Raw genomic sequence first — 72,089 nt, 5'->3', positions numbered from 1 at the left:
CGGCATTAACAGAAATGGACCTTGTGAGTGTTTTTCTCAAGGAATATCCATCCCCCTACCTGTGTCTCTTTCATTGTAGTAATTAATATTCTTTACTTAATGACATAAACTCATGTTTGCTAACCTGAGCACAAGAGAAGAAAAGTCCATCTCAAGCCTAGAAGGTGATGGTTGAGGAATGCCCTCAGTTCCTCTGTCATTCAACCAATGTGGTCTACATTGATTCCCTCCCTGTTCTGAAAGGAACAGAACACCACTCACAACTCTCTAGTCTCAGAGTTTGAGAGCTTTCCCCATGTCTGAATCCTGCGGTTCATTTCTGTTGTTAAGTATTGCTGTTTTTAACAAAATCTCAATCATTCGATTTTACCAATGAAGACTTGGGAGCCTGCTAGCTCAGAAAGGCAGAGAAATCACCCAGCTGATCTTCTTCAGTCAACATCCCCAAAGGAAAAAGGCTGCTCTCCCTCTCCATGCTGTTTCCAAAAACAAACAAACAAACAAACAAACAACAAAACAAACCTCAAACTCAATGTCGCTCCTTTCTACTTCCTGTGTATCTATCTGTCCTCCTGACTTCTTTGTAATCTTTGTATTTTTTACCTATGTTCACTCCCTGTCAGCTGGTTGCTTGCTCTGTCTCTTGACCTATGATTGACTTTCTTTAATCCTGTTTACAATACTCAAGCAGAAAGCTCTTGGATTAAAAGATGTGTGCTAGGGCTGAGCCACACCACATCTAGAAACAGGTTTTTCCAGTAAACAACACAATCTCAGGGTTCACAATGTGATCAGATATCCTGCAACAAAGAGCCACACTGTAGAAAGCCTATACTTTTGCCTATATTTAGAGAGCCTCAGTTCACACCTCCAGACTCAACTCTTTCATAAGTCCATCTGCTCCAACCTGTCTTAAGAAGATCCACCCTCTGCCTTAGAATTGGCATAGAGCTAAGACCCGCTTGCTGTTCTGGTTCTTCTTGTTCTGTTTTGTGGCCTGTTAACTAAAAATGATTTTAAATGAAAGCCATCCAAAGAGGAATAATTTTGCAACAAATGAAAATGAAACAAAATGCGCATTTCTGTGTCGGCTCGTTTTGACTCACAGCCACACTTCCTCACTTGCATATTGTAGCTGCTTTCACACAGTGGCTATCAAAGGAGTCTATGAATCTCCTGTGTCGGGTCTTATTTAAAGGTTGGGTGGATTGAGAACTTCTAGTTTCCAGAGCCTTCTATTTGGCCAGTAAAAGCATCCACCCATGCTGCCATACAGTGAACTGCAATCTCAGGGAAGGGTAAGCTCATTTCTAACAGCTGCCCATAGACCCCTGGCCAGCTCTCAAGCAGCCTCGGCTTGGCCTAGGGGGTGCTAGCAGGCAAGGACTCAGAGGGGCCAGCTTTGGAAAAACTCAACCATCACCAGGAGTTGGAGAGATGGTTCAGTGGTTAAGAGCACTCTCTGCTCTTCCAGAAGACCTGGATTTAATTCCCAACACCCACATGGTGGCTCAGAATTGTCTATAACTCTAATTCCAGGGGATCTGACTCTCCTGGCCTCTTTGGGTACCAGGCACATGCTTGCTGTGTAGACATAAGTACAGGCAAAACACTCACACACATAAAAATAGAACAACAACCAAACAAATGGAATTTGGCCAACACTGGTCTCTGGCCACTCAATCAATCTTTTCCTCCTTCTCTGTCCTGCTATCATAATTCTCCCAACCATTGCCACACTTTTGCTGTTTATATAGGATGGATCATTATTTTCTAGCAAAGTGTAAGGACAAGTAGCTGAAATATTAAGGAACGCATTCCTCTGAGTCTTTTATTTTTCGTCTGTCATGTCTCCTCAAATTCCTTTCCACCCTAAGGAAGTAGCTAGACTGTTCTAGGCTTTTGTTTCATGGAGCGTGGGAGTAAGAGTGGGGAGCAAAGACTCCTTTTGGCTTTAACTTCAGGCACAGGGAGAGATGCCTTGAGGACTCTGAACAGAAACACTTCCAGGGAACAGGAGTACACAGAATGAGGCTTCTCTGACCTGCATCTCTCTGTTAAGGAAGCAGATGTGGGGGTGGGGGTGCGGGGTGCTACAGGTGAGCGAATCACATGAGAGAGATTCGGTCCACAGATGGGAGATGGTTCTTAGGGAAGGGATTCTTTGACGGACGTAAGAGCAACAAGCTCAAAGCCACACTGAACAGTCATCCTACACTAAAGGTTAGTTCATCTCTGGTCACAGGCCTGCAGCCTGGGTGACTTCCTACAGGACAAGGTGCACCTGATCCTCCAGCCTTGGCTCTGAATACATCTGGCCTGCCCTTGCAGTCTCCCCAGATCTGAATCAGACCAGAAGCTAGAGAAAGGCATGGATGTTTAGTAAACATGGCGAGTGGCATGTCCTAGGTTGACATCACTGGATTGCCACAGGGCGGCCAGACTGGTGGCAACTCCCAGCGTGTGTGTTCCTGGGATGCTCACATGTGCTTGGAACTCTCTGATGGGATCTGGGATTTAATGGAGGATGAGAATGAGTGGCTGGAATGCTAAGTGGCAGGCAGAAGTCAGTAGTTGGGGTAGGACAGAAATGATCCCCATCACCAGAGTGGGTGCCCAGTGTCCCAGGTGCTCGGGGCCCACTCTCCTTGTGTGTATGGCAAAGGCCAGGCTGATCTGGCTTCCCCTTTGCTCTCCTGCTGATGTGCCAGCTCTGGGAGAGAGAGTTCCTGCCCTTTCTGCATTATTCCCAGCCTAGCTTTTTCCAAAAAAGACTTCACAAGGCATGGAGAGGTGGCACAGACGAGGTGGCCTTTCCTTTCTCTTTCCAGATCCCTGGTCCCAGAACCCTCAGGAGGTAAGGGGAGACTGCAGAAAGCTTCCCTCTTACTAGGGGATAAGGGCCAGCTCTTTTCCTTTCTGAGGTAAGCCTTAAAGGCCAGGCTTATGTGCCATTCATTCTTTCAGCTCAATTACAGTAGATTGCTTTATCTCATTTATTTTCTCCTATATGTTTGAAGTTAGGCAGCTTTAATTTGAAATGGAAATTCATGCAAATACTATGTAAATTAGGTCAGTCCCAGATTAACTAAGGTGGGGTGGGGAGGGGATCTGGTCGTCTTAGCAAGTACCATCTGTTCCCTCTTTATTTTTTCCGTATTTGAACCCCACCCTTTCCCTTTCCCAATCAAGTTTGAAACTTATTTCCTGGGGCTAAGAGATCTTTCGAAGGAAGGGAAGGAATCACCTGTGCTTCTCAGCTGAGCTGTTCCTGTCTGTTCTGTGAGAAAAGAGGCTTGAGTGAGAGCCTTGCAAAGAATGTCAAGAGTCAACTCTGTTAATGGTTCCAGGTGCGCTGCTAAGCCCCGCCTGCAGGCACCTGCTCCTCCTGCTTTTCTGTTCTAATCACTATTCTTTCTTTTGCCACCAGCTGGATGTCTTCTCAAGAGTCCAGAAGCCCTCCTACCGCACCTTGAGGCAGATGGATTAAGAAGGTTTGATGAAACTTTGGGTTCTGCATGCGTATGTTGGCGGAGGACTCAATGCTCACAACACCGACTGTCCCCTTCCCGATGGCTGAGCCTCACCTGTTGGGGACAGAGATTGTTGCAGTCTTGCCTGCTCTGGACATGACAGACATGCTAGGACACCTGCAGTCTGAGGAACCATCTCCTGAAGCCTTTAGCAACCTTTTGCCCATCGAGGCTTTCTGTGTGGTAGATGAGGTGCTTTCTGTCAGAGCCACTTTTTTCTTTAAGAGAAGGAAGAGAAAGAAAGGGAGAAGACTTCCTGGAAAGTCATTAGTCCTCCATCTTTCCATGAAGAGGAGCCACAACTGGCTACTCTAATAAGTAACTTGAGTGATAGCTCTGTTTGTCTCTGTGATACAGATTTTGATGCTGCTTGTTATTGAAATAAAATTTAATGAGAGCTGACTCATTCATGCTCTGAAATCATCAAACTCTCCCCAAAGTTACATCAAACTAAAAAGAAATCCTTAATGTATTTCTGTGATATTTTCTAAATATTATGCCGAATGAAATAAAGTCATCATTATTTTAAAAAAATTTTTATTGACCCGATGCCATAAGCTCCATTTTCCAGCCCAAAATTCCTCAGAGGTAACACCAGCTCCAGGAGACCTCAGGTAAGACCCCCACGTTATTCCTTATGCCTACCAACTGCCCATAAAGCATACCCCACAGCCATAAGCTGGACATCATTACCTGGGCTTCATATTCCAACCCACAACTTTGGCAGAAGATCAATGCTTTCCTAGAGCCATTGAGGATGTGGAGCAAGGGGAATAATCCTCCATTGCTGGTGGGTGCAGATTTTCACAGCCACTTTGGAAATCAATTTGGTGCTTTCTCAGAAAATTGGGATTAGATCTACCTCAATACCCAACATATACCCAAAGGATGCTCCACCGACCAACAAGGACACAAGCTCAACTATGTTCATAGCAGCTTTATCCATAATAGCCAGAAACTGGAAACAGCCTTAATGTCCCTCAACCAAATAATGGATAAAGAAAATGTGATACATTTACACAATGGAGTATTACTCAGCTATTTTTTAAAAATGACATCATGCCAGTTGAAGACAAATGGATGGAACTAGAAAAGATGATCCTTAATGAGGTAACCCAGACCCAGAAAGACAAACATGGTAAATAATCACTGATAAGTGGATATTAGCCATAAAGTAAAGGATAACCATGCTACAGACCCAAAGAAGCTAAGTAACAAGCAGGGCTCAAGGAGGGATGCACACGAATGTCACTGAGGAAAGGAACTAGAATAGATATCATGGTTGAACAGGGGTGGGGCTGGGGGGGGGAAGGGTGGGGATGTGAACAGCTGGGATCTGGTAGGTGAAGGGTAGAAGGAGAGAGTACTGGGAAAGACAACTCAAATGGTGGTGGGGGGCATCTCTGGGATGAGCTAGAAACATAGGGCAATGGAAACTTCCAGGAATCTATGAAGATGACTCCTAGCAATGGGGGATATGGAGCCCTCTCCTGTAACCAGGTAAGACTTCCAATGGAGATATTGGGACACCAACCCAGTCACAAAACCTTCCCCTTATAATTTGTCCTGCCTACAAGATATGCAGGGACAGGATCCTGGCGTTGCCATCATCAGAGAGGCTTTACTCAGCAACTGATGGAAACAGATGCAGAGAGCCACAGCCAAACATTAGTTGGGGGAATCCTGTAGAAGAGAGGGTAGGAAGGATTGTACAAGCCAAGGGGGTCAAGGACACTACAAGAAAACCCACAGAATCAACTAACCTGGGCACACAGGAGCTCACAGAGACTGAACCATCAACCAAAGAGCATGCATGGAACTAACCTAGGCTCTCTGCACATATGTAACAATTGTGTAGCTTGGTCCTCATGCGGGACTCCTAACAGCAGGAGCAGGGCCTGTCTGTCTCTGAGTCTGCTGCCTGCCTTTGGGGCCCTTCCCCCTACTGGACTGCTTCATGTAGCCACACTAGAAGATGCACCTAGTCTTACTTCAACTTGATATGCCAAGGCTGGTTGATATGAGAGGTCTCCCATTTTCTGAAGAGAAGGAGAAGAGGAGTAGATGGGGGGGGTGGAATTGGTGGTGGGGGAAAGACTAGGAGGAGAGGAGGGAGGGGGAAACTGTGGTTGGGAATTAAAGTTAATTAATTAATTAAAATTAAAAAAACAGTTTCTATTGACCCATAGTATGACGGCACAAAATGAGCTTGCATGGGCAGCTTTAAAACTAGACCTCCAAGAGAACAAACTATCCAAACATAGGCCCTGACTCTAAGGAGCTGGGGCTGGGATGTAAAAGGAGAGGGCACGAACCAGTGAAGGTGCAATTTCAGGATGGAAGCAGAAGGTGGCACTATGACACCCGTCATGGGCATAATGACTCACACATGCCAGTGATAACGCGCTTTCTTACTTCTGTAGTGTCTGTGTCAGGGAATCAGTTCTGCAGCCTTGAAGCAAACCCTCAGAGTCAGAACCGGGACACCTTTGGAAATGTCTTAATCTATGATATAGCCTTGTGGGGTCATGGTGCCTGTGTCTCATGCCCAGGACTCTGGAACTCCCTTGAACTGTAAAATGAACCTTTCAGGGGAGCCTCCTAGCTTTCCCTTCATGAGGTTTGTCTCCCCCAACCCCTGCCCCAACCCTGCACCAATGGTAAAGGACCTTCTAATTCCAACCAGTGCTCCTACTGGTCTTGACTTGTCTTGGTAGCAGGCAGCTTGGGCTGTATCCACATCTGGTCCCACAGGGTCCAAGGACCCAAAGCCCTGAGCTGGTTTAGTGGGAAAAACCAGAGAAAGCAGCACATTGCTGGGCCTCAGGAGAGTATGGTGTCCTTCAAGAAGAGAGCGCTTTGGGGCAGCAGGCACACACCCACACACTCTGGTCCACTGCCTGGGCAGTTAACATGCCTTTGCCATCTATGATCTGGTGGCCTCTAAAGACCTCTAGCTGCACCTACAAAAGGCACAGCCACATTGAACATGGCTCCCAAATTCACGGTCACCCTGTTCACTGGCAAGCTTCTACCTATTGCATTGTCTATAAAACTCTGCTCTGTAATTAGTTCACTATAAATCTGATATATCGCAGAATTTACAGTAAGCCTGACAAAATGGGTAGGATGGGACCTGTTAAATATTCTCAGCTAGCTGGGAAAGTTTATATTTAAAATGGCTAGGACCACTGTCTGTGGTGGGAGGGAAGCAGAGAACAGCATGAAAAGGCTGGTGGTCTAAACAAGAGGGTGATATATGGTGGGCAGGAAACTGAGGTGAGCCAAGACACAGCATGAAGGCAGAAGTGAGAGTGGGAGGCTGGTCAAGTGGAACCCAGAAAAAGACCAAGGCCGGCTCCTGTGGTGAGTGACAGTACAAATTTATTCTTCAGTATCTTCTAAGTGAAACAAAACAAAACAAAACAAAACAAAACAAACCTCTCCCCCACAACTCTTCTTGCTGTGTTTGAAAATACCCATTAAAAGCAACATTGTCAGTAAATCTCTTCAATCCCTCATACTCTGGCCTTTCCCCAGTCCCATCCCTACTCTTGCCCCCCCCCCCCACCTTTTTCCTGGGGACCTGGATTTAGAAGCCAAGCACCGCCCAGCTCAGGTGGTTCCACCTCAGATAACCAGTCCTCCACCCCTTCCTCCCTGGATCCTTAAATACCAGATTGGCAGAGGAAGGAGACAAAAATACAGGTTTCCTTTAAAGGCCTCCTGACTTCTTTCCAGTTCAGTGCTTAAGAATGGCCCCAAGACCTGCCTCAAAGGCCAGACTGCTGGCATATTTATCAAGTGTCTTCCAGCAGCCTTGACAGGCAGAACAGGAAAATCAAGCCAGGGCAGGTATCTGGAACCTGCCTGGGAGCAGGCCTGGCTTTGCAAGCTTCCTAAGCTGCCTAGTTTACACTGCTGCCCTGCTCTGACCCCTCCCTGGGAGGTGGGTGTGGACCTGTTGGCTGGAGGGAGTGGGCTTCCGTTTTCCAAGCTGCTTCCCTTTCGAGCCCAGCTCCAACTATGGCTCCTTTGTCCACAGTGTTCTGAGATGATCTCGGTCTGGAGATCTACCCTGGGAAGACACAGGCTAACACAGCGTTACAATGCCCTGCTTTGTGATCTTGACAGGAGGATTTGTCACGAGCTGGGAGATTGGTCCCTGGCAGATCCTGGCATGTGGTGAACAGCTGTGTGACAGCCACTATATTCAAGAATATGTCTCATCTGATGCGGCAGCTGGGCTCCGAGATTTCTCTAAGATAGGCTGCCTCCACCGCCCCCTGGACCCGTGGCCTTAGATTCAGTGACACCTTGTGTGCAGAGCCTAAACTGGGCTTGTTTGTGCTGGTGATGGCTGCTTGGAGCTGTGGCTTGAAGGCAGCCTATAGTGGAAACTTATTCCAGCTAACAAGAACAGGGTCCCCACAGTTGCATACAGCTCTTCTGTCATCCACCTCTCATCAGGGGCAACAACTGGCATGTTTAGGGTCTGCCCATTCTTGTCTGAGGTTGGGAGTTTCTTTTCTCTTATTTTAATTAATTGACAATTTCACACATGTGTATAACACGTTTCAGTCCTATTCACCATCCCCCTTACTTTCTTTTCCTGCTTCCCCTCACTTCTTCTTACTGTTGGGTCCCTCTCCTTTATGGCTTGGCATGTGTACATGCATGCGAATCTACGTGTGTGTGTGTGTGTGTGTGTGTGTGTGTGTGTGTGTGTGTAACAAAAGTAATGATATCTACAGCACGTTAAGAACAATACGCAGTCTTGAGAAGAACTCCTAAGTGTCTGCATATGGCCACAGCTGTGAACATAGCACCATTTACTGCCACTTAGTAATCATGGACACTCATGGAGCAACCATGTGGAAACTCGTTCAAACTGCACTATGCTGTTCTTATGAGCTTCCAGAAGACACGGTGACTTCCCACTATCACCCGTCTCCTAAGAAATGGAATTAGATTGAATGCAAAACCAGGGGACTCTGGAAGCTTCATGCTTAGTCTCCATGTACTATACTTTGAGTGTCCTCACCAAAACTCATCCCAAAGTTTAATCACTATTTTAGAGTATTAGAAGTGTGGTGGTTTGAACACGAACGGCCTCCAGAGGTTCATATAGTCTAATGCTTAGTCACCAGGGAGTGGCACTATTTGAACTCCTGGTATAGAACTCGCGGCTACTTCTCCAGCACCATGTTACCCCCATGCTACCATGCTCCCTCTCATGCTAACAATGGACTAAGCCTCTGAAACTGTGAGTCCCAATCAAATGCTTTCTTCTGTAAGAGTTGCATGGTCACGGTGTCTCTTCATGGTGGTAGAGGTGTCTCACCAGGACAAGAGGTACCAACTGATGGAATGAGTCTTCTAGTGGGCCTGAAGTGACTACGCTACTGGCCCCTTCTCTGCAGAGGCTTTGTCTGTCCTGGATACATCCATGTGACCTGACCTCATAGTAGCTTTTTAGACTTGTTACACCCCTGCTAGGAGTGAGGGTCATAGAGACCCAAGGATACCCTGGGCAGAATGCTTGGCCTGACATAGAGCACAGGGTCAGAGGAATGTCTGGAGCCTTCTGGTCCAGGACTCTCAGCATCAGGGCTCAAGGCAAACTCTTGACGTTGCTGATGCAGTGTATATGTACTAGGAGAGACCAAATATCTTGGGGGTACAGAAATGTCCCCTACCCCAGCAGCCCTTGCATACTGCTTCCCCAAAGTAGAGTCTACAGCATGGTCCAAGAGTGGTATTTTCATGTCCCTTCTTTGTCAATTAGTGACAGGAAAGAAACAGACTGCTTACATGTATGCAGAATGCATTGTACTGCTAAAGCATGCAAACATGGTGCTTGCTTCTTCCTGGCTTGCAGTAGAAATATACCAAGACCCCGGTAAGCTGTGTTGTGACCTTGGGTGAGTTGCCCAACCTCTCTGAGGCTCAATGTCTTTGCCTATAAAATCAAGCTAAGAATGCCTTTCCTGCCTCTGATATTTTAGAGGGCATCCTAAGAAGTTAAGGCCCCCGGGTGTGTCCTGTAAACCCTACTGTGACTCCCATGTGGGCAGTGACCTTGCAGTGACCAAATACTCACATTCCGCCAGAGTAGGACACCACAGAGCTCGCCCAGGTGAGTGCAAGGTGAGGCTGAAACTCTAGCTCATCAGAACAAGTCGAACACAGTAAAAAGTGTTTCTGCTTTGAGTGAGAAACACTCTTAAGATCAATGTAATGGCTTGATGGCTGAAGGTGTCTGCTGTACAAACCCAGGGTTCTGAGTTAAATCTCTAAAATCCTGTAGAAGTGACAGGAGAGAACTGATTCTACAACGTTGACCTGTGACACACACACACACTCACACACAAATGGCTTGCACACCCACTCCCCACTACACACAATTATCACATGCAAATAACTATTTAAAGATTAATATGTTTCCTTGAAACGTTCCTGTAGTGACTAGCCCACTTAGTCCTTCCCTTCCTCCTCTGCTGAGAGGCAGAGGGTCCAGGAGGAGCTGGAGAGCCAGTGTGGAGAAGACAAGTGTCATCAGGACTGGGCTCATGCCATGCTGTGCTCAGACAGAGCAAACATCACTTCATGGGCCGCTGGGGCAACAGTCGTAGCATAAGGCCTCTCCCTAGGATAAGTGTGGAACACAGCAGCTATGTCATTCACCCTCCACAGTGACAGACGTGGCCTTAAAACCAACAGGGTCCCTCTCTGACAGGCTCTGTTGGCTTCTCTTCCTCTCCTGGAGGAGTGATGAGGGATTTCACTTGCTTAGATAAAGGAAACTCTCATTTGTTGGGCCCCCTCCTGCTCACCATATGCTACTGTGTTTAATCCCCTCATCAGCTCCATAAAGAATTAGCCATATTTTTATACACAAGAAAGCTGAGCCTTAGAGAGACCCAGCATCTATCTTGGCCTCACAGACAGCAGGCAGCAGCACAGCTTAAATTGGAACTTGGATTTGTTGCACTCCAGATCCCAGGCTCTGACAAGGCTCATTACTGAGCCCGCCATCAATATTCCCTAAGTAGATGTCCTGGGCCTATATTGCTGGGGGAATGAGAGAATGAGAAGGCCGAAAGTCAGGCCCTGGGTTTGTGGAGTTGGGGCAAATTCAGAGAGCAGATGACCAGCAAAGTCCATAGCTGGTCCTTCATTCCTCCCTTCACACTCTAAGGCCACTAGGGAGTCTGGAGTAACAGCCTTGAGCGTTTTGATGGCCTGGCAGCCACTCTGGCTGAAAAGGTCAGCTTAGTTTGACCAGAAGGACTGTTGAGTCACCTCAGTCCAACTCCTCGGTGGTCAGGGGGTCCTATGTCAATGAGTCATTCTCATGTTGAAGGGTCTATTCAGCTCAGTCAAGGCTTGACTCCTCAGCCCAGGGCTCTTTCTACCCCTACCGTCAGGCGTGAGGTGAGCCTTGAAGGGTGGGGCTCATGGTTCTGGCCAGCTAAGGGACAGACCTCAGGCCTCAGAGTCTGGCCTGCCCCTCTTCCGCTAGCATTTGTGTGGTGCATGCATGCCAAGCCCACTGGCTCAGCCAGCAGCTGCTTCCATTCTCCCTGAAGCTGGCAGTGTGCAGCAGGCCAGCACTCAGAACCCTTTTCCTTCTTTTCCTTTCTGTGAAGGAGAACACTGCCCAGCCACCCTCCCCCCAAAGCTAGCTAGGAGTTTACTGGATGTGCCTCCACTGTTCACTGGACTGGAAGGCATGTCCTCCTGGGAGCGCCCTGACACTGTGGTCATTCGTACTGAGCCGCCCAGTCCAGCTCTCTTGCACTCCTTCCCTTCAGTTAGCATCTACTAGGACCCTTGACCCTTCAACCAGAGCAACTTCCTGTCTGTCTGACATAACAATAAGGGAAAATGAAGTTTATTCTGCTCAAGAGGATGAAACCGCTGGCCTTAGTGGAGACTCAACATTCCAAGCTATACAAGACAGAAAAAGGTGGATTCCGTGGCCAAGGGGCTGCCCCTAGGAAAGCAAGCCCACTTTAAGCCATGCTAAATGGCTAGGTGGAGTAGTTAATGAGATGCTGTACTTTCTTTCCCAGAATTCCCTCTCATTAGAATAGTCCCTACTGGTCAGCCATGCGGTTTGGCTTGTCTGCTTACCTTTTCTTTTTCTTTACTCTGTCTCTTGGCTTTTGTTTGCTCACTTGTTTTTAACTTTCACAAGGAGTTGTTTGCCTTCTGCACTTGTTATTTCACTTTGAAACAACGCTGGCTTTGCTTGACTTTCAAACTCCTTTCTGCCTTTTAGTTCTTTAATTGGCGGAGAAAGCAAATTCAATTCCTGCATCCTAGATCACACCACACCTAACAGCCCCAAGGATTCAGAGGTAATGCTCGGGTTCCAGGAAAGGGCCTTGAACTCACGTAGGATGAGAATACTCCAGCAATGGCTTGAACACAGTTTCCACTTGGGTTTAAATGCTGAGTTTGACACCAGCAGAGGGACACCTTTTACCTTTGTCCCTAGACCCTTTCTTTGCCTCAAGGCTTCCTCTTAATAGTTGGAATCCAGTGTTCAGGATGAGTGGAATTTCTTTCTGGAAAGACTTTGGAATGCCTGTTCTTTCCTCTGAAGTCCTTCTCCCAACCTCACCCTGCCCCATGCTGACTGCAGATTGTTCCATGTAATGCTGAAAATATTCATTTACACACTTATTGTTTCTTTTTCTTTCTACGAGATAAGGATTCTCTGTATAGCCCAGGCCAGACTCAATCTCAGGATCCTCCTGCCTCAGCCTGTGGAGTGCGGGGATTATAGGCATGCACCACCATTCCAGGCTAAGCCTCTTGTTTTTCCTGAATGATTCTCTGTGACTGTTTCTTTGGAGGCTTTTCTCCAAATGAGCTCCTCTTAATACAGGGAGACTGATTGGCTGTCCTCCGAAGTCAGAATGCCTGAAATCATGCCAGGGCTGCCATCAGAGGCCGGGTACATCTTGAGGAGTGGATGGAGGCTGAATACAGCTTGCAGGGGATGTTCTTGCTGTCTCCAAACCCTGCTGCTCCGGCCAGGCTGGGGCCATGCTCTTTGGCCCTCCCCATAGGCAGCGGTGCTAGGCCAACGAGCCAAAAGTATATGCACTCATGTCCTGGCTCTGCTCTGTGTCTTTGGGTGGGTTACCCACCTTTTTGTGCTTCTATTTCTTTGTTTGCCAAAGAGGAATAATAAAACCTGTGACCCTGTGTACCAGTGAAGTAAAAGGGGACTATAAGCTGCCTCATGTAGTGCCCACAATAGCAGTTTCTTAATCAATGATAATTTGATCAGCTGAAGCCTGCAATGCCTGAGAAGGAGTCTAGTATTGGGAAACTGAATATTTACCAGCAGTGTTGCCATGGAGATGAGAATCACTTGGGGAAAGACTAAAAAGGGAAACACAGAATAGAAGTTCTTTGCAGAAATTGATACCATCCCTCTTTCATCTCAATTCTTGGAAATGACGCTTTAAAGTATGAGTAATGATCACATGGAAGTGAAATCGTTTCCACATATGATGTGGGACGCTTGTTTCCTTCACTTGGGGCTGCATGTTGTAGCTGGCTCAATGTCGTTTCCCAAGGACCTTTCTGGTTTTCTGTCTTAACATCATATCTCATCTTATTCCTGGTCCTTGTTAAGAATGCAAACTCTTGAGCCATAGAGTTGGAGGCCAGCCTGGACAGTTCCAGGATAGCCAGGGCTATGTAGAGAGGCCCTGTTAGAGAGAGAGAGAGAGAGAGAGAGAGAGAGAGAGAGAGAGAGAGAGAGAGGGGGAAAAGAAGAAGAAGAAGAAGAAGAAGAAGAAGAAGAAGAAGAAGAAGAAGAAGAAGAGAGGAGAAGAGAAGAAAAAGAAAAAAGGAAGGAAGGAAGGTAGACAGGAATGCAAACTCCTTTTAAAGCACATGAAAGTGATAGCTCAAAGCTGTGGCATCCATTCATCATCCCAGCACACAAGGGTGAGGCAGGAGGATTGCTATGAGTTTGAGACCAGCCTAGGCTATAGTGTGGGATTCTGTTTCAAAGGGGAAAAAGAAAAACAGTGTCATATGCAAAGAGAGACACGTAGCACTCCCTTTGACAAGGATGGAAGCAGGCCAAGACCAGTTACAGCACTAGAGTTTGTCAAGGCTTTCCCTTAATGAAATTCACATGGGCAGTAACACAACTCAGTGAGCAAAGGTGCTTGCTATGCAAGCCTGGTGCCTGAGTCAGTCCCAGAAACCCAGGTAAAGTTGGAAGTACAGAACTGACTCTACAAAGCTACCCTCTGACCTCCACATGTGCCCTGTGGCACATGTACTACACACACACACACACACACACACACACACACAAATGATGATGATGTTAAATTTTAAAATAAAATGTAAAAATTAGAACCTCTCTGCAATGGTCAAAAGTGAGTGGCAGAAACTGGAGAAACAGCCCAGTTGGTGAAGTTTGAACCTCAGTGTCCACTTACAAAGCCAGGGGAGTTCTTATAATCACAATGCAAAGGAGGCAGAGACAGGTGTGGATCAAGACAGTCTAGCCTAATCAGTGGCGAGCCCTAGGTGAGAAGGAGCAACACCTGAGGCTGTCCTCTTATCTTCTGGCTTCACAAGTGCCAGTGTGCGGCTGGATTTAGATGGTGTTGGTGTGGCTATGTGCATAAGCATCCACAGAGACACGTGCTCAAAAATGCACAGTATACTGCACAGAAGTTTACAATATAAAAATATTTCAAAACAAGGCTGTGCATGGTAGAGCGCACCTTTATTTCCAGCACTCAGGAGGCTGAAGCAGGCAGATCTCTGTGAGTTTAAGACCAGCCAGGACTAATAAACTAACAGAAAAAAAAAAAAAAAAAAAAAAAAAGAAGAAGAAGAAAAATATTTTAAAAGGGAAATGTAAAACTGAGTGAAAAGGAGCCTCTCCAACCTGCAGCTGACCACAGAGATGACAGCCAGAGCCCCATAACTGTCTTTTTGGGGCTTTGTGAGCTGCACACACCTCTGGTGATGCACACTAAGGCCCTAGCACCAGCAAAAGATCACTTTTCCTTGGATTTGCGTCAAGTAATGCTTATAAGAGAATGACTTAGCCAGGCGTGATGGTGCACGCCTTTAACCCCAGCACTGGGAAGGCAGAAGCAGGTGGATTTTCGTGAGTTTGAGGCCAGCCTGGTCTACAAAATGAGTCCAGGACAGCTAGGGCTACACAGAGAAACCCTGTCTCGAAAATCCAAAAAGGGGGGAGGAGGATGGCCTTCATGCTTTTACAGATAGTATTGCGCTTATTAAACGTCGTGTCTTCGACCATGTTCCTATTTTCTGTTGGTCAACCAAGAAGCATCTGTGACCCCCTTTCAGTGTGTTCCACATCACATCAATTATCAGGATCTGTCAGTAAACATCCACATATATACATATGTATGTATATGTGTATATATGTATACACACACATACATATATACCTACATACTGTATCTACTTATATGCATATTTATAAGTATATGTTTAAGTATATTTGTTGTATAAATAATTTATGTGGATGTGTAGATGTCAGATCCACTCATGGGAATCAGTTCTCTTCTTTAAACCATTGATTTCAGGGAATCATCCAGAGAATGAACTCAAGTATTCAGGTTTGGCACTAAGTCCGCTTACCTGATGAGCCACCTAGCCACCTCTCCCAACATTCTTAGTGGCTTTAACATGAATTCACTTCTGCTCTAATGACCCACTAGATCACTTTTTCCTGATTGCCCCAGCCACCTCCCCCTTTTGCCACACTCCCGTGACCTACTCACCCACCATTAACATGGTTGATTTTTTTAGGGCCCACAAGGATCCCCATACTTTCCAGGATTGGGCCAAGCGCCAGGCAGGGCCTGACATGCTCTGCGGCCTGGTGCGAACCTCTCCTGTCTGTCCTGCCGGCCTCTTCTGCTTCCCTGGGCGCTGCTCTAGGTAGAGAGTTGCAGCAGTCTCATAGAATTAGCCATCCGGTGGGGAAATGTAGACATAGACAGCAATTATATGAAATCACATATAATATAAGAGAAAAGCACAGAAGTGACACAAGGTTGCTTCGTTACCTGGCATGGGTAAGGGAGACCAATCTAATGAATATAAAATTGTTTGCTACATGCCGGGCTAAGCGTGTGCTGCAGCCACTCAGCCTTCCTGACAATTCCTGCTCTACTTCCTCTGCCTGCACTGTACCATGCCACCCTGGGAAGGATCTGAGTTTACATGACTGCAGGCTAATAAGTCAGTCTATACTTTTATGGCTGTTTCCCGGAGACTGAGATTCCTGAGTGAGAAGAAATAATAGAAGCTGGATGATGACAGTTTAATACTGTTTTCTGAGCCCAGGTTACCAAACACTAGAACTCAAGAAGAAAGATGAAATATAAATAAGCTATTTGAGACCATACACCTTTAATCCCAGTTCTTCCTAGACAGTGGTGGGTAAGATCTTTCTGAGTTTGAAGCCAGCTGAGTCTATATATCAAAATCTAAGCCACCCAGTACTACAATGTAAAAGCCAGTTGCCAAAAATAACAATGATAAATAGATAGATAGATAGACAGATAGATAGATGGTATATAAGAGGCTTGAGACCACACAGATTAAATATGGGTGAGAAGGTCCAAATGACATCTACAGCTTTCTGGCATTGGCTGGAGTCTTCATATCAACAAAAGTAAGCCCCACCCTATAGAATCGGCTCAGGGCCAGGTGAAGAAGACGGAGAAGGTCCACAAATGGGTTGCATGGCTGAGTTATTATTGTTGTTGTTGTTATTGTTATTTTGAGACAGGGTTTCTTTGTGTTATCTTGGTTGTCCTGGACTTATTTTGTAGACCAGGCTGGCCTTGAACTCACAATAATCCACTTGCCTCTGCTTCCCGAGTGCTGGGATTAAGGCGTGTGCTACCACATGCGGCATGGCTGAATTCTTAAATTATGGCAGAGGAGCAAAAGAATATGGGAGCCCAGGAAGGAGAAGGCCAGCAAGCTTCAAGGTTTTCATTAGAAAAACAAATAGTGGTCTTGGAACGGATACAGCATCGTTAGAGGGACAGACAGGGGCATGAGGGGAAGCCTCTTAAGATCTGAACTTAACACAACAATGTCTCATGGACGGGAGAGGGAGAAGAGATGTACCTACTGCGGAGCTAGGAAGAAGATACATCCTGTCAGGCATTATGCAGCAATGTATGAGACGGGAGGGCGGCAGGGTGGGATGCTGGGGAGCATTTCCTGAGATGAGGCTGGCCGGGGTGCTCACCATCCTAGAAAAACACCAAGAAGCAACCACCAGTATCCATTCTGGGTCTCACCTGGCCTGCTCGCCACACCCGATGGGTAGCATTCCAGACCATAGGCTGCCAGCGTACTGATCAACTCTATTCCTGGCTCACAAAGCAATTTCTGAAGCCTGGGGGCCAGCGACATCTGTCTGAAGTTCCTGGAGTCATGATGAGCATGCCATTTCTCAATTCCAGCCCATGGTAGGGCATGTCCCAAGGCTGAGCTTGTGAAAATCAGGTTGCAGGAGATGATGCTTGCAGCCCCAGACAGCAGAGCACAGGCTTGGCTTGGCGCAGCCTCTCTAAATCTTGCAGGGAAACAGTGGTGACTGGAAGCTGGGCACATAAGAATGTGGCCAGGCCACACAAGGGCTACGAATGAGCGAGCGAGAGTACCTTCCTTACCCAGTTCACTGCTCTACTACCTCTCACCAGCCTCCCCCACCAGCTCAGGGATCTTTTTCTCTGGGGTCCCTCAGCAGTCCCTGGTGAGTCTGTCACATCAAAGGTTGCCTTGTTCCTCCTAGCTGAACTGAGAGCTCCCCAGGAGGGAGCCATGTCTTTCACATCTGCCAGGCAGCAGGAGCTCTACACACATGGGTGGAACCAGAGACAAAGATGAACATGTTCAGCCTGCAGGGAATGGCTGGTGTCCAGTGTCAGAAAAGGAAGGCTTGTCTAAGTGGCAACAGGACTGCTTAACTTACACTTAAAGTGAAAACAAACAAACAAACAAACAAACAAACAAAAACTAAGCATTTCATTTAAACCTGGGGAAACTAAGAAGGTTTGGCTGTTTTTCTTCCATAGTCCCTTTTCTTAGGCTCACCAGCTCTTGCTGTCCCTCCCAAACATATAGACCTCAGTTTGACTTATCTCTCTGTCTCTCTTTTAGCGGGACCTTCATGTGTCATGTGGACAAGCAGAGGCTCATCCCAGCTTCCCCTGAGCATTTCTCTTACACTGTTAAGGAAGGAGTTAGGATCACAGGCTTAGTGACCTGCGAACATCAATCTCCTAGGAGACAGAGGAAGAGAGATGAGGGTAGACAAGAGGCAAAGCCACTAGCCCTGCTGCCAGCACATCCCCTTTCATGCCTTAACGCTTTGAGCACACTGTGCAAATTCTACAGAAAACAGGAAGCATGGTGCATCAGACATCCCCGTGAGGACATTCCGAGTAGCTCAGTGAGCTGGTATTTGAGGATGAAACTTTGCATAACAAACTACTACTATGTTCTACCCAAGAGATCTTGCCCAGAGATGCTTTAGCAGCCATGGGTACCCTGGAGGCACACACAAGTTTTTCTGACCTCTTTGGGAACTGCCTGTGTAGGTGTTAAAAAAACAAGAGTATTTGCACTCACTTTGCTAAGCCTCTTAGGCAACAAGGAAAGCTTAGCTGGCAGAAATGGAAGTTGGTGTGCAGTTTCACTTCACTGGAAATTGGCACTGTCACTCTCAGCCACAGGACGGCCTTCTGAATGTAAAGGGAAAAGGATCTGCTGCAATCAGCCCTAGGCCTGTGGAAGGCATTGGTTCCTGTTTAAGCATGAAGGTAAACACAGGGGTGTGAGGGGCAGTCATGGAGATCATGTATCTTCTTGTGGCCTAAGACTCAAACTTTTTATCCTTGGAAAAAACACATTTTACAGATTGTAGATAGAGACAGCCAACCCTAATCAAATTGCCAGGCTTATTTCAGCTCTTCCTTCTACTTCTGAAAACAACAAAACAACAACAACACAAGATTTTCAGAGACACTTCTTCCCTGCCTCATGGGAGACAACCAGAGGGGCCTCAAGGAGAGGCTGGAGCTGGATTTCAGGGCCTTCCTGCCTTCTTGAGCACCAGGCATGGGATCCAGCCAGCCCACTCACGAGGGCTGTTTGCGATTTGGAATTCTAATAGGGCTCCTGAGGCATTTAAGGATTTGTTGACACATCATTAACTTACTCCTCAGAGCAGCTGTAAAGCAGAAAGACTCAAGATGACATTTGGGGAGTGGCAGGCTGAGAGGGTGATCAACCAGAAAGAAATATGAGGAGCCTTTGAAATGATAATGTGAAGTAATTGGGACAAGCACCAGTTCATCATCAGCCATTTCAGAAAACATCTACGGCTCTTCTTCGCTGACTAGGTAATTAATATTTCAGTGACTGGTCAGCCTCAGTCATTACCATGAGACTTTTCTAGTAAATTTTGTAATAAGTAGCAGGCCAAGGGCTGCTTAGAGCGGATCCTTTTCCCTTTAAATACAGAACCCCATCATTTGCCTGAAGTGTGACAGTGCCAATCTCCAGTGAGGTGAAACTCCACACCATCTTCCATTCCTGGCAGTTAAGCTTTCCTTGTTGCTTAAGAGGCTTAGCAAGGTGAGTGCAAATACTCTCATTTTTAACCCCTAGACAGAAACCAAATCAGCCTAAAATAGGTTTCTGGAAGAAAAAAAAATTTTATTTTTTTTGTTTTTTCTTTCAATCGTGAGAACCAACTTTCACATCTGGAGTTGCTTGCATTCCAGATCGGGGAGTTGTCATTAGACACATGAGATTTGATTGGCTGTTTTCCATCAGAACCCTGTGCTCTTTACAGTGAGCCCACGTTCCGTTCCGAGAGCTACTTAGAATGCAGAGGGAGGCTGTGTGCACCTGGTGGCCTCCTCTTGCGCCTCATGCCAGCTGATGCCTTATACTAGCCCTGAGGACCGAAGGAGGAGCTTAGTCCCAAATTCAGTTAGAAGCAGAGGAGAAGCTAGGAGAAATGGGCTTTTGTGTGTGTGTGTTGGGGGGGGGGTTTATATATGGTCACTTACTTTTCACAGTATCCAGTGACTACCTATAAGGCTCCGCCCATGAGACAGAGAGCACTGTTTATAAGCTTGTCCAATGATGTTGCTTTTAAAGCATTTCCATGAACTGTGGGGTCACACTTGAGAGTCTGGGGCAGGAGGGTCTTGAGTTCTGGGACAGTCTGGGCTAAAAATGGAGACTGTCTTAAACAAGAACCCCAAACAAAACAAAACTATTTATTTATTTATTTATTTATTATTTTACTCTTTCTGAGCTATATCTGCTTTCCATGTTGCTTTATGGAAAATGAAGGGTATCTAACATTATAAGGAAAACCTTTGCTGAGCAGTCACACACAGGAAAACTATAAAGCATATGACAGTGTGAACATGATCAAAAACAGATGTTAGCACTTAAACATTTACTCTGCGATGCTTTCTACCCCTAGAATCTAGATGAGCATTTTGGAGCTCGATTTTAATATAAAGACATGGAACCCCACCCCTTTTGTTGTTATTGTTTCTAAGTCTCCTGCCCAACCCCCGCCCTCCCCACCTCTGTCCCCTTCCCCCCACCTTAACTGCTGAGAGAGTCATGGGGCTCTGCTTGGCAGCTGGTTGAGGAGAACTGCAACACTTCACACTTCATTTGAAAGCCATGAAAGCTTGATCCAGGTCATTAGCTGAGACATTTGAGGAGCTGTTTGCTGCTCTGGGTAGTGGGACTAAGGGAACATTCTTTTACAGTTCTCACGGACATATGCTTTTAAAAAAATGCACTGACATGTGTAGAAGCATTAGCAAACATTCTCGACCTGCTGGTTGCTTTGTGGATGTGCAGCTGTTGTCGGATTGCCTTCAGCCTCCCTGCATCCTGAGCCCAAGACAAAGAACGGCACGGCACGCACAGTTCTCCTGTGTGATTGAGGGGGAAGCACGGGGACCGGCATGGTTCTAAGGTGTCATCTAGGCTCTCTTAGGTTCTAACTTGACTTCACAGAGTCTAGTTTTTCCTCTAGTTTTTAGCTCTCCTGCTGCATGTTCAGCTTTGCCTCCAGACTGTTGGGCCTGCTGGTCTACTAGGGCTTCGGATCTCACTCAAGGCAGAGGCACTCACTCTTCCATTGGTTTCCCACCATGGCTTCTAAATAAATGCCATATTCCATAACACTCATATGGCGCTCCCTCCTGAATGATCTCTGACGCACCTGCTCTCACCTCGGCATCTTTGCCTTGCCCTTCCCTCTGCCAAGACACTCCCCTTTTAGACCAGTGCAAGATCAAACACCCCTGTCCTCTCTTCAAGTGTTCACCTTTTCAAAGACCTTCTAATCAAAATACTTGAAATCCAAACCACTTGGTTCCAGGCATTTTGGATAAGGGAACGCAACCCCTTGTGTGGGTCTTATGTGGGCAAACACAGCTGCTGAGTTCATGACTGCCATGGCCCTGCCATGTCCAGAAGACACTGTTTCATTTTGGTCCTCCCTGACCTCTGGCTCTTGAAATCAGTCCATCCCTTTTCAAAGATAGTCCCTGAGCTGTGGGAGAAGAGATGCTGAGGTCCCTGAGATGCAGAGGCTGAGCAGTCCATTGACACTTATTCTCTGCGCTTTGATCAGTTCTGAGTTTCTGCATTACCCAATTTCCACCACACAAAGAAACTTCGGTGAATTATGGCTGGGAAGTAGCCCAGACAGAAATAAAAGTGAGTGGCATGGGATGTGGGGCTAGGACATTAGAAGGTAGGGGGCTTATATACGCCCAGCCCCAGCATATTAAAAATCTAACAAGTGTCTGTGTCTTTTATTGATATAATAGAGGGTTAAATAATAACTGCTGTAACAATCTATGGATTAAAAAATAGTACATATTAATAACCATTTTTCTACAACAGATAATAGTAGGTTTGCCCTGAGGCCTTTGAACTCCCCAACCACATACCTTTGAAGGAATGTGACTTAGGCACGAGTTTCCTCCTGTGCTGTCGTCCTCAAATCCAACTAGAAAGTAGTTGTTTACATGTATAACACTCAGCACCATTGCACTCATGGCACATGTTTTCATACCCGTCGTAGTGGCTCCCAGGCTTCACAGCTGGCTAAGACTGCTGATGACTTTCCCTCACAGCAGCCTACACAACACCAAAAGCAATGGAGAAACAGTCTGTATTGGTTTTGGGTCTCCAGGATACCTCTAACCAACAACTCAAAGAGAGGTGTCCCACGCCTAGCACTGGTCTTTTTATATGGTGACCTAGGGCTTCATGGAGGTCCACTATTTCCTGTGTAGAGGAACTTTAGTTCTCAGCACCCCTCACCCTCTTTTCGAGACAGGGTTTCTCTGTTACACAGAGCCCTGGCTGTCCTGGATGCTCTTTGTAGACCAGACTGGCCTCGAACTCACAGAGATCCGCTTGCTTCTGCCTCCCAGGTGCTATAGTTCAACTCTTTATGTGAACAGAAGTCCCATTTTTCCCAGAGCATCTATACTGACTTCCATAGTGGTTGCAGCTGCACCAGCTGTCTATAGCGTTCCTTTCTATTCCACTTCCCCACCAACATTTGTTGTCCTTGGTTTTCTTTTTCTTTTTTTAATTCTTTAAGATAATTTGATAATTAATTCCTTTTTATTTATTATGTACATTGGCGTTTTGCCTACATGTATATCTGTGTGAAGGTGTTGGATCGCCAGGAACTGGAGTTACAGACAGTTGTGAGTTGTCATGTGGGTGCTGGGAATTGAACCAGGGTCTTCTGGAAGAGCAGCTAACGCTCTTAACCTCTGAGCCATCTATGTCCATCCTTGTCATTGTTTTAACTTGACCACATCGGTTCAGACTATACTGAGAGTAATGACATAGCAATTTTAAATTTGCATCTCAATGATGGCTAAAGATGCTAGATATTTTTTCGAACATCGACTGGCCATTTGTTTTTCTTCCTTTGGTAACTGTTTATTCAATTTGCTAGCTCATTTAGGCTGAGTGATTTGCTTTGGAGGGTAATATTTATTTTTAGACTTCTTTATAAAATGCAGAAATTAATCTCACAAGATGTTTGGTTGGCTAGATTTTCTTCTTCTCTATAAACCGTCTCCTTGCGCCTCTGATTGTTCCCTATGCCGTGCAGAGGGTTCTTAATTTCATAAGTCGCATTTGTTAGTTCTTGAGATTATTTCCTACACTGCTGGATCCTTTAAAAATGTTCTTCCCTCTGCCTACATCTTGAACTGTTTTATTTGTGTTTTCTTCTGGCAGTTTCAGCATCTCAAGTCTTATTTTAAGATGAATGATCCATTTTAAATTGATTTCTGTGATCCAGTTTCCCCAACACAATCTGTTGGAGGTGGTAGGCGGGCCTCTGTGTGTCTATGGCCCAGGTCATGGGGTGGAGGGCAGGTCTGTGGTCATCTTCCCCTGCCAGAATGCAGGTCTCTGTTTTCCTCCTCTTCTACTGCACAGCCTGGATTTGACCACCAAGCCAGGCATCAACAAGCTAAGATGAACAAAGGACTGCTAACTGACTGATAGAAGAACACCACCACCAAGTCGTCTCTTTGCCCGTGGCCAGGGGTGTTGTTAGATTTTGTTTTGTTTTGTTTTGTTTGAGACAGAGTCTCTGTGTGTTAGCCTTGGCTGTCCTGGACTCGCTTTGTAGACCAGACTAGCCTCGAACTCACTGCGATCTGCCTGCCTCTGCCTCCCAAGTGCTGTGATTAAAGGTGTGTGCCACTACGCCCAGCTGTTTTGTTTTTTTGAGACAGAGTTTCTCTGAGTAGTCTTGGCTGTCCTGGACTCACGTTGTAGATGAGGCTGGCCTCGAACTCACAGTGATCTACCTGCCTCTGCCTCCCAGAGTACTGGGATTACAGGAGTGTGCCATCACGCCGGGCTCATTTTTTTAAAAAGCTAGTATGAATGAATTTTTTTTTCCTTGATCATTTCCCAGCAAAGCTATTGATTTTTATACATCGATTTTTATTTTGCTACTTTCTTGAAGGTGTCTATCAGGCCTTTAAAGTTTTGTTATAGAGCCTTTAGGGTCTTTTAAATATAGGATCTTCAAATAGGGGTGGTTTGATTTCTTCGTTTTATATTAGATCCCTTTTATTTCTTTCTCTTATTACTCTAGCTAAACTTCCGGCACTACACTGAATAAGTATGTCTCATTCCTGCACAGAGGAAATGCTTTGTTTTATCCTATTTAGTATAATGTCAGCTATAGCTTTGTGTACACATGTTTATAAGTTTGAGATATACTTTTTCTGTTCTTCCTGGCCTCTTCAGGGCTTTTATTAAATGCCATTAAGATCTTTTCTAAAACTATTGAGATGATCATGTGGTTTCTGCCCTCCAGTCTATTTCTGTACTGTATCACAAGTATTGATTTACATATTTTGAACCATCTGTGCTTCTCTGAAATGAAAACTACTCTGCTGTAGCATGATTTTCTTAATGCTTACTTGAATTCAGGTTTCAAGAGTTTTTGTGTCTGTGTTTACCAAGTTGACCAACAATTTTATTTGTTGTGTCCTTCTTGGTTTTGGTACCAGGAGAATGCTGGTTTTGTAGAGTGAGTGGCCATGTCCTTCCCTTTCTTCTTTGTGTAGCAGCTTGAGGAGTTTTCTTAAAATGTTTAATAGCATTTGACAACAGATCTATCTGGTCCTGGATTATTCTTCATTGAGAGACTTTTTTTTTTTTTTTTTTTTTGTCCCTGCTTCAATCTTGTTGTTTGTTAATGAAGTTGTTATTATCCTGATCTAATTTTGTTAGGTCATGTGTATTTACCCATTTCTTCTAGATTTTTGATGCTTTTGAAATATGTTTTCAAAATACTCTCTAGTGATCCTCTGGATTTCACTGGAATCTGCTGTAATTTCTTTTATGTGTATGAGTGTTATGCCTAAGTCTATATCTGTGCACCAAGTATGTGCCCCTCAGAGACTAGACAAGGATATCGAAACCCTTGGGACTGGAGTTATAGACGGTTGCAGGCTACCATGTGAGTGTTTGGATTCAAACTTGGGTCCTCAGGAAGAGCAACTTATACTCTTAACCACTGGGCCATCTCCCCAGCCCCTCTGCTCTGGATTTTGTTATTTTTGCTGCCTGCTTTTGCATTTGAGACCTTGAGGTATATCATTAAGGTATTCAAGTCACCTACTACCATTGTGTCAGGACCCACATGATCTTTTATGCCATTAATGTTTGTTTTATGAAATTGTGCGTCTCAACATTATATATGTTACACATTTACATATCTGTATATATAACTATATAAATACACACACATAAACATTTCCTAACAGACTACTTTAACACAAGCTGCTAAGTGTCTTTCCTGTGATTTATGCTGATGTTGAGCCTGTATGGGACAAGTGCTCACTGTCTGTCAGAACCATCTTTAGTAGTTGCTCCTCATTCTGTATCCGAGTACTCTCTTGGCCATACCTAGCTTTGTGGTCTGTGGGCTAGGCAGGTTATCCCACTGTGGTGCTTTGAGTAAGAACGGCCCCTATAGACTCATATATTTGAATGCTTAGTCATCGAGGAGTGGCACTAATTGAGAAGGATGAGGAGGCGTGGCCTTGTTGGAATAGGTGTGTCCTTATTGGAGGAGGTGTGTCGCTGAGGATGAGCTGTTAGGTTTCAAAAGCCCAGGCCAGGCCCCGTTGCTCTCTCTTCCTGCTGCCTGATCAGGGTGTAGCTCTCTGCTCCTTCTCCAGCACCATGTCTGCCTGTATGATGCCATGCTCCCTGCCATGGCAAAATAGACTAAACCTCTGACATTGTAAGCAAGCCCTGCCCCACCCCCATAAAAAGTTTTCTCTTGTAAGAGTTGCCTTGTGTCTCTTCACCACAATTGGGCATCAATTAAGACACCCATCATCCCGAGACTCCTCAGATCAGAGAGTTGTGGCTAATGTGCCATATGGAGGGAGGTGTCTTCCTAGTTCACTGGACACGGGGAAGCAGGCACAGCACTGGAATCTGTGTAGGTGGAAGGGCTGCTCTGTCGTTTCGAAAGCCTCCTGAGTGTTGAAGACTGTATCTCCTGCTATAAAGACACATTTATGGCTGTGGATGATTCACTGCAGTGGAGCTTTCAGAGCTCAGACTCCACAACAGTGAGTGGCATCTTGGTGCCTCACTTATCCCTCAGGCTTTGGGCTTTCAGACTCTAATTACTCCTGTGAGATTCTAGATGGCCTGAGTTCAGCAGTGACAATATTAGCTAGATGGCCTGGGCTCTGAAGTGATATTAACTAAAGAAATATAAGATTCCAGGAGGCTCGGACCTAGCGTTTGCCAGGTGAGCAAACAAGTTGAATTGCAGGCTGATAACAGGAACAAACTGAGGAGACCGAGTTAAAGATTCTCCACTAACCTCTACTGAAGAGTCCAGCCTGCAGCCTGATCTAAGGACGGCCAGCTTGTGTTTAAATTTCCACTACCTCAGGAATGTGCTTACCTTCCCAGTTGAAAAAGTCCCCAACTATTGTTAGCGAGCTCAGAAAACCACACCCTTTCTAGCGCCTGCACCCTTTTCTCCTGTGCCATTACTTAGCCAATCATTTTAAAGGTCAACTAACCAATCATGTTTGTACTAAGTTCTGCTTCTTTAAGGATATTTAAACCCTCCATCATTACAGAACAGGGTCTCCCTTTATGGAGTTTGGTGGACCCTGACGCGTTGGCTAATAAACTCCTTTGCTTTTGCATCAACTTTGGACTCTGTGTCTCAAATGGGCTTCCAGGGATAAACTTAGTTTAACATTCCCTGCTGTGGAGGCTCCTTCCTTTCCCTGTGCACTTTGCTGCCTGAACAGAGCCTCCTGCTGCCTACATTTTTTAGCTTTTCAGCACCTGCAAGCCCCCTGCCCTCCCATTCTACACATGCCTCTCAGTCTGGGGCTCCAGCTCAGTAAGTTCAGCCTCCCTGACTTGTGGTTGTTCCCCGTTATTTGTTTCCCAAGGTAGCTCATTTTTACACAATAGGTTTTTTGTTTTCTTGTTTTTATGGTGCCCTGATACGGTTCTTTGAGTCATATAGAGAGGTAATATGGGATCGCTCTTCACTTCTAAAGGAATGATGATCTCACCAAACCCTGCAACTTTGGGATGGGGCTTCTGCATCCCCTCCCCCTGCCAGGGAGCTGCATGATTGGGATTGTGTTTAGCTTGGCTTAATTTTGGTTTTCTGTTTTGTTTGGTTTGTTTTTTGAAACAGGGTTTCTCTGAGTAGCCTTTGGCTGTCCTGGACTCACTTTGTAAACCAGGCTAGTCTCAAACTCAGAGATCTGCCTGCTTCTGCCTCCCAGAGTGCTGGGATTATAGGCATGTGCCACCACGCCCTGCGCTTGGCTTGATTTTCAGTATTAGTTTACTTTTACAACTTAGCTGTTTTATTGTTAACTTTCCATTTCCAAAGTTCTTCCTCTCTTTCTCCCCTTGGGGTAGTCTACTTTTTTCTTATTTTGACTTCTTTGCTAGCTTACAGAGTGGCAGCTTCTAGTCCACAACCTTACTTGGAATCTCTTATGATAATTGCTTGTGCGGTTTTGGTATATTTATCTTCCATCCCACTATCACTCTAAGCTACTTCCGGTGGTTGACGCTCATCTTGGGTCTCCTACCCGGACACTTATTATCTACTAATAGTAATAGCTTAGTTTCTCCTTTTGGATACTTTCTTTTCTTGTGCTATTGTGTTGGCTACAATCCTTAGTACAATCTTCTTCCTAAAATGTTTTCAGTACTATGGACTAAGCAAGCTCCGTCCCAGTTGTTAGTTTTTTGAGCTAGGTCCTCTCTATAGTCTATTGGCCTTGGACTTCAGACCATATTGTCTCTGCTTCCCACATGTTGGGATTACAAGTGTCCACCATGCCTAGCAATGCCTTTTAATCTAAGTATCCCTCATCTTTTGACCTCCTGCTCACTGATACTGTATGTTGCCTTCCTACCTAGTCTCAGGTGATAATCTTGCTTATTTTCAAAACACAGTTGCAACTAAAGAGAACATTATATGTCACTAAACCTAAGTAACTTATTTAAAAATTCTGGGCAGGGATGGGAGATGGCTTGTTGGGCATGAGAATCTTGGCTCAATCCCCAATATGCATGTGAAAAAACTGAGTGCAGTAGAGTATGTGTGTAATTCCAGCATGGGGGAGGCAGAGGCTGGAAGGACCTTTGGGGCTTTCTGTCTGCCTCAAAGAATCAGTAAACTTTAGATTCAGTGTGGAGAGTTACTAAGGAAGACACACAGACATGGACCATCTGGCCTCCACATAGGATCTCTCCCTCTCTCTCTCTCTCTCTCTCTCTCTCTCTCTCTCTCTCTCTCTCTCTCTCTCCTCTCTCACTCTCTCTCTCCTCTCTCCCTCCTCTCCACTCTCTCTCCGCTCTCTCTCTCTCTCTCTCTCTCACACACACACACACACACACACATACAGTAGCACACATGTGCATAGACACACTCTTCTCTCCTAACATAATGAACGGTGTATTCTTTCACCAAGACCAGCCTTTGCTCAGATACTGGATCCCTGCCTTTCCTCCTCTCTCTGGCCCTGCAATCATCCTTCCTTTCTTTCCCTTATCAGCAAGTTTTTCCAATTTCTAAAAGGAATCAACTTTTTTCAGCTTAAAAATTAAAATCCTCTATTCCAGTTCCCTGCTTCCCTTTACAGCAAAGCACCTTAAAAGAACCACCCGCATTTGCTCATTTTCATCCTATCACCCCAAATTACTCTCTTGTGTACTACTCTAATGAGGCCATTGTCCCTAAAATTCCATTGAAATTGCCCTTGCTAAGGATAATAGCCAACACATTGTCAAACAGATCCAATGGCTCTCATCCCTAATCCTATTAATACTCTCTCAGCAGCAGAGGATGGAGTTGCCCTCTGGGCATATGTGTAGAGGGTATAAATGCCTGGGTGGACTTCTTCACTTATATTTTTAAAGACAGTAAGGCATTTGGCTAATATGATACAATTAAGTGCTGTCTAAATCACAAGAGGATCTTTCTGTTATTGGTTAAAAAAAAAAGCCTTCCTTGCTAATTTAAAAGTTTATAGGAATATGGTGTGTATGTGTGTGTGTGGGGATTGTTAAATATAACAAAAGTAAAGCGGCAGCTGCTGACTTGCAAAGGAGTCCATCACAGTTCCCTTCAATGAAGTTCATTGGTATGAAAAGGCTCAAGGCCATGACTGGGCCTCGAGCTGGCAGGGAGAGCAAGATACTATATCAGGAGATCTAAACTCAATGGGGCCTTGAAGGGAGGTAGTGGCTTCCCTTTAAAACCGGGAGAGATTCTTCATTCAGAGGGTGAGAGATGTGAAGATAAAGAGGGCATGAGAAGGACAGGAATAGGGTAGGGCACGGAGCCTCTTCAGAAGACATCCCCCTGCGTCCCCACTCAGGAATCTCTGACCCAACAGAAAGGTTGCCGCCCCCATCTCCACTTTCCCCCTGTGGTGGCCAAGCCCCATGCACTTCTGGGCTGGACTGGAGGGAGGGAGCTTAGTTGGGCAATAGCTAGTAAGTGCAATGCAGGATCTTGGTCAAAAAGGTGGGGGGGGGCCTAGGAGGAGATGGGGTGGGGGTGGGGGAGGAGCTTTTAAGGTCAAACAAGGAGGGTAATAAATTCTTATTAGGGTTGAGGTGGGGGAGCTGACTTTATGGCCTCAGGCTGGGAGTGGGGAGGTAGCCAACTCCTGCCATCCTCATGTTTGAGGTATCTGGGGTTGAGGCTTTTTCAACCTTTCCTTCAGTAACCCTGAGCCACTATGGTTCCACAGAAGGTCTGACTTTTTTTTATAAATTTTGGGGGTAGCAGGAAGTTCCACATGGCATGAATTAGCTCAGCATAGGATGTTTAACAAAGAGGACAGAGGAGCCAGGTCTCATCACTGAGAGCCATCAAGTCCTTGCACAGTCAGCTTCTTCAAGCTCTCTGTCCCAGAGACAGCTGCAGAGAGACGTGTTGTGCTGACTCAACATGTGCCATCTGGCCTAAATGTGCCAGGTTGGGAGTGCAGTGTGCATCTGTTTTGGAAATACTGTGATGTTGCTCTCTCTCAAGCTTACTATAGATCCTATCCATAGTGAGGGCACTGAATATTTCAACACTGACATTCTGCCCTTTGATTTCCACTTACTTCTTCTCAGGTATTGCATACAACTAGGCGTAAGAAGACAACTTTGATTCTAAGTGAAACTACATATAGACTTTAGTTTGCGATTTGAAATCCTGGAAAAAGGAAATTTTGTGTCAACACTATTTCCACACTTGGACAGTCTTTATAGTAACTTTGTGTTAAGTAGGAAGAAAACAAAGACTAAAAGTAGACATCGTCCTTAGCCAGTCTTCCATCTACTTGCTGAGTAGATACAGCTCCACAACTAAGAAAATGAGAGGAAGTCGGAGTTGGTGGTTCAAGATTGTAATCCCAGCATTCTGAATTGCTGTAAGTTCAAGGCCAGCCTTGTCTACAAGCAAGTCCAGGCTTGCAAAGGCTATACAGAGAACCCTGTCTCAAAAAAAAAAAAAAAAAAATGATGAGAAAAGAAAAAGAAAGGAAGGAAGAAAATGAGAGGACTTCCGTTCCCAAAATTTGGAGAAGCTACACTTTTCCTTTCATCTGCCATAAAAGGGGGAAAGTGGGGCTGGAGAGATGGCTGAGTGGTTAGGAGCACTGGCTGCTCTTCCAGAGGTCCTGAGTTCAATTCCCAGCACCCACATGGCAGCTCACAACTGTCTTAACTCCAATTCCAGAGGATCTGACCACATCTCACAGACATACATGCAGCTAAAACACCAATGCAAACAAATAAACTATTTTTTAAAAGGGGGGGGGGGAAAGTCATTGTATATGAATACAAGAAATCTCTGAAGGTGGAGTGATAAGAGAGAAACCTGGTGTCTTACTTTCCTATTGCTGTTGTGATAGCTAATGAAACTCTATTTTAGGGTAGGCATCCATCTTAGTAACTAAGAGCCGTTTGTCTCTAACTGAAGTTCTACTCCTTGACCTCCACCAAAAAATACGCAGCTGTGACCATCTACTTGTTATGACACGACTAATTGCTCTTTAGGCTTCCGTAACCTGCTTATGCAGACATTCAAGGCCTTTTTTTTGTCCTAGACTCTTCAAGGACTATTTTAAGGTTGCCTTGACTACTTAATCTTGGTAGAGCAGAACAGTTCTTGGCTAGCTTGTGAAGATAGACACTCAAGGTTTTGCTTTTAAAAGACCTTCTCTCGTTCCAACTCATGCGGCCGTCTTTAATTGGCTCAGAGATTGCAATCCTGCTACCAGAATCAATAAATCTAACTAACTATAATCTGGAGTGAAGTCGTGGTCTTTTCCTGGGGATCTCAAACTGTGAAGAGATACAATGATTAAGGCAGCTTAGAAAACACTTAAGTGGGGACTTGTTTACCATTTCAGGGTGAGTCTATGACCATTATGATCAGGAGCAAGTCAGCAGGCAGGCAGACATGAGATGGTAGAGCAGTAGCTAAGAGCTCACATCCTGACCCACAAACTGAAAACAGAGACAAGTGGCTGGGCCTGGCAAGGGCTTTTGAAACGTCAAAGCCCACCCACCCAGTGACACCCCCCTTCGACAAGGCCACATCTTCATTCTTCCCCAAACAGTTCCACTAACTGGGGACCCCACATTCAAATATATGAGTCTATGGGGCCCATTCTCGTTTAAAGCACCACACCTGGCTAGGGGATCTTGGGAAATGAAGTCTGAATTTTCTTTAGTCTCATAAATTTCAAACTTGAAGTTGCAGAAGCCGTCAATCTTCCTCTTCCAAAGTGGACTCTTCCTAGCAGAGGACGAGAGCAGGGACGGCCTTGCAAGACAGAGAGCTCATCTATCCCAGCCATATGTCATAAAGAAACCCTGCGCTTACTGCCTTGGATGAGTGGAGGCCATATGCACACCTGACACTTCTGGCTGTGCCAGCTGTGCCAGGCTGTGCCCCTTCCTCCACCTGGAGGAGTGGAGTCAGAGGAAGTTTACTGAAGCAAAGGGCAAGACCAGGAACCTCAATATACTACTCAAAACGCTTAGGTTACAAACCACATCAAGCACCACACTACAGGCCAGGGTGACCTCAAACAAAAGGGAAAAAAACGCAAGGGATGATGACACAGTGCTTCTGATGGCAGAATTCTCTAGTTAGCCTGGCAAACCAGTCATCTAGCATGCTTGTGGGGCTGAAAAGCATGTGACTAGGAGAGCTGGTCTGGAGCAAGAGTGAGGTTGAGAAGTGTCCAAGCCTCGAAAATCTTATCTTGAACATTCTCATTTAATCACATGAAATCCAAGGCATGACTCACTGAATACCAGCGATACATTCAGAGAAACACACTGGAAGGCAATCTCCTTAGTATGCAAACATCAGAAAATACACCAACCTGGATTGTGTATGTGCACCTAGACCATGGTCTGTCATATGTGTGCTCTGTTATTGGTTGGTGGTTATGTCATGTGGACTGTAATGGTGGCTAAACTTCTGGTATACAACTGAAAGGACCAGACAAATTCCATTTTGAAAAAAAGAAACTCCACTTTGTGTTAAACCTAGCCAAGGGCTGAACCCAGATTCCAGAAAAAACACAAACTAGTCTAAACAGAAAAATACTCCCTAGCAACACAATCAGCTCACCTTGGAAAAGTTGAAATATACTCTCTGCTGGTCAAGCTGACCAGCAGGTGGTCTGGCACATAGCAACAACCAATTAGGAGACGCTAGAACAAAGTTCCTAATGCCCCATGACTGCTTCAACCAATCTTTTCTATAGGCCAACTTGCCCCCACACCTATTACCCAACCACAAAACACCAAGGCTTGTAACTCCCTGCTTGTAGCTTTTCTGTCCAAATGTCATCCAATCATATACTGTAAGACCCATTTCTTTGTCTAAAACCTATAAAAACCCCTTTCAATTGAACTTCGAGGCTGCTTCCCTGCGTCTGCTGTGTCAGTGTACTGGAGGGTGGCCCGGATTTGAACCTGTATTAAAGACTTCCTTACCCTTGCATTTGGACTTGGCTCTTGGGTAGTCTGTTTGGGGAGCCTCTCGAAATTTTTGGCATAACACAACTAGGCCCACTCAGGGAATTTCAGGAGACTGGACATTGCAGAGAGTACAACAGTGCTACACACACACACACAAACACACACACACACACACAAAATATATATTTGCGTATGTTTGGAAACATTGGATGGAATTGTGATAAGAGATGTGCGGCTGAGAATTGGCTCAGTAGTTTAGAACACTTGCTGCTTTCACAGAAGAGATGGGGTCAGCTTCCAGCACTCACATGGTTAACAATGGTTAACTATGTTAAGACACTGCACCAAACTCATGGGATCAACTTGAACTTGAACTGTGGAATGTAAAAATCTTCAATATATACATATATACATACACATATATGTATATATGAAGACTGAAAATTCATGAGGTATCATTTCAAATCAGAGGGAGGAAAAAAAGCAACCAGTATACCAGAAGAACTATGAAGATGACAATAGGAATTAAAACAAAGATAAGACAGCAAGGTCAACCTTGGCCTTTGAAAGACTGGCAAATCTCTGAAAAAAATTCATAAAAAAGGACTCAAAATGATAGAAATTAAAAAGAACATAGTTGCAGATAAAATATAACTGAGAGGCAAGAACTTCATGCTAATAATTTTTAATACTCATGATATGGAAAATTCTGGAAAGTTTGGCTTAAGAATAAAAATATTAACAGTCCTACAATCACAAGCAAGACTGAATCAGTAACCCAGAAGCAACTTTCCTACAGTGAGAGTTTAAGGTAAGGTGGCAAAAGAAGACTAGCAAATTCCATTACATACTTCAAGGAACAAGAACATCCCAATCATAAACAAATTATCCCAGAGTGATAAGAAAGAGCAAGCACTTCTTGGCTCATGGCATGGGGCCTGGGGGCAGACATCAGAGATACAAAGGAACAGCATCCAGAGTGTTCTGGAAGAACGACTTACTGAATTTACTGCCCACTTACACAGGAAACCAACAAAAACAGTGATTCTATAGAAAGAATATGAACATGATGTATAAGGCAGGGGTGCAGGTGGTGACAGATCAGTTCCCTAGCATGCAAACAACCCTGTGCTCGAACTCCAGACTGGAAAAGAAAACGGAGTAGGAGAGAAATGTTTAAGCTCATTCACTCACTCATAATCAAGAAAATTAAAACCAGTATGAAATCTCATATTCACCAAGTTAGTAAAAATTAAGCCAGGAAATAATGACTCCCCTCATCCAAGCAAGGGGCGCGCCCTGGCATAACTATTCTGGGCACCTGTTTGGCAGCCCCCAGTTTCTACAGCGCAGAAATCCACTGTATTGCTTCATGTTGCTCATGGCAACAACTCAGACATCGTCAATAGGATAGATCTATGAATGACAACATATTTATAATGAAACACCATCTGTGAGGAACAACAACACAGCTAAATCCACCAACACACAGTTTTAAAAGTAGCAAATAAAATGATTTTTTAAGGATAAACTTCAGAAGCCAACAGTCACTCATGTGCTAAGGCAGTGAAAACTACAAGGGAAGACGTGACAAACCATTCAGAACTGACACCCACTTCAGGCACTGGCAATGCCAGCCTGAGAACGATACACGTATGTTTTCATACATTTTTAAAGATCTTATCTACATGTGTGTGTGCCCATAGAGGCCAGGGGAGGGTGTTAAATCCCCTGGAGCTGTCCAACACGGATGCTGGGTTTTCTGTAAGAGCAGCGAGACTCTTAAGGCTGAGTCCTCTGCATCCCCATCATACATTCCCATAGATGTATGAGACTCTAAAACAAAATTATTTTGAATGGTACAATTAAGACACTTGGTTGCCCCTCAAATACCAAATCTTTACCGCGAGACTTTCAAATGCTGTCTTAGGTGGAAGTAAACTCTGCAGCTGTGATAAAGAACTTTGATCTTATTTTGGATTATACAATAGTCTGTGATGTCATCACAAGTGCCTTTGTTTTTTTTTTAAATATTTATTTATTTATTATAACATCTACAGTGCTCTGCCTGCATGTACACCTGCAGGCCAGAAGAGGGCATCAGATCACATTATAGATGGTTGTGAGTCACCATGTGGTTGCTGGGAATTGAACTCAGGATCTCTGAAGGAGCAGATGGTGCCTTTAACTTCTGAGCCATCTCTCCAGCCCTTTAAAAGAAAGGGAACAGAGGAAAATGACATCATTATGTTAGTTAAAAAAAAAAAAAAAAAAAAAAAAAAAGGCCTAGGTAAGCTGGTCATGGTATACTGGGCCTGTAATCTCAGCACCCAAGGAATAGCACGCTGAAAGCCAGCCCGACCTACACAGTAAATTTCAGGCCAGTCTGGTCTATATAGGTAGACCTTCTCCCAACAACCCCCAAAGCCCATAATGAAAAAAAGGTGATTTTATACAGATACATAAAGTGATGTGAGGAGTGGCAGAGAATAGGGTGGAGTAGATGCTAGCCTTGGAAGCCAGTAACCCTGAAAGAGAGCATGGACTGCTCTTGAACTCTCTGTAGGGACCGTGAATTCAGAAGAAAACATGCTCTCCTTTCTTGGCTTCAGTTTGTAAGTTGTTCCAGCAGGTTCGGGAAACTACTACCCATGGTGAAGGATGGGTAAGATCTGTCAAAAGACTTCGAAGCAGGCCCAGCAGAGTTACAGACACCTGTGGGTGCACCAACCGCACAGCAGCGCTCAGCAGCCTAAACATAGAGCAGAGCTGGTAGAGTGGTGGATGGCTGAGCTTTTGCCAGATAGGCATGGCGGTGGAGAATACCAGCATGGCACTCTGCCTAGCTTTCTCACGTATCTCCCGGGTAGAGAGGACTACGAGAGGCGGAGAGGGTGTAAGGAAACAATGACCAACCAAGGAATGGTTGCACTGGGAAACATCAGCTGAAAAAAAATTCAGCGGCAGCTGGGTAAAGCAGTCTAGAAGTGGGCGAATGAAAGGTAACAGAAACACAGGGACTACCCAGGTCTAGAGACCTGTACTGTGGTTAAGATGCTCACCATGTCTTGAGATTTTAAGGTCGGAGAGCCTCCTTTCCAGTTCTGATAGGCACTGCACTGCACGGCAACATGACTTAAGCGGAGGCAATTAAATTACTTCAGAAAGCAGTGTAAAAATGTTCCGAATGCCTTGAGGTTGTTTACATGCCAAGCAGCTGAAGATTTCTTTTGGTTACATAACAGAGAGCATGCTAACTTTTAAGGTACTCCTCAAAGGAAAGGAGCTACACAGTACCTTCTGTCAACAGGCACTGCTGATTCTCAAGTTTGAAAGCATACAAACTGCTTGTGGAACATGTTAAAATGCAGATCCTTGGATGTAAAACTCAAACCATGAAACATCAAATTAGGGAACTCCAAAAGACATTTAGGAGCTTGGATTATTATAAAAAGTTTTTTTTTTTTTTTCTTAGACACATCAAAAAAGTAAACCCGTAAGAGAAAACACAATCAAATTAAAAATCCCCAGCACAAAACAATTAAATGTTCTTTGAAAGACAAAATGACTAAAATGACAATAGCAGGTTTATTTTTAGAATTAGAACCACAGTGGCACCACTACGCAGCCCCTAACAGCTTAATTCCAAATTCTGACCATGCTCCCTATTGATGAAGATGAAAAGAAGCTGGAGCCTCATGCACCGTTGGTACACAACCACTATGGCAGCTTCTTGAGTTAAAATATTACTGCCATCTAATCCAGCTTTCTACTAGTAGCGCTTCCCTTCACAATATGTAGAAAAAACCTTTACGGGTATGTACATGTCCACATGCATATGGATATTGCCATGGGTAGACCAGGCATTGGATCCCTGAAGCAGGAGATGGATGGCTGACACAGACACTGAAAACAAGTGTTCGTACAGCTGAGTCACCTCTGCAGCCCTACTTGTGTGTGTGTGACAGGAAGGTGGTATCCTTCTAACTGTGGCTGGCCTTTTAACCCCTGCTCCTCTTACCTCTACCTTTCAAGTGATAGAATGACAGGCATACACCATGGCCAGGTAGTTTTATAGTATGTACACAATTTTTTTTTTAAATTGTTGAGGGAGGGTCTCACTGTAACAGTTTGTACTCTGCTATAAAACTCCATGACCAAAAACAGCTTGGAGAGGAGAGGGTTTATTTTTATTTGGCTTAAACTTCCATATAACTGATCGTTGAAGAAAGTTAGGGCAGGAACTCAAGCAGGGTAGGACCCTGGAGGCAGGAGCTGATGCAGAGGCCATGGAGGAGTGCTGCTCACTGGCTTGCTCAGCCTGCTTTCTTATAGGACCCAGGACCACCAGCCATGGGTGGCAACACCCACAGTGGGTTCACTAATTCAGCGCCATATTATCTAGGCATTTTCTCAACTGAGGCTTCCTCCTGATGACTCTAGCTTGTGTCAAGTTGACATAAAACTAGCTAGCACACTATGTAACCGTGGTTTATCTTGAACTCCCTGAGTAGACCAGGCTGGTCTTAGATTCTGTGAGATCTGCTTACCTCTGCCTCCTGAGTGTGGAGTCTACAGGTGTGTGCCAGGACTAACACTTTTTTTGGGGGGGGGTCATTTTTGGGTTCCAATCCCCTTTGAAATAGGGTTTCAATAAGTATTTCAGCCTTTCTTCAAACTCATAATCCTTTTGCCTCAGCCTCCCAAGTACTGAGATTGTAGGTAGGTACCACTGCACCCAGCATAAGGACTTGTGAGTGTTCATAAACTGTTACTAGCCAAAAGCTCCAAGCAGCTTATTTACCAACCGAGGAATATATAAGCAAATTGTGGTAATTCACCCAGAGAACACTCAGAAAAAAAAATTAATAGTATGAACTCATTTATATAAACTTCTAGAAAATAATTAGTGACAATAGTTGCTATAGTGAGTAGGTCAGAGGGGTAGAGGACACACACTCTGGGCAGTAACTGATATTATACCATTTTCTAGATGTGGTGAGCTTCACCAGATGCATTTCAATATTAAATTGTATAACTCGCATGTGTAACTTACGTCAACTCTAACTAAATAAAACTAGCTTAAAGAACCCAACTACACTCCTTTGATTCTGCATTTTTTTAAAAAAAGTTTTTCGAGACAGGGTTTCTCTGTGTAGCCCTGGCTATCCTGGACTCGCTCTGTAACCAGACATAGAACTCTCGGACATGCCTTTGGCTCCCCAGTGTTGCCACCACCACCCAGCTCTAAAGGCCATTCTTTTCAAGCAAACTCAAACAAACTGCAATGTAAGCAACTCAAAAAGGAGCAAGATGTAGAGAAATTTCAATCTAGTAACATGGCTGCTCTGGCAAGATATCACATCCAAAGCCATCCTAGGTCTGTACGAGCCAGCTGGGATACAGACATGCCTTTAATCCTAGGTCTTTATGAGCCAGCTGGGATATAGATGTGCCTTTAATCCCAAGCACCTAGGAGACAGAGGCATGAAGAACCCTGAGTTATTCTTAGGCATTTCAGTTGAGTCAGTGAGTTGAGAGGCAGTGCAATGGAGTTGAGTTTGTGGCAGCTAGGAGTTGAGTTTGTGGCATTTCAGGTTTGTGGAATTCAGAGGCAGTTTTACTGGGAGAGTTATAGAGACAGGTTGAAGTGAGAACAAGCCAGACACAGGTAAAGACAGAACGAGCCAGAGGATGAGGAGCCAGAAGATTTGAACAGATTGCTACAGTTAGTTTGAGACCAAGCAGAGCAATTCAGTCAGAAGCTGGGAGAATCCAGATTGAATCAGTGAGCTTGGAGAGGTGTTTGATCCAGAACAGCTGAACTGAACCAGCTAGTCAGAGCTAAGAAAGAACTAGAGAGGGTGAGCTTATCCAGCAGTAAGTCTCAGAGGCTGAAAGCATTATAGGCCTAGATTTGATTGTATGGAGGCTAGAAGCTTCCAGGACTAGGCCTAGATTAGCAGACAGAGTCAGTAAGCCTCCCAGATAACAATGACCTGAGGCAAATACAAGTTACTTTTACACATACGCCGATTCTTACTGTTATCAGTTTAATTCAACTAGTATTTCCCACAGAGAAGCCGACTGTACAAGGGAACACTTGATAGTGCCCAGAGGTTATGCTACTATAACCACCAATGTACAACAGTGCAAATCTGTGGTTACAAGTGCTGTGCTACAGCAGTTACCAGTGTCAAGAAAATATGTATTTTCTACTTTTAAAATATTTTCTTGACAATTACATATAAGTGAATAATTAGAAAGTTTAGTCTAACTTCCAAACATAATAAAACCCATCGATTTTTGTAGATGACACACATTAAATACCAGAATAATTTACATATTAAAAGCTCAAGGTTTGAAAACTTGTCAACTTCTGTTAATGTCAGTAGGTAAAAATCCACATATGTGATGTTTGTAATTGCAATAAACGATTACAACTGAATTAAAAATACAATCTAATGTAACTCTGTAAACAGTATGAAAACTTGAGGCTAAGTGTGTGTGTGTGTGTGTGTGTGTGTGTGCGCGTGCGTGCGCGCAAGAGAGAGTGTGTTTTGAGACAGGGTTTCTCTGTGTAGCCTTGGCTGTCCTGTACTCTTTGTAGACCAGACTGGCCTCAAACTCGGAGATCTGCCTGCCTCTACCTCCCTGAGTGCTGGGATTAAAGATGTGCGCCACCACATGCAGCTTAATCTATATGTGGAAAATTATAAAACTTTATTAGAAAGCATAAAAATATATATAAATGCAGACATATACCATGTTTATAAATACAAAATTGTGGCACTATGTGACAATTCTCCATAAATTAATTGATCTATAAATTCAATGCAATTCTTCACAAATGAAACCTCACAAAGGTCTTTAGAAACTTGACAAGAGGATCATAAAATGTATAAGACTACATGACCACACCATAGCCAAAACCACCATGGAAAACTAAAAACCACAAGGAAGATAGATAGTTACAGCCCATTAAAATGAGCAAACTTATACGACAAAATTCAGTTAAAAAAAAAAAAGCCATAGACGGGGAGAAGAAAACTGCAACGATGCAAATGCCAAGGGGATCCTTACTACTAAGGTGGTGCAGGGAACTCCTTATATCCAAGGGAAACCACCTCACAAAAGAAAACTCAGCTAACAGTATGAAAAGGGAAGACAGGAGGAGAAACAAGAAGCTAGTAACTACCGGAGAGGGTGGCCAACCTCAACAGCAACCAGCAGACTTAAAAACAGACAATACAAAGCAAGTCCCGGACAGCCAAGGCTATCATAGAGAAACCCTGTCGTGAAAAACTAACCAAACCAAACCAAACCAAACAAACCAAAACCAAAACCAAAACAGACAATATTTCAAACTCAGACCCCAGAGCGTCAAGTATTGATAATACTCATTTCTGAGCTATCTGTACCAACTGTATCTCAGCAAGGAAAAAGCTGTTCTTTTATATTTTCTTTTAAAAATCAGGTGTATATAAAGCAACTCCTCTGAAATGATTTTATACATACATAAAACCTCATAACTATGCCCCAAACACAAATGTCATTTAATGCCATCCTTACCTTTTATAGATTGAAAATATGCACACAAGCTGTTTTTAAAAAAGTTAATAATGAGTGTTTCTAAATAGCTCTCTGCAGCCTATCTTCTGGGAAGTTAAAGCTTTTGTCCTAGAAAAAACTGTCTGTATAATGTTCACTAAAGTGCAGCGGGGTGGGGAGGTAATAGGAGCCCTTTCTAAGTTTACTCTAATTTCAAGACTTTTTTTATTTCATAAACATTACCAATATCTACCAACAGAAAAGCAAACACACCCAAACACCTAGGATTGGTTAAAGGGAAACCAAATTGTAAATACTACAAAGGGAGAACCTTATACGCTTGAAGCTCTTCCTGCTTCTCGCCCTGTGTCCTCCAGACCTTTGGACTTCAGGCTAAGTCTTAGGCATACCTAACATTATAGAGAACTTATGATGTGCTGAAGATGTTCACAACCTTTACACCCATTTGCTTTTTGTGTATTTTTTGAAATCAGTTTAGGGAAAAAAAAAAGATTTATGTGTCTTTTGGCTGCATGCATATTGACTATGCACACCTGTAGTACCTGTGGGGGCCAGAACAGGATGTTGGATTCCCTTGGGGTTATAGGTGGTTACTAGCTGTCGTGTGGGTCCTCTGGAAGAGCAGCCAGTACTCCTAACCCGACTCATCTCTCCAGCCCAATGTCAGTACTCTTATTTCTGTGTTTTCAGATACAAATGGAAGCCTCACTGTGCCAGCCAGCTACTGAACTGGCCTAGGCCAGGTTCAAATCCATGCAGGGTGGGAAGGTGAGAAGGAAGAGGAGGAGGAAAGAGAGGGAGGGGCAGGGGAGGCAAAGAGGGAGAAGAAAAGGAAAGAGTGCACCTGACTCATTTATCCCAGGCTGGCCTTGAAGTCCCCAAGTAAACAAGGATGACCTTAACCTTGGAGTGCTGAGGTCAGAGACATGAGCTGCACCAGCTGGCTTATGCAGGGCCTTGTGTACGCTAGATAAGCAGTCCACCAACTGAGCTACAGAACCAGCCTTGGAATTTCTATCTTCTCAACCAGTAATCTGTGTTATTTGAGTGACCAATTAGAAAATGTTTACCAGGAAAACAATCTAAGAGTTATAAATAATTTTCAAATGAGAATGAAATGTCTGAAGCATTTTAGTCTGTTCTACTGGCACTTAAAAATACTATTGAAGTTCTATCTCCTGCTTTGAAAGGCAGTTCCATTTTGCAATGACCATATCTTTAGGATGAAGCATTCATTGTAATATAACAATCGGTGCATTCTTTATTTTAACTTCTTTATTGTTTGCTGTATTAAACATACATTCTCACACAGACACTTTGCCATGAATAAAGAAACAAAAATAAGGCAATATACAAGATGTGCTTTACATACAAACATCATCTTCTAAGAATAGAAAGTTTAGATCCCTGTACAACAGAAAGCTGAGGAATAGAAAGCACTGCATTCTGAACACACCCAAATGTGCATGTAAAGACAGTACACACACACAACACAGCTTACTTGAGTTCCTTTATGAGCATAATTCCTTAATCATCCTTTTATGAAGTAAGGATGAATATTAAGAAATAAGAAATCTGAACTGCATTTGTTTTCACAATGTCAATGTTAAACTCAGGAGAAGCAACTCCATTGACTAAATGTCAAATGTTTCAAAAGTAAAAGGCAACCTTAATTTTTAGTAACCCTCTAAATAGGGTCTGAAAAAAAAAAAGTAGATTTTTCTCTCTTGGCATGAACAAAGGACAGCAAACTAGTATCATTGAGAATGCCCATGTCTATAAAACCATCATGGGAACCCACACTCTTTACCAGCCTACGAAGCCACCAGAAATAAAGAACATACCTCATGTGACAGGTGCAAAGTAAACTCTGCACATGTTACGATTTTCAAGTCCTTGCTTCTAATTTTAGTACACCTAATAGTACAGCAGGTCATTTAGAAAAAGAAAAAATACATACCCAGTTTTTGCAATTCAAAAATTTTTAACATGAACAATATTCAGATATAAAATTGCACTAATTTTTTCCCTAAATGTGATTTCTGCAATCAAGGTTTTCTTAAACAAGCCAAGCCTTAGGGATATGATGTGTACAAACTAACAGTAGTGTATACTTCAAACACATTTTTCCTATATTATAATATGACATAACTGTTCTCTGAATGAAGGCTTGTGTTAAAGTTTAAGGTGTAAACACTTTAGAAGGCAACTTAGTGAAATTACTATTCACTTAAAAATAAGTATCATCTCATAACAGGCTCCTGAATTTTCAAACTTACATGTAAAATACATTTACATCTTAAATTTCTAGAAAAGGCACGTTTTATGTAGAAAAGCAGCAAATTTTTAAACCCACCAATTTACTGAAAAAGCCATTACTTTTTATTAGAAACAACAATGCTTCTCAAGGTGTTGGCAACAGGGTGTAGTATAGCACACATGGCATACAGTGTATTCTCCTTTAGTTACATTCCAGAAGGGGGTGGGGCACCTCCTTGGCTGTGGGAAGCTGATGTATTTGATGGACTATGTAAGCTGGTCTCCTTGTACACAAACCAAGCATTTCCTCCCCAAAGTATCATATTCAGAAAGCCAAAGATCTATGAAAGAAGAAAACAAATATAAAAATGTAATGTACATACAAATCTACATACAGAGTCGAATTTATTTTTTTACATTTTATTAATTTATTCAGATTACAACTCAATTGCCATCACTTGTATCCTCACATTCCTCCCTCCTTCTTGCTTTCACCCTACAAAGTAGAATTTAAAAAATCCCCAAACACTATACATACAGTCCATTGTATACATTTTGGAATGTGTAAGGAACAACATGCTAAACTGCTAAATTTGCACTGATCAACACATATGAATTTTCTTACCACAAACACATAGGATAGATGAAGTGTCAGAGCTGAACAAAATGAACCTACTTACTTTATTTAACAAGTCCTCCCATCAATCCCTGGTGTGAGTGATGAAGTAAGAGTATCCAAAAGCAAATGCTTTACATTTCTTTGTGTAAGTGCACACAAAGTTTTTCTGAAACTGTTCCACTCAAAGCCCTCTGTCAATATAAGCTCCAAGTACTGACTTTCACATTACAGGACTATAAACAAGAATGTGGATAAGGGGAGAGAGAGGGACTGGGAGGGTGGGAGGGAGGGGAAGCTGCGACTGAGATGTAAAGTAAATAAGTAAATAAATTAATGGAAAAACAAGAATGTGAGTAAACTATTTTATAAGACAGTACTGACTTCACCTTACGTAAATTATTTTCTGGAAAAAGCCTTTCAAAATAGAATATTCTCAACATTACTGATAATAAACTTCAGTTTGATGGAACAATAGAAAAATATTTAATGAATTATATACATTAGACTTTACAGATTTAAGAAACTTTAAAAGCATTAGTTTTATGTTCTCTAAGTAAACTGAACTTAAGAGAACAGGCTCAAAGTCAGATCTGGTTCAAAAGTTGTGTCTCCTCAGAGGAATATAAGGCATGAGCTACACACACTTTCTCAGCTGTATGACGAAGCCAACACTCCTGCCTTTCATGTTCCTCTCAGAATAGCTGTGTAACTTCAGACACTACAGCACAGTGGGTAGCACATCATTATTACTGCCGTTTAGTCTTTAAATCTTGGTTACAGGTTGTATTTTTGATAAATAGTTAATATCCGTCTGTCTATATCTATCTATCTATCTATCTATCTATCTATCTATCTATCTATCTATCTATCTATCTATCTATCTTAATTAGAACCCAAATAGCTCAGTAAAATAAGAATCAATTGAGTTAACCAGAGATTATTGAAAGTTACTGTTTTCTTAAATGTTGCTCTGGTAAATGAAGCAAACCGTGCAAGTGTCAGGTACTTACCACAGATACGTTTAGGGATCCCATACTAGTCACAGAGACAAACTGACATGTTACTCCCGGGCTCTGACAAGGATCAAGTTCCTTAATAATACTGTGTCCGGTAGCAATTTTAATATCTGTAAGAGCTTTAGCCCAGGCAGAGGCACTCACCAACCACAAAAAAGTGGCAACAACAGTAACAATAAAGTCCTAGGGCAAAAACCAGTGGTTAGTAAACAATCAATTTGAAAGTAGTACATTTCATATCAGCAATAAAGAAATCAGGATTAGCTTAATCCCATGATAGAAATGGTCTTCATGATATACTTTGTATACAAAGTCACATTCAGTCTAATCACCATTGGTGTTTACTGTTTCTAGGACCATGCCAGAGATACAAGACCTCAGAGGGCCATAACTTAAAATTTTGTTATTTTTGAGACAAGGTTTTGTTAGCCTTAAACTCACAGCAATCTTCTTGCCTCCATATGAGAATGGCTGGGTGTTCATTTTTATTTTTATTTTAGTGTGTGAATGTGCAGGCCTAAATGTACACATACGGAGAATAGAGGAGTAAGTCAATTGTCTTCTTCTATTGTTTTCAACCTTATTTTTTGAGATAGGTTCTCTTACTGAACCTAACATTCACCATTTTGAACAGGTTGTCTTGGCAGCAAGCCCCTAGGATCCATCTATCTATGCACCCAACACTGAAATTAGGGGCACACATGACCATGTACAAATTTTACGTGAGTGCTGGAGATTTGAACTCAGATCCTCTTGCTCTTTATCTACTGAAGCATCTCTCTAGCCCCAAAGTCCACTTTTTATGTAAAATGGTAAAGTTTTATAAATTGTCACCATAATCTTAGCCAATTTATTTATATATTAAAAACTAAATAAAAACCAAAGAAAAAGAGGCCATGAATTTGAGAGAGAGGAAGGGCAGGATACATGGGAAAGGTCGGAGTGAGAAAAGGGAAGAGGGGAAATGATGTAATTATACTTTTAAAAAACAATTAAAAAGAATGTTCATTATATTAACAAAAAGATGAAACAGTAACTTCTGAACTTCAGTTGTTTTCTACTGAATTCTGTTATTTAATTATGACATTCCTAAAAATATAAAAAAAGTTTTAATATTTAATATTGGAAATTATAAAAATAACAAGATAAAGCAAAAACAACAACTACAACAAAAAACAAAAACAAAACTCTCCTTACCCAATCTTTTCTGCTGGGGAGCTAAAGTATTGTTCACTAGGCTGGTTGCAAAGACCTAAATACTTTGAGTATGAATCTGTGTTATATGAAGTTTAAGCCCACCTTGTTTGGCCATCCTATGAATTAATGAACAAAATGGAACGACACCCAGCTTATGGCTTTGATGTTCCTCCAAACATGGAGCACATCAAAGCATGAGCTCGTGTATGTTAACAGCAAAGTCAACTCAAACCCAGTCAGTCCAAAACCAAAGTTAATCCAAATCTAGAAAGGAGTTCTAGGGATTATCATCAAAGAATAAAAAAAAAAAAAAAAAAAAAAAAAAAAATCAGTGGAGTTAAACTTTAATTATCTTGGAACAGTGAGATGGCTCAACAGATAAAGGCACTTGTCACCAAGGTTGAGTTAGGATCATGAAACCTGAAAAGTAGGAGGAGAGAACAAACTCCTGCAAGTTGTCCTCTGACCACCACATGTGCACCATTGCATGTGTGGGCAAGAGCATGTATGTATGCGTGTGCGCACACACACACCCACACCCACAAACACACAAAGAAAAATGTTAAAAAATTTTTAAAAGATTTTAATTATCTTACCAGCCACCTTTTAGTCATACAGTGAATAACCATTTGTGCTGAGGACAAAACCGAGGACTAATTATACAAACAGAGTATTTGCATTTGAGCTCTCCATTAGCTCTGGTCCTTTTAGAAGGTGTGGATCAGAGAAAAAAAATATTGTAGCCAATGTTCTCTGAATTGTAGGAACACTTCCCCCGTCACTCCTATATTCTGATCTACTTTCATTCCAAACAGACATTTCTTAAGTACTTCCTGTCTTTTGGAAACCCAATAAATGTCACAGTAGACATATTTCCTCAATGCTAAATTTATAGCTTTGACAAAAATATGTCAAATTTCTTAATTTTCAGGTATTCTCTTCCTTTTGAATTCTTGACTAAAACATGTTTTGTGTTTTTCCTGGTTATGCTTATTTTTGTTTATGTGTATATAAATGTCTTTGTGTAACACATATGTGTAGAGGCCAGAATTGAATGTCAATTTGGTGATAACTGAATGAACTGAATGAAGAGCTGATCTCTACTTTTTGAGACAGGGTTTCTCACTGAGCCTGGAGCTGCTTTGGCTCAACTGCCTGTCAGTGAGCTCTAGTGATCCACCTGTCTCCACACCCCTGTAGTGCGGGGTTACAATTTGTATTTCCATGTGAACTCAGATCCTCAATGCTTGTGGAGCGAGAACTTTAGTAACTGAGGCATCTTCCCAGCCCACTGGTTATGCTCTTTAAATCTAATGCTGACCGTTATTAGATTAAGGCACAACACCCACATATTTCAAAAGTAGGAACTTTTCTAAATATTGTTCACAAAATAAACCTCTGATGGATAAAAAGTGAAGGATTCTTGTGGTCTCCAGAAATAATAGTTGTTCTCCTAGACAGTAGTCACACAGCAGTCTAAGTGAATGGTTCTCCCTAGAGGCCTACAGTGCAGCTACCTGGAGCTTCTGGGCTCCAACTAGTAAGTTAAAATATGATTTGTAAAAGATTTTAGAATTTGGAAATTCCTTTTTGCTGTTTCATTTCTGATATTCCTGATTTAAAATACTTTAGTATAAAATTGAGACTAATGTTAAAAATCAACAACAAACTTATCTTTGTTAATCAACAGTATCTAAAAGTCAATGTTAAATTTAAAATATACAATTCCTTTTTCTACTTACGATTAAATTTAAATAATTCAAAATTTACTTTTACTTTAAAAATTTACTTGTATTATTTAAAATCCCCCCCCCCTCGTGTGTGTGTGTGTGTGTGTCTGTCTAGGGAGTGGCGGGGAGGTCTGTCTGTCTGTCTGTCTGTCTAGGGAGTGGCGGGGAGGCCATTAGAAAGTACAGATCCCCTTGGAGCTGGAGTTATAGACAGTGGTGAGCCTCCTAACATGGGTGTTGGGAACTGAACTCAGTTTCTCTAGAAGAACAGTGTGTGGTCTTAAATACTGACCCATCTCTCCAGCTCCTGAATTTTACTTTTTAAAATAAGAAGCGTCCCTTTTGCTGGGTATGGTAGTGCAGACCTATATTCCCAACAGTTAAGCACAGAGGCAGAAGGATCAAGGTTCAAGGTCACCTTTGACTACTTAGCAGGCTACCCTAAGCTACATGAGGCTGTGCCTCAAAACACAAAAGAAAACAGAAAGTAAACTCCTCCCACATCATATGAGCACACACCACTGATGAGGTTAACCCTGGAATAGCTATATGACCATAACACCACTCTAACACAGAAAACCACGTGCCACTCGCCGAGTGACACACAACTAGACTGTTTTCACCACATAGAACGCTCTCTGCAAATTAGATCTTAATACTTAAGTGTAATACTTTAAAAATTATTACATAAAATGAAAGAAAGGGTTCATTTTTATTTAGTAAAAAGTAATTTATTGGTATAACGACAAAATGCAAAAATTTTATTAATACAGAATTTTAAAAAATATTATATGTGACCAATCCAGTCACTTTTTAGGCAAAGCCTGAAGTGTCCAAAGCTATAGATTCCTAATTTGTAATGAACAAACACTTTCAAAAAGTAATTAATAGCCAAGAAATATTTTATAAAAACATCTAGCTTTCTTACACTTTTCCAGGCATAATAGGAAACCTGCAAGATAAAGAACTATTTTGTTCTTTACTTACCAATTACATTATGATCCAAGCAGCAAAAATGAAAAATAAGTTTGTAAATATATCTTATGTCAATAATCCCTTTATATTAAAACAGCCTTCTATTTAAGGTAAATTCACAACTTCTTTGAAGACTCCAGCACTTTTTTCATAGATACAAATTCCTAGTATGACAAAAACCTTCACAGCACCACTGACCTTTACAGTGGAGGTCTAACAAAAACCATGGCTTACTTCTGGACTTGCCATTGATAAGCCAGGACAATCTATTCCCTTAATCTCAGATTATTTCATTTCTAGCTCAGTAGACTCTGAAGCTCTTAGAAAACTATCAGGACTTCAAATCCAAATCTTTTGCTACATTCAAATGTAAAGGTTCAAATGTAACTTACTAATACCAGTGATAATGAATATAAAAATCACCTGGGTCAGAGTTTAGCATAAAAGCAGCCATACACAATGCATAATATAAAGGGTCAGGTACAGCCACATTCTAAAGAACATTCTATTTAAAAACAGTCAGCTGATAAAGACAATTCGGCTCTCTAAGAAATGGTAGTGGCGTAAGGGGAACTTGGAGGAAAGAGAAAAGGGGGGAGAAGTAGAAGTGCAAGCTGCAATTCTTCAAATTAAAGATATTTCTTAACCTTTTGCTACTTAAAACTTAATGGTTTATCAAATATTTGAGGGGTTTCCAGGTTAAAAAAAAAAGAGCAATTCTCTGAAGTATAAACATGCTATGAAATTTGGATTAAACTTAATAACTGACAAAAGCTCTCCTTATGTCACTCACACACAAGTCAATAATTTGGATTTCTAGTAAGAACCTATATTTGCCTTGAAATGTAACTTATATGTGTACACATTATTTTGTATAGATACAACATGGTGACTTACAATCATGGGAAGTTTACGACTCTCCCGGTAGAGGTTTGTGTAACCAACATAGAGCAGAAGGGCAGCGGTGCAGTACAAGAACACAAAGACTGCGAATGTCACATAGAACTGTGCAGAAGAAGAGTAGTCACCTATGAGGAACTGGCTGCTCCAGGTCGTATTACATACATTGTCTTTTGCAGAATTATGAAATGATGCCTGATTCAACCTATTAAAAAAAAAAAACCTCAAATAAATACACGAACCTTTTTCTACTTACGATTAAATTTAAATAATTCAAAATTTATTCACTCCTAACTGTGAAATACTTAAGCAGAATGTTGACATTTCAAAATGTATTCTCCAAATACACTGAAAGCATTTTCTATTTAAAAAAGGAAGATTTAAATATTTAACTAAACCAAAAATTTCATACTTCATATACCTATAAACTTATTCAGTAATAGGTTTATGACAGGTTGAATATAAATAGAATTAAACAGTTTTAACATTTAGGTACTATCTTCCTGTAATAAAAGTTTACCACATTAGCAGGAATTATAAAAATATTTTACAACTCACATTTCTATTCTAGGAGGCAGAGGTCTGTGTCATTAGTTCTAGGAGAACCAATTATGGTGATATTTTTCTTCTTTTTTAAAAAAAGGTACTTTGTACCTACCTGTAGACCCAGTTTTAATTTTAGTTTTATGTATGTGGATGTTTTGCCAGCATGTATGTCTTTGTACCCCCTGTGTGCTTCATGGTTGCAGAGGCCAGAGGAGGGCATCAGATCCTCTGAACTAAAGTTCAGACAATAGTGAGCCATATGTGGGTGTTGGGATTTGAACCTAGATCCTCCTAAACAGCAGCCAGTGCTCTTAACTGCTGAGTCATCTCTCCAGCCTCACCATTCATATTTTAAGCCTTGATTAATTAGCTGCTAAATGAAAATTCACAGTGCCTTACATTTTCCCCATTTATAAATTATAAAACCAATGGTCATTAAAGATGATGGTTACTGTAACAAAATGAACGGGTAAGAGATGGACACTCTGATGATTAGTAAGCTCTCCGGACATACAGATCTTTAATGTACTCTTTTATTTGCCGAGAGGCCTTTCGTACTAGCACTCAGGAAGCAGAGGTACTCTATGAGTTCCTGGGCCAACTGGTCTACAAAGCAAGTTCCTGACCAAACGTGGCTATATAGTAAAACCCTAAAACCTTATTTATCAAAAAATTCTTAAAATATTATATTTCCAATTCATTGGACAGAAAATCAAGTCTTTGGGAGGTCAAATAAAGCAAGCCAAGCAGAAGATTCACACTTTAGACACATATTTACAATAAGCTTTTCAGTGAATACCGAAGTCACACAGAAGTTACTTGTTACAATTTCCTTTTCTTTAAAAGTAAAATAAATATGGTTTTATACTTGAAAAACATAGGTATTCCTTATGTACATCTTAAAATGACATAAAAACACTATTAGTTCAGTAAATGCAGAAACACGGGAGATGTCTATCTTCATGAACTATGTTTGCTTCTTGGTAGCAGACTGGCTCACTAACAGAGGAGTCACTATTTTTCTGATCTACTGTGTTATGACAAAACGTCAAGACAATGTCATGGTACTATAATTTTCTAAATGCTTGCTTTCTGCTATCATTTGGTGGTATAATAATAATAATTATTTATTTTTAAAAATTAAAAAAATTTAAATGTAGCCACCCTTGTCCTGGAACTTCTTACATAGACCCAGACAATCCTCAAACTCATTGAGACCACCTGCTTCTGCCTCTTGAGTGCTGGAATTAAAGGCATGTGCCATCATTGCTGGCCTCTCTGTCATGATTTTAATATGAAATTTCTTACATAGGCTCATGTGAAGAATGCTTGGTTGTCTGGTGACACGATTACGGCAGGTAGCATGGGCTTCCTAAAAGAAGTAGGGCACTTGGAAGCATGCTTGCTTCACCATGAGATGAAGAACTCTTTGTCACAGTCTCACTGCTATCATTTCTGCCCAGGTGCACAGGGCCAACTTAGCATGGTACAGCCTCTGAAACTGTGAGCCAAAATAACTCTTCCCTCTTATTTCTGTCAGATACTTGGTCAACAACAAGAAAGTAATGAATACACCTCCCCCTTTGCATATTTACTTCATCAGAGACCAGGAAAAGTTTGCAGATAGGCATTGGTCTATACCATAGTCTGAGTAAAAAAATCACAAACAAGCATGCAAGTCTAAAACATTCTACCGCCTTCAGTGAATACGTTTGGGAAACCTTCTAGGCCCACGCCTGTGAGGCAGGGTCTTGCCACCCCATATCATCTTGGAGCTCTCCTCCTGCCTTAGCTTCCCATGTGCTACAACTGCTGAAATGACAGGCCTCTGCCTGAGTCCACATCAGTTGTTGGAGATCCTACAACTAATGATGACTAAATATAAATTAAAAACAGCTGTTAAACCATTAAAAAAAACTCACCTGAATGGATAACCAAAAGTAGCTGTAACCGTCTTATTGTCACCAATTTTAGGACAACTCACTTGCATTTCTGTTTTGCCCTTATACCCGCCACAGGTGGCAAAAGCAAAGATGGAAGCAAACTACATAAAATGAGACAAAAAAAAAAAGTCATTCAAGCATAAGTACACTGATCATTAAAAACAAGTATTCTAGAAATTACTAACCACACAACATTAAAACACGTGCAAATGTCAACAAATTAGATTTTCCCCCTCAAGTATAATATAGACTAGCCCATACAATATGAAATTCAGAGAAGACTTGCTGCTATGGTGGCAGAGACAGGTAGATTGCTTTGAGCTCAAGGCCAGCCTGGTCTACATAGAGTCAGAGTTCCAGAACAGCCAGGAATAAGAGAGGCCCTGTCTCAAAACAAGCAAACCAAACCAAACCAAAGCAACAATAAAAGAAATTCAAATAAGACTCATTTATCTCTATCTTAAATGGGAGTAAACTGAAGGTTTTTTCCTTTTGTTTTGTTTTTGTTTGAGTGCAAGTAACCAGTGAACTGTTGAAAACAAGGTTATATAGAAAGAGATTCTACCCCATAAACTGTGAAACATCACAATCATGTATTTCAGGGTTTAAAAAAGTAGTTGGAAACTGCTTTCTTGATTGTGCATACTTAAAAATGTAATAAGGCTTCCTTAAATTCTACTTATAGCAAAAAACCCAGAAGCATCCTAAGTATTGCTAGAGATTCACACAAACTAGACTTCATTTATACAACAAAATAAGCATTTAGCTACTAAAATATTGGTGATTATTTAGTAATACAGAAACATGCTTATTATATGGAATACGTTCATACAATGCACTCTAGATGCATCCACACCTATAGACAAAGAGGATAAAGTCGAGAAGAGCTACACATGAAAATTTTAATAGTGGTCATTAAACGACAAATTTTAACTTCTTTTTGTCTTCTAAATATTTTTCTGCAACAAAAAAGTACCTTGTTTTGAGTGCTATAGTATCTGAAAATTCAATACTTAAGTAAATGCCAAAGGTTCATGGAATCTACTTATCACCACCCCCTTATCTAAATGACCATCACAACTTCCTGGCTGGATTCTGCACTATTAGCCTTGATAGCGCTCCTGATTCCCTCTTTGCCCCACCTTCAGTGCACTGCTAATGTAACAGCATGTGCACTTTAAATACATATATAAGGCAGAATACACACCCTCTGCTCAAAGCCCTCACATAGCTTCTGAGTTCCTGCGTGTCTTTTACTTCCCTAATGCCTTTCACTCACATATGATGCTACCTTTTCCTTTACATTATCTTCCCACACATTACACATCTGCTGGCTAGTCGCTGAACAACTCCTTCCGGGTCTTCATTGGCTATTCATTCTGTCTGCAACGCATGCTCACTCCCTCACTTTCACAGCTCCTTATTGTGCCAATGTAATCTTCGCAGAGGGCCCTGCTTTACGACTCTACATACCGCTCTTCTTTACTGACTGTGTACACTGTCCTAGTTCTTCTTCATCACTTACTGTCTGTCCTTCACAGAAGACAGAACTAAAGAGATGTGGGGTCTCTTTACTAAAAGCTACACACATCAAGCAGCACAAAAATTTCTATGGACAATCCCTATCAAAGCCTACAGTGTTGATATGTGATGCTATAGTTTGAATGCATGTTCCCTAGATGCCACTATATGCTGCATGATGGGAAAGTGGTAAAACCTTTAGGGAGTGGAGCTTTACTGAAAGTTCAAAGAAATATTGGGAACCTGACCCTATCTGTCTCTTTCTGCTTCTGGGTTGTCCTGAAGCAGAGTTGCTGAACCATGCACTACTTATCACAACCCCAAAAGTGACCAAGCCAGCCAACCATGGGCCCAAACCAATGGAACTGTGAATCTAATCCTTCTCTTGTTTTAGGTGGATTACTCTCAATTATTTCATTATAATAATGGAAAGCTGGATACTGTTTCTCATCCCAGGGTATTGAATCTTATAGGCCATAATCAGTATCATAACAATCAAAGGTTCTCCAAATAAGAAATACATAAGAAAGAATTTGTTAAGACATGAAGAGCCTGAAGTAGTATCTACATACAGTTTTAGATCTTCTGTTAAGATTTCATTGGTACTGATAGATATGGATATCCTTTCAGAATAAATAATCATGAATATATAGAATAGGAGAAAAGCAAGAAACAAGTCGTGGGAATAAACTCACATTTAAGGTTAGAAAAAAGAAAAATGACTTAAACAAATTGAACCAATAGACCAAATTAAAGAGACGAGAAACGGATTGGAGTCTTGAACATTTTTACCTGACAGAGTTTGCCACTGCACATTACTGAGCAAGAACTGTGGTGACCATAAGGCATGTTTAGATACTTTGGCACAATTTCCTCAAGAAGAAAAGCTTAATTTCCCTTGTTTTATCTATACAGAGTACCCAATATGGCAAACGAAACAGGTTCCTTCAAAGATTGCATTATAATAAAACTGCTATTTCTGGCCTTTGAAGCTCAACTGGTAGCTTGTTTGCCTGTCATGCAAGAAACCCTGGGCTTGATCCCCAAGACCGCACAAAATGGGCATATCTGTGATTCCTGCACTTGGGAAGCAGAGGCAGGAGGACCATAAATTCAAGGGCACCTCTGGCTACACAGTGAGTTCTCAGCCAGGTGAGATACTTTAAGACTGCCTAAAACAAGCAAACAACCTCCTACCCCAATCTATGTCTCTTTTGTATTCTCTTGCACATTCTTACTGCTTCATGAAGTTCACTGTCATGTTGGGAGGAGATTCAGACTATTCAGACAACTTTTGTGGGTTTTGTTTTTGGGAAAGGGTCTCACTATTCTTGCTGAGGTTGGCCTGGAGCTCATGGTGATCCTCCTTGAGTGCTAGAAGCACAGGCATACGCCACTATATCCAGCATGTATGCCTCCCCTGTCCCCCATGCCACATGCTAGGGACTGAACCCAAGGCCTTGGGCATGCTATGCCAAGTGCTCTACTTTTATATCTTAAACCCCTCAGGCAAATTTTAGAGACTTAAAGGTCATGAAACCAAGGACTACCTATAACCACATGACTGTGCTTGGAAATAGAACCATTGAGGCCTGCGGCAGTCATGAGTAAGCTAGAGGCCATAAGATTAGTAGAACCCTGGCCAATAGCTGACAATAACCTCAAGAGAAGTCCTGAACCCAAACGCCCAGATTCCTTCCACACAGAAACTACGAGATAATAAATGTCTGTTGTTTTAAGTTGCTAAGCTTGGGTAATTTACTATACAATAATAGGTAACTAGTAAAGGGTTATTCAATAAATGATTCAGGTAAGCTACAAATTTAAATGAGAAAGCTTTTAAAAGAGAAAATCTGCAGAAGAATTTAAGATTCTCTTTTAAAAGCACTATTATTTCAACTACAGATAAAATAAAATCAAGAGTCCACTTATGAATATAAAGCAAGCTACAAAATAGGTGAAATGTTTGTAATAAAAATGTCACAAAAGACTCACTAATCTGGGCTGGAGAGGTGGCTCAGAGGTAAGAGCACTGACTACTCTTCCAGAGGTTCTGAGTTCAATTCCCAGCAACCACATGGTGACTAACAACCATCTATAATGTGATCCGATGCTCTCTTCTGTTGTGCAAGTGTACATGCAGGAGAGCACTGTATACATAAAAATAAATAAACAAATCATTAAGGAAAAAAAAAAAACCTCACTAAAGCAAAGATCTAAGGGAAGATCCTTTCTCAAGTACTGAGACTTACAATATGAATGTTCACAGCAACCGCACTTATATCAAAGAAGAGGGGGCAGGAAAAGCAATGGGAAAACTGATTGTAGTAGTATAGCCTTACAACTCAAAGTCATATGAAAAAAGATACAGGAACTTGGTTGCAGGTGTAGTCTAGTCACTACCCTGGCTCTCTGCCTTTTTGCAGTGTACTCAAACCATTAAAAAAAAGATTTATGTGCACATGTCAAAGTTTTTCTTGCATGTGTTTGTAAACTACATGAGTACCTGGTGTCCTTAGAGGTCTGAAGAGGGCCTGGAACTGGAATTATGGATGGTTGTGAGTTGCCACTGGGTGCTGGCAATCAAGCCCAGCACCTCTGCAAGAACAACAAGTGACCTTTATAAATAGCTGAGCCAGCCACTCACTCTGAAGAAGGAGGAGGAGGAGGAGGAGGAAGAGGAGGAGGAGCGGGAGGACGGAGAGGAGGAGGAGATGCAGGAACTATAGCTTGCCACATCAATATGAGTTGCAGAATGCTGAGTTTTTTTTTTTTTTAAATCATGTTGCATAAGATTATATAGAATATGAAAACTTTTTTGAAAAAGTTTTTGTTGTTTAAAGATAAAGCCTTACTCTGTAGATGACGCTGGCCTTCCACTCACATTACTGTATAACTTGCTGTCTCCACTTCTATGTTCTGGCTGGCACCAGCATACCCAGACTAGTACCATTTTTTTAAAAGCTGCTTGTCCCACATTGACAATTCTCTTTGTTTAGGCACTTAACCAGTTTTCACTGGGACTAACTCAACAAACTATTCCTGTTTCTAATCTCATTCCAATCATCACATATCTTCTATTGTGTGGGCTCTAAAGCTACAGAATCCAACTAAATAGCCATCAGCTACTAGTGACGGCTGCTGAGCAGTGAGTGTTCTCTAAGCTGTGACATGCTGTAATTGTAAAATACACTATGGATTATAAGACTTACAAGAAAAATACATAAACTGGGGCTGGGAATTTAGTCAACTGCCCAGCATGCACTAAATCCTGGGTTTAATCCCCAGTACTGCATAAACTGGATGTGGTGGCGCATGCCTATTATTCCAGCATTCTGGAGGTGAAGGGGGGAATCAGAAGGTCAAGGTCAGCCTTGGCTACACAGGAACCTTAAGGTCACTGTCTCAAGAGACAAAAAGAAAAGGAAAAGGATGATATATATTGGGTTAAGAAAAATATATTAAAATTAATTTTACCTTTATGGTTAACATAACATTAAATTACTCTGGGACTTATATATTTTTGTTTTGTTTTAATTTTTGAACAAAGTTGTTTTAGAATGATGTCACACTAGTCTGAAATAGCAATCTGATCATGTAACCCTGGCTTAAAGGGAGCCCTCCAATACTTTTTAGGTCTATAAGAAACAAAACAAATACATCTCAAATTTAGCATAAATGGCATGGCTAATAGACTTAGTTGAACTACGTTCTTTGCCAGGTAGTGTTAATAATTGTCACATTGTCCTTCTACTGTTTCTGAAACATACTAGTATTTGTGTCTTAGCTGTGTATCTACATTCCACTGAGAATGCACCGATTCCTGATTTTAAAAAAAGCTTTATCACTGTGGTAGAACTGATATTCTCCTGGAATGCTACAAACACATTCTGTATTAACAGTAATAAAACAAATGCCACCTTAGTTTCTTAATACAGGAATTAGAGAGTACTGTACTGTCCTAGCAAGTGTTGCTTTCACACTAGCAATTCTTGTATTCATTTTACCCAGAAAAAAGGCACCAGACAAACATTTATAATAACTAAAATGCCCAAGTTAATTTTTAGAGTAACTATACAACCATTTCTCTATTTTTTATCCTATATAATGTCTGATCAAGATTAGAAGTTATATACCAGCTGGAAGTAGTGGCATATACCTTTAATTCCAGCACTTGGGATGCAGAGGTGGGCAGATTTCTGAGTTTGAGACCACTCTGATCTACATAGCAAGTTCCAAACCATCTGGTGCTGTATAACGGGACCCTGCTTCAAGTGACAACAACAATAACAACAGCAACAGCAGCAGCAACAACAACAACCAGACCCCATCAAAACAGAAAGTTAGATACTGGCTGCACATCAGTAAAACATGGCCTATATGAAGACTTGTATAATTCTTTCAGCATTTATTTCTAAAATGCAAATTCATCATTAGACTCACTTAAAAGCTGGATTTCCTGAGCTTATACAGGAAAGCTGAAGATAGCGCAATATCAGAACCACATTCTCAGAGAGAAGCAATCAGATGGAACAGACGTGACAATAAAAAACAGGGCAGGAACTTTCCAGACTGGCTCCCTCTCTATTTTAGATAAATTAAAGCTTTACTGCTGTGCCTGGGTATTAAGAAGGTCATCCGTGAATGAGGTAAACTAGCTATTCTGAATCCTATACCTGGACGGACAGAACAATAACCTCACTTATTTTCTCATTTTTAGTGTTCATATATTCCAATGTGAGTGTCCTTGTCTCAACAAGTTTATGGAATAAAATAGCTGTAACCAAATTAACCTTTGCATAATGATCAATGAATTGAAAATATCTGTTAGGATGTATAGATTGATAATGCATTCATGTACAAAAGAGAGCTGGAAGCCACACTGTTAAGATAAAACAAATTCTACATAATCAAATTAGAAGTTGGGGGGGGGAGACTTTACTGCAATACCATTTAAATAAGGATTTTAAAATAGGAACTGGCTGTGTGGCATATATGTATAATTCCAGTACTCAGGAGTTGGAAGCAGGAAGATCAGGAGTTCAAGGGCAGCCCTGGATACAAAATAAGTTTGAAGCCAGCCTAGGCTACAAGACCCTATTTCAAAAATCAAACTAAATCAAACAAAATATATGAATGCCAATTTGCTCTAACATACAATAAGTCTTAAGGTACAAAGACCCAAATTATAGATGCATAGAGGGTTTTATGCAAAAAAATTACACTGATGAAAGTTCATGCAGGAAAAAAACAAAAACAACAACAAAAAACTTGGGGACATCTGGTATTTTCAGTAAATTATTGATTCTCTAGCCAGAGTCACTACTTCCTATTCATACACCTTGCTCATCCTCAGGATCCTGCTGGGAAATACTGGGATTCAATGAATTTATGAGTGCTACAATGAAGCATTTCTAGTTGTAGGCCCTCACTGCTACTTAGTGTCACTGTGAAACCAAAAGTATCTACATAAGTATCTTCATGTTTAATACTTCATTTTGAAAGGACTCAATCAAAATATTTAGAAATAGATCTCAAAATATACTGCATGTGAATATTCCTATAAAAAATGGCATATGTTTACTGTTTTCCTGAGTCTAACACTGCAGGTTTCATGCTGACATTTCAAGTCACTCCTCTCTCCACTTCTACAGTGTACCTGCCACACACATTTCTGCCAACAGCTCCATAACCTTTGGGATCTAATTCCTGAAACAGCTGAAATAGCTAGGAGTCTTTTCTGATTAAGAATGGATAAGAAATCATTATTCTAAAACCATTTATGTCATCTTTACTCTTAAATATGTTTTGTTGAGTATGGAGCTATATATTCTAGGAAATATAAATATATTTACTTTAAAATCCTTTTCAGGGCCAGTGGATCAGCTCCTAAGATGCTGGCCACTAAGCCTCATGACCGGAACTGGATCACCAGGTCCCACATGGCAGAACAACAACTCCTACAAGCTATCCTCTGACCACATACGATAAATACACATGAAAACATTTAAAGACTTTTCAACTATTGTCCTGATCTCTAGAGTAAATCAGCGTTTTTGTTGCTGATTTGGCCAGCTGGCTTGACATGAGTATGTTATACTATGTAGTAGTAGTAAGATTTGTTGCCACCCATAAATTTTGAGTTGTGTTTTCAAGTAAAAACTTGGTTTTCTCCCCGTTTCAGAGTATTTGACGCAGGCTCAATTTGTTTTTTCCTCACCAGGAAAACTGGTCCAGGCCTTACTGGCTTTATCTTTCCGTAACTGCATGTACGGCAGCGTGCGCATGCGCGTGTGTGTACACATACACACACACACACACACACAGATTGTGGTAACCTGTGCACATCCATGGTGGCGCCACAGGCAAATGGGAGGTATCTTCCTCTATTGCTCACCATCATTTTCCCCCCTACTGAACCTGGAACTTATTATTTCTGCTATAGCGGCTGGCCAGGGAGTCCCAGGGGCCCACCTGTCTCCATCCGACAGTAATAAAGTTACAGATAGTTTGGGGATCCAAACTGGGGTCCTCAGGCTTCTGCAGCAAGCACTTTACCCACTGAGCCATTTCCCCAATCTCTCTGGATCCCTTGTAATGTTTTGATTATAGCAAAACATTAATTTCAGCCTGCAGACCCTGTTCCTAAGACTCCCCAGGAATCCACAAAGGTCAAAATTCTGTAATAGTACTTAGAAATTAAGGAAATATTACTTTCAGCTTGAAAACTTTTTATTGCACAGGCAGTAATTTTGTATTAAGACCATAGTGTTAAGGTGAGGTGAATATTTACCTAACAAATATTTGAGTAGGTCTCATATACCAGCATTGTGCTAAACACCAGCATACAGACATGAATAAAGTGACCTTTTCCTCATGATCATTCAGGAATGGAGTATATAAAATTGCCATATGGTAAATTCTCTATTTAAAGTACTTGTAAGGTGTAGTAAATTAAACAGGAGGGGATCGCTGGGGAAGACTTTATAGATGGAAGAACATCTGGAGGACTCGCTCACTAGGAAGCCCTTTTTCCTTCTGTGCTTAATATTGAAAAACTGGCCCTTTGTGTACAAGATATAGAATATTAGGTTGTATATTAGTGTCCAGTTAAGCTAAAACTCCAAGTGAATCATTTTTAGTTGTTAACAGTATAAAAATAATTTGACCATGTCCCCTGGAGGGCGAGACCTGGTGGCACTCAGAGGAAGGACAGCAGGTTACCAAGAAGAGACTTGATACCCTATGAGCATATACAGGGGGAGGAAATCCCCCTCAGGAACAGTCATAGGGGAGGGGAATAAGGGGAAAAGGGGAGGGAGGGAAGAATGGGAGGATACAAGGGATGGGATAACCATTGAGATGTAACAAGAATAAATTAATAAAAAAAAAACAGAATAAAAATAGCCAAACGTGGAAGGAGACCTGCTGGTTTAGAAATTAAGTGTTCCTAAAATTAACTGTAGTGAGGATGGAGATTTCTAGAAATTAGACTATATATAGAAATAGCACTTTTATGATGACTATCATTTTTCTGACTTGGGTTTGCAATGGCTTTATTGTTCAAGATAGAAGTCGTTAAGAGGAAGTTAAGAGTATTTAGATTGTTAATAAGAACATGATGTTGGCGATCTCTTCACACAGTGTAAGTGACAGTGTCCTATAGGCAGTATCATGTATGAACCTAACAGCTTTAAGATACTAGCATAGACTGGAGAGTAATCAAATCCTACCAGTAAAGAAGAAAGGAATGCTTAGGAAGATGGAGAGAAACATCTTGACATCACTGTTAAAATTTCAAGTAAAGAATTCTCAATAATGTCTGGTGCCATGGAGAACTCAGATACAATAAGAGCCAAAGCATGCCCTTACTTTGTTATTAATTAGGAGACTGCCAATGGCCTTAGCAAGAACAGTCTCAGGGAAATCAGAAGCCATATTAATGTAGGCTAACTGGGTGGATGTCTAGAGGTAACAAACTCAGTGAAGGCTGAGCAGTACTTGAGGCCATCAGAGTTGGTGGTATTACAAAGAAAAATAAAAACTAGTTTGAGTTTACAGCTCATTTGCTTCAATATTTTCTCTAGAGGTAGCCATTATAATTTGACATGCGACAAAAAAACCTTTGTGTTTCTCACTTCTGCTAAACAAACTAACTTTTCTTGTTTTATCAAACACTTTCTTTGGTTTTGTCTGTCTGTCTGTTTGTTTTATGCTTTTTGAGACAGGGTTTCTCTGTGTAGTCCTTGTAGACCAGGCTGGCCTCAAACTCAGAGCTCCACCTGCCTCTGCCTCCCAAGGGCTGGGATTAAAGGCTTGCGCCACCACCACCCAGCTATCAAACATATTCTTAAGTGAACCTTTCTATTTGTAAACTGCTAGTGTGGTAATGAATACACTTTGGTAATACTGCTGCTTTTTACTATAGTCCAGCTGTTTTACCCATCAACTATTTGCTTAATAAGTACAAGTGTCAACATACTAGAATAAATAATGTCTTAGCGTTACTGCACTCACACCCAAGTGAGTGAGTCCTCCTCCTCCGGATGCTCTTCCATCTACAAAGTCTTCCCCAGTGATCCCCTCCTGTTTCATTTACTACACCTTACAAGTACTTTTAATAGAGAATTTACCATATGGCAATTTTATATATTCCACTCCATTCCTGAATGATCATGAGGAAAAGGTCTCTTTATTCATGTCTGTATGCTGGTGTTTAGCACAGTGCTGGTATATGAGACCTACTCAAATATTTGTTAGGTAAATATTCACCTCACCTTAACACTATGGTCTTAATACAAAATTACTGCCTGTGCAATAAAAAGTTTTCAAGCTGAAAGTAATATTTCCTTAAGAAACGTAAGGATAATTTCAAAATAAAAAATACTATTTAAAATATTAAAGAAAAATTTATGGGCTGCCCTTATTTAAGTGAAAAATCTAAATTATTAAGCTGAATTGTGACCTCCAGTGAGACTAAATGTAAGGGTCTTTTGATTTCTTTCTCATGACTTTTAATTTTGGAATTACAATATTAAGTTTCTTACAAACTTTTGTACTGAGAGTTTGTACTGAGAGTCACATGTCTTTTGTCACTTGCAAGAAGCCAGCAGCGTTTCAGTTTTTGAAAAACTGGAGGCATATAGTGTAAATACAAAAATCAAAGCTGTCACTGGACAGCCTGAAGTTCTACGTTAAACACGTGCAGGAAACTGCGGAGTTCTTATTTTTCATCCTCAAAATGAATCGTCAAGACGTTAGCGTCACTGGCTATAGAAACACAACCTGACCGCACACTGGGCAAATAAATGTCAAGTGCTTAAGTTAATATTCTTAAAATCAACACCGAAATACAGTGGGCCACGAAGCTTGAAGGAAAATCGCAGTGCTTGATAAACTAACTTCCAGTACCCAAGGTCGAGCTAATATGTCTCCTTTGATGTTAATGATTGTTTGCCAGGAAAGGGCTGAAAGCTGACTTTCCAAGCAGGATGTTGCTAGAAGTAACTAAAAACAATCTAGACGTCCACTCCTGGCGAGGCACTAAGTGGGCAGGCCAGCCTGGGTGCGTATAGGCAAAGGCCTCGCCTCCGCTACCCTGACCCACACTATTTTTAACCCGAGCCCGTATCCGCCGCCAGCGAAGGGCGCAACGCAGGTCCAGCCTTGCCGGCGGAGGGAGAGGGCCTCCGGGCTGCCGGTTTCGGTTGGACCGCAGCAGGAAGTCCTGTCTTCCTTTGCGGATGGCGGTGAAGCCTGAGTAAAAAGCGAGCTCGTTCCCATGCCTCAGCGGCAAAGGGCGGTCGGGAGAAGCCGCCCACACCAGCGACTCGACGCCGGCCGCCATCTCCGCCCCGCGGCCTTCGAGCGCGAGGGCGCCTCGCTACCCGGTCCCCGCCTCGCCGCAGGGCGCCCCGCGCTGGGCCGGGCGAGGTCGGCGTTGCCAGCTGCACTCACCCACTCGAGGACTTTGATGAAGCCGAGCGGCTCCTTGAGCGGGTTGAGGTTGATCTGGAAGGCAGACATCCTCTGAGGGAAAGAAGGGGAAAGACTCAGGACGCGGGGCAGAGAAGGGGAGCGGGGCCGAAACCGGAGCACCCCACGGCTGCGAGAAGGGGAAGGCGGGGCCGGCGGGCTCCAAGGCGGGGCTGGGGGCGGGGCCGAGGGCAGGGCGGGCGGCCCATGGGGCGGGGCCGGGCGGCGGTTGAGCGGCACCGAGGAGTGTGAGCGGGCGATTCCGTAAAGAAAAGTCTGGGAAGGGCTGGCTCCTCCCCCGGCCGCACCTGACTCAGCCGGCTGAACTGCTGGCGAACCAAGTAGACATTGGAAGCCATGCGTGAGCCGCGCCCCTTGTCGGGAGCCTAGTCCGTAATCGCTTTCTCTACAGCGCACGCGTGCTCCCTAGGCCCCAGACTTCGCTTCCGGTCTTCGCGAGCGCGCGGGGACTGTGGGGAGGGGGCTACCTGCGCCTGCGCAGCGCGGACCTCCACCCTAGCGGCGTTCTGGTTGCTATGCCCTTTTGTGGCTGTTAAAGTTCGCCTGCACGACGCCCTCCTGTCCCGTTTCTCTTCGCAGGTGCTTGCAACTTTTGGAAAAACTTTATGAAGTATGAACACAGATAACCTGCGTTGTGTAAGGATACTTGAAAGTATGATTCACCAAACATTTCTGCCGACATGATTTTAAAAAGTTGTTGGGAGTCAGAGTAGGAGGAAGTCTGTCCGTTTGAAGCCATGGCTCCATAGGTCTCATAGATAACCCATCTATCTATCCAGCTCTATGCCCGTATGGTGAGGCGCATTTTGGGGGCGTTGGTTTTGTTTGTTTTTGTTCGTTTGTTTTGTTTTTGTAAAGTTACCTCTTCTTTGATGAGTTATCTTATGTAATACTCCCTCCTGTTAACAGAATGGAAGGTCGATCTAGTCATTATCGGTTCTCTTGCTTCCTCAATACCTTGAGTTTTTGGAGAGCTGGAATAGTGGCCTGGTTTTGTGAGTGGTGAGATGATCAACACTAACAGCAAAGGAAGGAAGATCTTTGCCACGAGAGTCAGCTTCCGGGCAGACACTTACTTATACTTACTAAATGACATTGGGTCATTTCATCAGGACTGACCACTACCTAGTGAACATTTGTTACCAAGCTAACACTTCCTCCCTCCCTCACTCTTATTTCTGTGTATTCCACTCAGCATTTCTCTTAAGCAGGTTGTTGTTGTTGTTGTTGTTGTTTTGAGGGGTTTTGTTTTGGTTTTGTTTCTTTGTTTGCTTGTTTTGCTTAAGTTCTTTTCTGCTGACGCCTGTTGGATAAGCAACCCCGACTGGATTATTTAGCTTTTGCTTCAAATAAAAAATATTCAAAGTGATTTCAAAATGAGATAGATGCAAACAGAATGGAATAATGTACCTCTTGCTACTGTGTAGAGCAGAGAGGTCCAAAGTTATACCCCTGTGGTTCATTCCTTTAGTCCTGTCACCAGTCAGCTGGCTGAGGTCTGTTTGACTATACAGTTGGATGGGAAAATGTGATCGGCGCCGCCATCTTGGATCCGGCATGGATGGGAAGTGTGCGTAGGCCGTAGGCCGGGGGAAGCAGGTAAGGAGCTATGCTCTTGCAGTCTTCATTTCTCTCAGTGCTAAGCAGCAGTGAGTGGTGGATGGCACCCTCTAGCGTTGCAGTCCTCATAACTTAACCCCACAGTGTTTGTAAGTCTAGGAAAGTGGAGTTCCTCGACCCTTAGCAGCTCTTGGCCCAGGGTAAGTAAGACCTTTGGCCCTGAAGGCTTAACAACTCTCTGGAACTTTTCTGGTGACAGGGCCTGCCCTTCCTCTTCTCTGGTTCCATATAACGTTTTCAGTCTTGGCTCTCCACGTTCTCTTTTCTTTTTCTACTTCCACTGCCTTTCTTCTTTCTGCCTGGTATCTCCTGAACTGCTCAGCTGTTTCAGCCGTCCCATAGCTGGCTACCTAACTCTACAAGCAACTCAGTCATAACCTGAACCACACTGGAGCTGTTCCCCTCAGCCAGCTTAAACACAGGGTACCTGCTACTGCTGCTGGGGCCATTTCATTGCCACTGCTTTTCAGTGTCTGCTGCCTTCTTCTCTGTGTCACTATTCTGTCCGGCACTACTGAAAGTAGGCAAGACCACTTCAGAGCAGTTATTTTGGGGGCCTAATGCTGCAATACCAGAGGAGTTAACACCTTGCACTGAGTGAGCTCGAACATCTTTTTTACATAGCCTTGGAATGTGTCCACCAACATTGGACAACAACTGCTACATACCCATCACTCTGAGCCAATCACAGATTTGTCTCTTAGCACCAGTCAAGTAGTCTCTTCTCTAGGCCCCCAAAGGAAGAGCTCCCTATCTGGCCATGATGGGAATAATTGCAGGACCATCTAGAGATCACTGAGGCTTGAGGTCATAAAAAAGAAAAAATCTGATATAAACTGTTTCAAACAGCCCTGGCTGGCACACGAACCAGATCAATCAGCCACAGTCTTTGCATACTTGTCTCAAGGTGTCCATGGGATGGATGTCCAAGTGCTGGCATGAGAATAGTCCTGTTGGTTAGTAGACAGTTATTTTGCTCAAGGTAGCCAAATTGCTCCATTATCAATATCTATGCTACTTTATAGGAAAATGAGCATCAGAAAGAATATTTAAAATATAAACTTCATGGACTTATTAGTATAGGTAGTGTCCCAGGGAGAGGTGGGATCCTGTATCTAGTCCCAGCTATTCAGGAAGATAAGGAAGGAGGATCAGGAGTCCAGGAGCTGAAGTTCAGCCTGGGCAACATAGTTAGAATCTCTTCCTTCCCTTCCCTTCCCTTCCCTTCCCTTCCCTTCCCTTCCCTTCCCTTCCCTTCCCTTCCCTTCCCTTCCCTTCCCTCTCCTCCCCTCCCCATTCCTCCCCTTCCCTTCCCTCCCCTCCCCTTCCATCCCTTCTTGAGACAGAATTTCACAATGTAGCCTTAGTTGGCCTTGAATTCACAGATATCCACCTGCCTCTGCCTCTTGAGTGCTGGGGTTAAATGTGTGTGCCACTTTCCCTGGCTAATTTTTTAAATGTAGCTTGTGAATTAGTAAGTCAGTCTTCGCAGTTTTCAGGTTTTTCACTTTAGTGTAGTGTCAGGAATTAAGATAGGCTGGGCTCTTAACCAGTGTGTGAGCTGTGCTTTATAGCCTCTCTTCTACTTTCTGTCTCTTCTCTCTCGTGCATGTTCAAACCCACCAGTGGAAGGTCTTATTACAGCTTCCCAGAACATCTCCAGTGCTAGACTGCAATCCTAAACTTTTAAGAGTGTCCAGCCAGGCCCTGTGCCATTGGTTGTTAAATATAGAAGCCACTTAGTGTCAGCTGAGCCACATCTAGTCTCTTGTCAGGGTTCATTTGTAGGATCTGACTGAACAGAACCACAGTGAAGCTTGAGCCTTCAGTCACAAATGGTTTGGCACTGCTGCCTGAGAAGGAGTTGACAGTGGTGGTAGAGCCAATGGTGTCTGGTTAAAAAGATAGTTTTTTAGAGTCTTTTAATGCCCCCATAACAAGTATAATACTCTCGGGACATAAGCATTTTATTGAAAACATAGCTGTTTAAACTCTGGGAAGACTGTTCAAGGTGACGGTGACTCAACATTGGCAACAACTGTGGTCATTTCTTCATATATGAGGAAAGGGCCAGAAACTCTGGGCAACCCCTGTTTCTCTTCATTTTAATTTTTGAAAACGATGTATTTATTTCTTTTCATTCATGTGTCTGTGTATGAGCCTGCATGAACATATGTGTACCACATGTGTTCAGGAGCCTGTGGAGACCTGGTGAGGGTGTCAAAAGTTAGATCCCCTGGACCTGGAGTCACACGTGGCTGTGAGCTGCTGTATGGGTGCTAAGAACCTAACCTAGGTCCCCTGCAAGAGCAGTCAGAGCTCTTAACTGCTGGCTCATCTCTCCTGTCCTGTTCCCATTTCTTTTGTGAGGGCAACTATAGAACTAATGCTTGTCGTGCCAAGTTGCCCTGTCTGAAGTAATGTCATAGATCTGTTTAGATGTCGCTCTTCTACTCTCTTTGCTGTTTATAAAACACTTCCAGACTGAGACGCTGGGATGTAGAGATCTCCAGAGGCCAAAAAAAGATGCTATATTTAGACAAATATCATGTCATTGGGTATCTATAACATACTTTTGTTTTTCTTGATGAGAATACAAAATTTCTGACACCTTACTGACAAAATGAGCCTTTGTAACTAATTCCCAACTAATATTTTTCTCCCTAAAAAATAGTTATGAGTACTTTAAAATCAAGTTAAAAATCTACATGAGTTTTGTTTATGAATACAAATGGGCTTTTTTCTTTCCTTTACTGGATTCTACAATAATTTTTTGGGGGAAAACCTATGTATTTAATTGTACAATTCATTGAGTCAGTAGGCTTGTGATCTGGCTAGTTTTATGTCCACTTGACACAAGCTGTAGTCATTTGGAAAAGGAACCTCAATTAAGAACCTAAGTTGGCCGTGAAGACAAGCTTGTGCTGCATTTTCATTTGGGGCCTGGGATGAGGAGGGAGACAGGCTCTCTCTGTGTAGTGCTGGCAGTTCTTCTGGAACTTGATATGTAGATCAGGCTGGCCTCAAACTCACAGAGATCCACCTGCTTGTGCCTCCCAAGGTCTGGGATTAAAGGCGTGTGCTATACTCTTCCTGACTCCCATTTTCTTGATTGTGCTCTCTGTGGTGGGGCCATCCCTGGGCATGGTCCTGGGCTTTATAAGAAAACAAGCAGAGCAAGCCATGAGGAGCAGGTCAGTAAGCAGTACACCTTCATGGCCTCTGTACCAATGATTACCTCCTGGTTTCTGCCCTGTTTGAGTTCCTGCTCTGACTTCTTTCAGTGATGAACTATACTGTAGAACTGTAAGGGGAATAAACCTTTTCCTCCCAAACTTGATTTTGGTCATGGTGTTTTCTCCTAGCAATAGAAACCCTAACTGAGACACTTTAGTAAATATCAAAGTAATTGTATTAAAGCCTCTTAAAAATAAAGTTGCTTTTTTAATTTTTATTTTTTATTTTTTTGGTTTTTCAAGACAGGGTTTCTCTGTGTAGCCTTAGCTGTCCTGGACTCATTCTGTAGACCTGGCTGGCCTCTAACTCACAATGATCTACCTGCCTCTGCCTCCTGAGTGCTGGGATTAAAGGTGTATGCCACTACGCATTTTAAAAATTTACATTTTAAATTTTATTTCTTTTAGAATTGTTTTATATGTTTTGCCTAGATGAATGTATGTGCACTATGTTTGTGCTTGGTGTCCTTGAGGTCAGAAGACGGTGTCGTATCCCTTGGAACTGGAGTTATAGATGGTTGTGAATCACTGTATGGAAGTTGGAAACCAAACCCAGGCCCTCTGCAAGAGCAATAAGTGCTCTTAACCACAGAGCCATCTCTCCAGCCCCATTAAATTTCAATTTTAAAGTAATAGTTGGCATACATACAGTTCTATATACATTTTACCCAGTTATCTCTAATGATAATACCTTCTATAATCACCATACATTTCTAAAAAAAATTTTTAATTAGTTGAGCATGGTGGCACACCTGTAATCCAAGCACTTGGGAGATGGAGGTAGGAAGATCAATAGTTCAACATCAGCCTGGACTACATAAGATTCTTTCTCCAAAAATCAATTAATTAAAAATAAATTTAATATTGGTGTATTACTGTTAACTAAACTACAAAAATGGTCCAACGCCATCAGTAGTCCACTAATGCTTTCTTACTGCCCTATGACCCAACCCAGGAAGCCACATTTAGTCTTATTAGATTTTTTTAAGAGGTATGTTCAGTAGTAAAGGGAAGCCTGTAAGACAAACAATTTTCCATTCTGCCACAAAGAGAACAAAATGCACAAAAGAATGCAGTGTGTGGCAGACTGCCTTGACCCCATCTGACCTCCACCGGCAGCTCCTCTTCCTGCCTCCACTTCCCGGCACCTGCCCTTTCTGGGCCCCTGTGCCTTGGTTCCAGTTTTGTGCTTATGATCTTTTTTGACACACATGACACAATTTGACATGTGCTCTCACAGCTTTGCCGCCTTCTGCTCCTTCCCCAATCTTTATGCTAATTGTGGGTCCATAGGGAGCCATTCAAATTTCTGCGGTCCTGCAGAACAATTCAGCGGTTAAACTCTGCCTCGAAGTGGAGCCCTGCAGTGGAAGGCTTAGAGGTTTTCATATCCTCATTCCTACTTGGCAGAAAGGAAATGAGAGTTGTGGTAAGATTTGAAATTTAGAATCATGAGATCATTTAAAAGAGTTTGTGAGAGGGTTGCTGGTGAGATGACAACCTAAGTTTGATCTCTGGCACCCAAATGGTTGAAAAAGAAAAACAACTCCCATAGCTTATTTTCTGATCTCCATACATGGATTGCGGTGCACTTGAGCCCCTAATAATAGTAATAGTAATGGTGCTGCTGCTGCTGCTGCTGCTGCTGCTGATGATGATGATGATAATGATGTTTCTGGTACTGTGAAAAGAACTGAATAAATGTAACCTTTTACTGTCACCGTGTCCCAGAAGAGGAGGTGTATTAATCTACAAATTGGCTAGCCAAAAAACAACAAAGACGTAGTGTTAGAGCCAAAAGCTACTTAAGGAGACTCTCCTATTGATGAAAAATATAAAACTTGAGACTAGGATTTTAGAAAGCAAAGAAAATTAAAAGTTTCACAACTGAACATTACACAGAACAAAGATATTCTAGTCATTTCTGTATGTGTCCAGTTTTATTTAATGTATTTGTGTTGGAACTGAGCAGATTTCTCAGCACCTTTTAAGCTTAGATTACATTGAAGGGATGAATAGGAGGGGTAATTTGTAGAAGTTAATGTTATAACCATCACAAATACAAAATTAAGTTTCTAAAGAGCAAAGGCTTATTGTATAAATACATTTTCAGTAATATAAGTTGACCTTTGTATAGTATTTTACACTTTTCGGAGGACTTTCAGTCATGTTTCATGTGGCCCTTGAATTTAAAAAACAAGATAAGAATCATGATCCTCATCTTGACAATCTAGAAATAAAGGCTTCAAGGGAAGAGAGGAGTCACAGAGGAAGTGATGTAGCAGTGAGAAGGGTGGGGCTTCCCTAGGTTGGAGGCTGGAATAGAGCAGAGTGACTGAAGGGAGGTGCATCCCATATGGGGTTAGAGTCCTCATTATGTGGCAGGCAGAGAATGGGAGGATTTGTATAGGACCACAAGTGTGAACTGTAGTCCTTGACAGAAGGGTAGTCTCTGGCAAAGCCGAGTACCATGGGGGGGATCTTAGTTTGGAAGACCACTGTGGCAGGAATATAAAACACAAAGGGGAAAGATCCTTGCTTGGTATGTGCACAACAGCTGCTGTGTTCTAAACCTGTTGGTAAAGAGCTCTCAGACCCCAGTGACCAAGAACAGACAGCCATGTTAGCAACAGCAGCATGATATTACATGCAACAAAAGCATGAGGTGGGAATGCAGAAACCGCTAGATTTGTCATGTGTGCAGGCTTTCCCAGAACATTACTATTTAATTTTCTTTGGCTTACATTGTCCATATAATGAGGGTATTTGTTTCACAACAATTTTGCATATGTCAATTAATACTGTTGGTTGAATATTTATGATAATAAACCAGGACTTGAGAATGAAGACAAGTCATACCCCAGGGTGGTGAGTTAAGCAGGCTACCTGCACTGATAAGCAGCGTCAACATGAAGATTGTAGAAACCAGTTTTAAAAAATTTGTCTCAGAAGTCATTATTCAGAGGACTTCCATATTTTATTGTTTCTAGAAAGCAGAGCCCCAAAGGCTTCTACAGAGTTTTCAAGTTTAATGTTGTCCTATATGGAAGGCTTTCTCTTGCAACGCGAAAGGGTTCTGCAGGAATGGTTTGCTTCTGTTGGCCACCTTATAGAGAACTGGGCTCCTGCTAAGGAGAACACTGAATGTGATAGATTTTCCAGGACAGTAAACTGAGTGGACAAAGTGCTTTGTTTTAAGCCTACTGGACCGGAATGACTTAGGATCTGAACTTCCTGTGTCCACAGACAGGGGACTGGAGAGACACTGGGGAGCCCGCCCTCCTGATTCTGGCTCTGTAGAATTTGTACTACTCTCAGCATGATCTTCTGAGTGGTAGCACAGCGTTCACTAACTACCAAACGTGATGTTGTTCCATGTTGGCTTCTTTAGACACAGAAGTATGTAATCTGCAGCAGCAGCAGCAACAACAGAATCATCTTGGTAAGTGTGAAGAGGGGACATACAGAAATGACAAAATGGAGAGTAGCCAGAAAATACAAATACAGTGGAAGTTTGTATCAGAGTGCTTTAGGCAGCAGAAGGAAGTACTTCATAGTCTAGCTGGGTTTCTAGAAAGTTAATTATAAATGCAATTTGGTTTGGTTCTAACTGTGCTTTAGGAGATGGTCATTTAAAGGAACCCTCAGGGTAACCTGCTCTGATCATTAGGTTTTGCAGCAATGTGTCTTTTACACTTCGACCTTTTGCTTTGTTTTGTGGTGTTCAATGTATAACCCAGGGCTGCCTCCACGCCAGGCACGTGCTCCGCACCTTCAGCTCACAATTTTGAGGCAGGGTGTATAGCCTCACTTGGCCTTAGACTCAGTCCTTCTGTCTCAGTATCCTGGGTGTTGCACTTACAAGCATTTGACACCTCACTTGGCCGCGTCTCTTCCACCCATCTCTCTTTAAAAGAATAATCATTTGTAATTTTCCTGTAAGCTAAATAAATTAGTCTCTACTCTTTTAAACAGTTTGGTTTGTGTTATTTTCCTTGCAGGAAGAGCAAGGGCTGTCATTCTTTGTATTTAAGCTCCTCTGGGTTCTTGTTTCTCTTAGCTGTTACTTTCAATCTCCTAAATGCCACCTTGGCTTTATGATCAAGGCAGGTAAGTAAGCACCTTTATGATGTGGTCTGGAGAACAAAGAGAGGTTGGAGCACCCACCCACCCACCGTGGAAACCTGCCTGTGTGTCTTTCTGTCTGTCTACCTATCATCTGTCCATCATCACTTAAATCCTAAAATGCCATCATAGGCT

The 72,089-nt window shown here is 42.4% G+C and overlaps 1 protein-coding gene and 1 pseudogene across 1 annotated transcript; one reads left to right on the top strand and one right to left on the bottom strand.

Moving 5' to 3' along the window:
- Window positions 1–13,591: 13,591 nt before the first annotated feature.
- LOC127197609 (uncharacterized) lies at window positions 13,592–13,675 on the top strand (annotated as a pseudogene).
- A 28,292-nt stretch (window positions 13,676–41,967) lies between these two features.
- Sypl1 (synaptophysin like 1) lies at window positions 41,968–63,114 on the bottom strand. Its single transcript, XM_051144898.1, has 5 exons — window positions 62,935–63,114; window positions 51,436–51,557; window positions 48,965–49,172; window positions 44,160–44,348; window positions 41,968–42,871 (listed from the first exon to the last, which is right to left on the bottom strand). Exons 1-5 carry the CDS (start codon window positions 63,001–63,003, stop codon window positions 42,737–42,739), a joined length of 723 nt encoding a protein of 240 aa, XP_051000855.1. The 5' UTR covers window positions 63,004–63,114; the 3' UTR covers window positions 41,968–42,736.
- Between the last annotated feature and the right edge of the window lie 8,975 nt (window positions 63,115–72,089).

Source organism: Acomys russatus, chromosome 1, assembly GCF_903995435.1.
Source record: "Acomys russatus chromosome 1, mAcoRus1.1, whole genome shotgun sequence".
NCBI lineage: Eukaryota > Metazoa > Chordata > Mammalia > Rodentia > Muridae > Acomys > Acomys russatus.
Note: the sequence above shows the minus strand (reverse complement) of the source record. Positions and strands in the feature narration are given on the sequence as shown.

Coding starts and splice junctions, on each gene's coding strand:
- Sypl1 (XM_051144898.1), bottom strand. CDS start 63,003: ATGTCTGCCTTCCAGATCAACCTCAACCCGCTCAAGGAGCCGCTCGGC. Junction 51,558..62,934: donor TCATCAAAGTCCTCGAGTGG/GTGAGTGCAGCT, acceptor CATTTTATGTAG/TTTGCTTCCATCTTTGCTTT. Junction 49,173..51,435: donor ACTTTTGGTTATCCATTCAG/GTGAGTTTTTTT, acceptor TTTTTTTAATAG/GTTGAATCAGGCATCATTTC.